The sequence below is a fragment of the Andrographis paniculata genome, unplaced genomic scaffold (genome assembly GCF_009805555.1).
Source record: "Andrographis paniculata isolate CXL003 unplaced genomic scaffold, ASM980555v1 Contig57END, whole genome shotgun sequence".
NCBI lineage: Eukaryota > Viridiplantae > Streptophyta > Magnoliopsida > Lamiales > Acanthaceae > Andrographis > Andrographis paniculata.
Window position 1 is genome coordinate 4,810,777 of NW_026137592.1, and position 72,089 is coordinate 4,882,865.

The following is a 72,089-nucleotide window of genomic DNA, read 5'->3' on the forward strand; positions in this document are numbered from 1 at the left end:
TTTTTAATTTTTATATAGAATTCAAATGGACTAATTATGACGGATAGAAAAAGTATTATTATTGTGTTTTCTTCATTTTGTGTTTTTAATGTTAATTATAAAAATAGTATATTTAGTAATATATATTAAAATTTTGATTTTTTTAAGTAATTATATATATTATACTATTAATTTATATGTATATAATATTTTTTTAATAATATTTATATGAAATCGATTCACTTAAAGCAAAAAAAAAAAAAAAAAAAAAAAAAAAAAAAAAAAAAAAAAAAAAGAGGATTATTGAGCAAACCCGTTATTAGTATTATTTTGTCTGTGTAATAATGCATAAATATTTAGAAGAAATAAATAAATAAAGCAATAAGCATCATAAATTGCCTTATCCATCTCACATTTTACACCACACAAATAAATACTATAATTCGTTTTTTCTTCCAAAAAGAAAACAGAAAACCAAACCAAACCAAAAGAACACATCTATGGCTTCCGCCGCCGCGCCTCCGCCTCTCACTTTCCTCGCGCTCTCGGCCTCATCCCCGCCGCCGCCGCCGCCGCAAATGCTCCCAGTGAAGCCCCTTCTCCGGCCGGTGCTCCTCCTCCGGCCAATAGCCCTAATCAGATCCGTAGACGTCTCCAAAGAAGACCAGCCGACGGCGGAGGCGGAAGAGGAGTCGCCGGAGCAGCAATTGGAGCAGCGGCGCGTGGAGGAGAAGTTCGCGGTGGTGAACACGGGGATACACGAGTGCCGGTCGTGCGGGTTCCGGTACAACCAGGCCGTCGGGGACCCCTCGTACCCGATCCCGGCGGGGATGCCGTTCGAGCGGCTGCCGGACGACTGGCGGTGCCCGACGTGCGGCGCGTCGCAGAGCTTCTTCGAGAGCAAGAGAGTGGAGATCGCGGGGTTCGAGCAGAACCAGCAGTACGGTTTTGGGGGGAACTCCCTCACCTCCGGCCAGAAAGCTTTGCTCATCTATGGCGGATTGATATTGGGCTTCGTCTTCTTCCTCTCTGGCTATTTTCTGCAATAGAATTCAATTCAATTCATTACTCATTCCACTCTCTGCACATTCTCTCTATCTCTTTCAATATATATATATATATATAGTTACTTCGAGATCATTTGTTATTACCAAATTATCACTTTGTTTAACCAAATTTTGGATCGAAAATTCAACAAGTTTTTCTTTTACAAAATTAAAATTGAAATTGAAATTGAAAGAAAAAGCATCTAATATGATTCATTCAATCACACCTCACGATATTGTGAATATGCTTTTGATGGTATTATTGATCTTGTAAGAGGATGGATATTGTGTCGAGTAATTCCTCAATTCGCATTTGTTAACTCGGCACGTTTCTTTGGTTATCGATATTGTGTATCATATTAGTTTTTTTTCTTTTGTTTTTTTAGGCTCAAATTGTATATTTAGAAATAATTTTTTGGCCCATCGAAAATATTTTGTTTAAACTTTTTATTCAAATAATATTTGATGTAAAAAATTTTATATATCTTTGTTCACTAAAAAAAAATTGTACACAAAGATTAAAAATAATATATTTTAATATTGAATTTGGGTATATAAAATATAAAATAAGATATTATAAAATAATTATTAAAGAATTGATAAAAATTAATGAAGTAAGTAGAAAAAATAGTAGACATTTAGTTATTATATGTTAAAATAAGTATAATAAAATGATAAGTGAATAAAGTTGTTTATTAAAAATATATTGTACAATACAATCGAAAAATTAATAGTGGCGTAATTTAGCCGGACCGAAATAGTATAATTATTTCAAGAATTGCTTAGACTATCTACAATCAAGATATCCATCACAATATCTCCTTAACTTTATTTTATACTCTCTTTCTTTCAACTCAACAAAAAATATATATTTATATTTATATCAAAATTATATATTTTTTAAAAGCAAATTTTTTTAAAAAATATATCAATATCATATCATTGTGTAAAACATAAAATTTTATATAATATATAAATATAAAAATAACAAAAAAAATAAATACAATTATAATAAATTTATAAAACTTAGAAAAAAAAAAAAAAAGACATCTCCTGGAAATTTTTAATTTTTTTTTTAATTTTTGTTTACTGGCAGTGATGTGGATGAGAGAGATATCCGACTGATGTCCTTACCATCAGCAATGTAGATACTTCTTTTACATGTCATTTTTTATCTTTTTGTCACATCAGCAACAATATTATACTACCTCCGTCCCATATACCGGGTCTGCTATACTGTAGACACGGTATTTTAGGAGGGGTGTAATTAATAGATAATTAAGAATATATTAGTGAAAATAATTATCCGATAATATAAATAATTATAAATTAAGATTAAAATAACTAATTAGTTTAATTAAAATTTAAAAATAAATAAAATTAAAAAGTTTAAAATGAGATTAAAGTTTGTAATCATTTTCCAAAAAAAGAAAGTGATATAGTATATGGGATGGACAGAAAGGCAATGTGGACATGATATGTGGGACGGAGGGAGTAATTTATTTTATACTTACAACGAAAAAATTCATTTCAATATTTTTTATTAATTTTTTTTCATATTTATACATACTATATTGTTTTATAATTATATATTTTTTATTTTGTAATTAATTAGTTAATTATTATTATTATTATTATTATTATTATTATTATTATTTTGTCAATAATTGGATTTATTAATAATTTATAGAAACAAAAGATTTTTATTATTTTTTATTTAATTACGTTAATTTTTAAAATTTGTATTATATTATTTTTGTATTGTATTTTTATTATTATGCTTATTATCTAATAAAATTAAATTATTTTATTAATATTGATTTGTTAAAATTATATAATATTTGTATTTATATATTTTAATACTCCCCCGTCCCATAATTATGTATCTGTTTATTTTTTGTACGGAGTTTTAAAAATATTCGTATTATATTGGGATGTAGTAGGAATAAAGTAGAAATGACTAAAATAATCCTATTAGTATTGTGTGATATAAATGAAATAACATTTGTGTAATATTAGATAGATAGTACAATTACTAAAAAAGAAAATGAATACTTTGTTACGAGACAACCAAAATGAAAAAATGGATAGTTTGTTATGAAATTGAGACAATATTAAAATTAATCAAATATATTGATATTGGTATTATTTTTTAGAATAAAATTTATTATAAATTATATTAATATATTATAAAATTAAAATTTTATAATAAATTTAATATAAACTTTTAAAAATATATATTATATATTTGTGATGTGTCCCAATTTAATTAAGATATAAAGCAAAAGTATAATATTTCCCCACATTTTTCCTCTTTTTTACATTTTTTTTTTTCTTGTTAAAGATAATATGGCGTATATCCTCAAAAGGAGATGAACCCGTTGTGGATATTTGAGTATCATCACTACTCTTTACTTTACACGTCACTTTCTTTTTTTTGTTATATAAGCGAATATACTCTATTTTATTTTATGCTTAAAAAAAAAAAAAAACTCATTTTAAAACTTTTTTTATTAGTTTTTATTCCCAATTATATATACATATATTATTTTATTAATTTTATTTTTAATTTTGTAATTAATTAATAAATTATTAGTATTATTTGTCAATATTTTGATTAATTAATTATCTATGGAAACAAAAAAGTTATACTCCCTCTGTCTATCCAGACAATATATATATTTTTATTTGAATTGTCCAATTAAAAAGTAATTGTTTCGTTAGATACCATACAAAGCATAAGTAAGAGCAAAATTATTTTTAAAATAAATGTAGACTAATAGAGTATTATTTATTATTCAGTTCAGTTTAATTTATTTTCAATTTTTAGTTATATTATTTAATTATTTTTTTGGTTATATTTTTATATATTATGATTATTATTGATTAATTGAAAAAATAAAATATAAAAATAATAATAAAACTTTTTGAAGAGAATATTATATTACAAATACAATATAAATATTTGAAATTAAAATAAAAAAATAACATAAGTATTCATTAAACCAAATTTTAATACTATAATTTTATATTATATATTTGTGTTAAAATTTATAATATATTTTATTCAATAAATTAAATTATTTTGTTAATATTGACTTGCGTAATAAAATTAAATGTCATTTGTATTTATATATTTTAAAATTTCAATTAATAAGATATATTCGATATTAGTTTTATTTTGTAAAATAAAAAATATTATGAATTATAAAAATATTATAAAATTAAAAAATAAAATATATAGTATATATCATATATATGTATTATACGTCTTATGCAAAAACATAATACTCCCTCCGTCCCAAACAAAGTGCAACATTTATTTTTGGCACGGGTTTTTAGGTGGATAGTATTAAGTAGAATAATTTAGAAATTAGGTGATGTAATGGAAAGAGAAATATATATTTTATTTTTTTATTTGAATGATGTGAGGAGATAAAGTGTGGGGTAGAAATTAAATATAATTAATTATTTTCTATTTTAAAAATATTGCAGGTGTTTTGGACATACAAAAAAAAAATGTTGCATATTGCAGGATACTTGGGACAGATGGAATATCTGTCTAGCATTTACACAGAGATGCTAGGGAGTAAATATCTCACATTTTCTTTATTATTATTATTATTATTTTAAAAATCTCACATTTTTTTTTTTATTTTTTATTTTTATTTTTTTACAAATTGCGATGTTGCGCTGCGCCTTTACCGGTTGTCTTAGTTTAAATTGTTACGATTAAAAAAATAAATCCAAAGAAATATAACGTAGACTCCCTTTATATATATATATGTAGACATTATTTAAGAACAATATATTTTTTTGAAAAAAAAAAAAAAACTATATCACACTAATTATTTTTTTAAAATAAAATATCAAATTAATTTTTTTTTTTTCCGTAACTCGTAGTTTGCTTTTTAAACTTAAATTTCCGCTATTCAATTTGTATAATTATAAAAAATACTCCCACAATAATCTCATTGAAATGTTACCATTTTTTATTTTTGTCCATCCCAAAACAAGGTTACCATTTTACCTGCCTAACATAATAAATACCCTTTCAAGTTACAATATATTACACAAATGTCATTACTTTTATATTACACCATACTAATAGGGGTATTTTTGTCTTTTTCACTACAATCCAATATAATACTAATATTCAAAAAGTTACGTGCAAAAAACAACTGCCACCATTTCAATGAGACCGAGGGAGTATAATATTTTTTCTCACAACAAATCAATACTAAACTCAAATCACAATTGGATTTGTTTGATTTTGATTCGAAGTTGAATACTCTCTCATCCACTAAAATTAGCTCATTTGGGCTCGACACGGAAATTAAGAAAAATGAATATTTTATTGAAAAAGTAATAGGTAGTTTGGAGTATTTTTGAAAATTTAATTAAAAAATAAAGTAAATGAAAAGAGATAATAGAATAAAGTTAGTGGTATTTGTTGTAAATAAGTGTTGAATGAAGAGTAATAATTAAATGTTGGTTTGCTGACTTTCCCAAAATTAGTATTGTGATAAATTTAGTGGACGAACTTAAAAAAAAGTGAGAATAAATTTGGTAGACAGAATGAATATTTTATTTGAATTTTGATTTAAATATTATTTGATATGTGATATTTTATAAAATAAAATAATATTTTTTTATTAAAATTATGAACTAAATAAGATTGATCTATATTTAAAATAAATAATAGTAATAGAAACAAACCATTTTACATCTCCAATTTTGGTGATTATAAATTAGAAAATAAATTAGTTTTAATCATATGAAACTAACGGTAGCAAAGATCTACAGACAAGTTAACATAAATTAATTTTATAAAAAATAGATGAAAGTGATTAATATATATTTTTTTCGTTCTCAAAATATATGGCGCAAATAGTACGAATTTAATAAAAATAAAAATTATTATTTATTTTTTATAGTAAAAAATATTAAAAAATATATTTTCTATTAAAAATGAATATTTTTTTTAGTGATAACTCAATAAAAAAATAATATAATATTGGATAACAAATGAAATACTATATATTGTCGTGTTCTTTATAATATATATTTAATAAACTAAAAAGAAATTACAATTTCTTTGTAGTAAATTTGTAATGCCACTAGGTTTTTCGTTCTTTTTGTTGAGATATTTTAGATATTCATTTTTAGATTTAGTAAATTTATATATAGATTTGATCTTATTTATAGATTAAATTATTTAGATTTGAGTCTATCGAGTCTGTTTTGTATTGCCTATATATAGGTTTCTTATTTTGATGATTAAAAATAAAATCTTATTATTTTCCCCAAACATTTCTAATACTTTTGATAAGAATCTGCTACGTATTTCGTATGAGGTTTTATTTAATTAATTTTTTTTATGATATGAAAATTCACAATAACATGTACATTTGGTGTAAATTAAATTCAACAAAACAAATCATAGAAACATATACAACAAACAAGATTTGAAAACGTCAGAGATCTGAACTCATAACCTCACGATCACGAATCGATCCCTTTTGAAATAGGCTAACTCAGGCGAGGTACTTACATTGGAATATGGATTATGACGAGTTTTTTTATCCCATCATACGTGGAACTAATTATTACATGTACAGTAATTTTCATTGTGGCCACTGGCTAGCGTATTTATTTAATGGAGAAATTAATGAGACATTAATGATTGTTTAGATATAATATTAATAATTAGTTACAATTTGTGTTATTGGTGTAATTATTATAAGAGTAATTAATATTAATAGTGAGATAATGGTGGCTTTATAAGTCAACTCTCTCTATAATTTCATCATTTCAGTGGAGCAGTGGTTCGTTTTGAATGCTCTCGTAATTATAATGCTAATGATAACAGCAAGTCATCATTAATTCAAGTTATTATTATTATTATTATTATTATTATTATTATAAATTTTATTTGTCCACCAGACCAATTTTGAAGAGCATTTTTATAGAAGACAAGAGCATTAGTAATTAGTTACATACCTAATTGAATCGATTTTAAGTACATACAATTATAGAGCGATTACACTAAAAAACGCTTCAACTCGAAAAAAATAAAAAATTGCCATTTGCAGAAATTTATTTTCACAATAATACCTTCTCCTTGTAACAACATATCTTGTCTTCATGTCAAGAATTCTCACTTCATACGTACTTCACCATAAATGATGTAATTTTTTTTATGAAATCATTTCATTCATTCTCTCAAATCTGGAAGATTTTTCTTAATTACATAAACTATGCATATCAAATTTATAATGTCTTATTATATTTTCTACAACTTCAAATTTGGTTTATTTGTGATCCCAAATATAGGCAACATTAAGTGCGTGAGTAACTCACATTTATTCTGGTTGAAATTTCTCCAATGACATAAGTAATTAAAAATTGGAAGAAAAAAAATGAATCACATTTACAATTGTTTTAAAGTATGGCTATTTAATCTAAGTTCTTGATTTAAACTTTTTCATAATTCTATTTTCCCCAAAAGTAATGTTTGCATAACAATTTCAACTTGTTATTTATTTATTTATTTTGGATGAACCTCCAAAAAATTCAACAAAAGGTGCAAAATATCTACAAGATTTCAATATATTTTTAAAAATAAAACTATACATTCAATTTTTTTTTATTATACTGCATATAAATATAAATGTATATATAATACTAATATATTTTTTATATAGAAAGTAAATAACAAGACTTTGGTTCGATTTGATGGACAACGTGACTTGGATTTAGAGATCTATTCAATCCAAAATCAAAGCGAAAAGACTGTTTCAATTGACAGGGTTTCTTTTGGGTTTATCCTAATTAATAACAAAGGGAGTTAGGGTTTAGAGTGTTTTGGGGTGCTTATAAATAGATAGCTATGGTTTCTAACCGTATGACATGATTATAACTCTCTGAATCAGTATAATAAAACCTCTCCGATTCCTGCCCGTGGACGTAGGTTGACACACCGTCACCAAACTATGTAAAATCTCTGTGTTCTTTATTTGCTTTCTTTCTCGTTTTTTCATAACAAGTGGTATCAGAGCCATATCTGATTGATTGAAGATGTCCTCGTATAAGTTTGATCTGGAGAAGTTTAATGGGTTGAATGACTTCACGCTCTGGAAGGTCAAGATGAGGGCACTTCTAGTTCGACAACGATGTGGGGCTGCGTTGGAGGAAGAAGACAAGTTTCCTAAAAACACGAAGGAGGAGATGACTAAGGAGATTTTGGCAAGGGCTTATTCCGCGATCTTGCTGTCAGTTACTAATGAGGTGTTACGGGAGGTTGTAGATCAGACGACGGATTTTGGGCTATGAAATAAACTGTGTGAGAAGTACCAGAACAACTCTCTCATGAACAGACTATATCAGAAGCAATGTCTTTACACCCTCCGTATGTCCGAAAGTACTCAGGTAAAGGATCATCTTGATACCTTTAACCATATTATTCTTGATCTTCAAGGGGTTGAGGTTAAAATAGATGATGAAGATCAAGCCCTAATTTTACTATGTTCACTACCTGGTTCATATGACAATTTTGTAGATACCATGCTATATGGTAGAACTACAGTTTCTGGTAATGATGTGAAAGATGTCCTTATGTCCAAAGAATTGAAAAGAAAGGTTTCTCCAAAAGAGGGTTTTGGTTCAGGTCTGTTTGCAGGTAGGGAAAGACCATATGAGAGGAGAAATGGGAATGAGAGGTCGCGTTCAAAATCAAAATCTTCTAGCAAAGTTAAGTATTATCTGCAAGGAGAAGGGACACATTAAAAAGGATTGTCCACAGAAGAAAGGAAATACAAAAGTTGATTCTAGTAACAGTGGCAGTAGTGCTGCTGTGGTACAAGACAATTCTGATGATGGGGACCTTGGTGAAGTTCTGATAGTGTACAGTGCTAGTACTGCTGATTCCTGAATTATGGATACCGGTGCTTCTCACCATATGACGTTCTCTCGTGATCTACTCACTTCTTTTAAGGAGTGGAATGGAACGGTGAAGTTAGGTGATGATGAGGTTCTAGCCATAAAGGGGAGTGGGATGGTGCAGATAAAATTGCATAACGGTACTGTCAGGAAATTTGACTGTTGGTATGTTCCTGAACTCTGAAAGAATTTGATTTCTCCTGGCACCTTAACCAAGAATGGTTTAAAATATCATGGTGAAGGTGAATGGGTGAAAGTCCTGAAAGGTGCTCTAGTGATGATGAAAAGAAAAATGTAGCATGGAATTTATTTTCTACAGGGCAGTTCAGTGATGGGAACGGCGGCGGAATCCCAGTCCTTGGATAAACATGATGACAGGAAAAATTTGTGGCACCGTCGATTGGGTCACATGAGTGAGCAAGGGTTGTCTGTGTTGAGCAAGCAGGGTTTATTTGGCGGGATGTGATAGGTAAAATTCAATTATGTGAGGCTTGTGTAAAAGAGAAGCAACGCAAGGTGAGGTTTAGTGCCGGTCATCACACTTCAAAAGAAATTCTGGAGTATGTTCATTCAGATTTATAGGGTCCCTCTCTGGTGAAATCGCAGTGCAGTTGTTCTTACTTTGTCACTTTCATAGATGATTATTCAATAAAAGTATGGTTGTACTTTCTGAATATTAAAGATGAGGTGTTTGAGAAGTTCAAGGAGTGGAAGACCATGGTTGAAAAACGGACGGGTAAACAAGTCAAGACTCTAAGAACTGATGATGGGTTGGAGTTCTACAACGCTCCATTTGATGATTTCTGCAAGAAAGAAGGTATAGTGATGCACTGCACTGTACGACAACACCATAACAAAATGGGGTTGCAGAGCGAATGAACCAAACCCTCATGACGCGTGCTAGGTGTATGTGCATATTTTCTGGCTTATCTAAGCAATTCTGGGTTGAAGCAGTTAACATTGCTAGCTATTTGGTTAATAGATCTCCATCAACTGAAATTGGCTTAAAGACTCCTCAAGAGGTATGGTCCGGTAAACCCTCTAATTACTCCAATCTAAGAATATTCGGATGCGTTGCATACGCTCATGTGAATGATGGTAAGCTGGAGCCGATGGCAGTAAAATGCATATTTTTAGAGTATGTAACAAGAGACAAAGGTTATCGACTGTGGTGTATAGAAGGTAAAAATCCTGGTAAATTTCTTATTAGCAGAGATGTAACCTTTGATGAATCTGTTATGCTTGATTAGAGTAGAGGTTGTGAAAGTATTGCAGGTACAAAAGATTGTGGTGTTGACCAAATGGTGGAGTTTGAGACTCCTGAAAGAATTGTGTTAGAGGAAGAGCAGTATGATAATACTATTGATCAATCCGATCAACCAGATCAATCAAAAACCTTAAGGGAAACCAGTTGAAGGGGAAACTGATGACGCTGATACTGGGGTTGAAGATTCCATAGCAGCAAGAAAGGGAAAGAGAAATATTCAGAAACCAACTATGTTTGCAGGATGTGTCAATACATGTGACATAAATTCTGTGGTTTATGCATTGGTGGTTGGTGATGATCTTGGCTCTGATGATCCAAAGACATATAAAGAAGTTGTGGTGAGTAAAGACGCAGAAACTTGGATTATCGCAATGAATGAAGAGATGTAGTCTCTTTAAAAGAACAAGACTTGGGATCTTGTTGCACTACCAAAAGGGGTAAAGCCAATGAGATGCAAGTGGGTCTTTAAAAGAAATGAGGGAATTCCTGGTGTTAAACCTGCTAGGTTCAAGGCGAGACTGGTGGTAAAAAGGTTTTCACAGAAAGAAGGAATTGATTACCATGAAGTCTTTTCTCATGTGGTGAAACACAAAACCATCCGGGTTCTTTATGCAATGGTGGGTGCTTTTGATCTGGAGTTGGAGCAGCTTGATGTAAAAATAATATTCCTTTATGGTAATCTAGAAGAACGGATTTACATGTCTCAATCGGAGGGGTTCGACAATTTTAAATGGGACCAGGTATGCTTGTTAAAGAAATCTCTATATGGCTTGAAGCAGTCTCCGAGGCAGTGGTATAAGAGATTTGATTCTTTCATGGTGTCAAATGGTTATACTCATAATCAGTTTGATAACTGTGTTTACTCGAATAAAGTTTCTAGTGATTCCTTTGTGTATCTGCAATTGTATGTGGATGATATGTTAATTTCAGCTAAAAAAATGGTTGTAATTAATAAGTTAAAGGTTCTATTAAATGGTGAGTTTGAGATGAAGGATTTGGGTGCGGCAAAGAAAATACTGGGTATGGAGATCTGGCGTCATAGAGAAGCAGGACGGCTATGGGTTTCTCAAGAAAAGTATATTGAGAAAGTTTTGCAGGCATTCTCTGTTGATCAGTCTAAACCGGTAAGTACCCATTTGACAGCACACTTTAAACTTGATCAAAGCACTATACCGGCTACAGATGAAGAGGTTAGCTATATAAAGACGGTTCCATATTCAAGTGCAGTTGAAAGTCTTATGTATGCGATAGTATGTACAAGACCGGATATCGATTATGTGGTTAGTGTGGTGAGCAGGTTTATGGCTAATCCGGGTAAAAATCAATGAGGAGCTGTAAAGTGGATCTTGCGATATCTAAAAGGAGCGTGTGATATTTTTCTGGTATATGATGATAAAGGCCACGGTGAGGCTTTCCAGACTCTTATTATGGGGGTGACTTGGTGAAACAAAGATCACTGACTTGCTTTATCTTCACTCTATTTGGATGCGTAGTAGGTTGGATGTCTACTTTACAACCTACGGTTGCACTGTCGACGACTGAGGCGGAATACATATCAATGACTTAAGGTATTAAGAAGGGTATCTGGTTACATGGTCTGGTGCAGAGTTTGGGTCTGAAGGTGGAAAAACCGGTGTTATTCTGTGATAGTTAGAGTGCTATGAGTTTGGCTAAGAACCAAGCATATTGATGTAAGGTTGAATTTTATCCGTGATGTTCTAGAGGAAAACAAATCTTCTATTTAGAAAATAACTACAGAACACAATCCAACTGATATGTTGACAAAGGCGCTGCCGACGGAGAAGTTCGAGCACTGCTTGAACTTGGTGAATATTCGCAGGAGGTAAAGTCCTCTCGGGGCATCTGGCAGGAAGGAGACGACTGAAAGATACTGACAAACCTTTGGCGGTTCGAGAAACTCTAAGTCAATGTGGAGATTGTTGAAATGTGAATTGGATTTAGCGGTCTACCCGACCCGAAACTAAAGCGAAAAGGCTGTTTCAATTGGCAGAGTTCCTTTTTTGGGCTTATCCTAATTAATAAAAAATGGGCTTAGGGTTTAGGGTGTTTTGGGGTGCTTATAAATAGTTAACTATGGTTCTTAGCCGTATGACATGATTGTAACTCTCTGAATCAGTATAATAAACGTCTCGCTTCATCCTTTTCGAGATACATATATTTTATTGTTTGTTAGTTAGATTTAATTTCTACAATTTTTTTCAGTTTATTCGATTGCATTAACTCATTGCACTCTTTTTAATTAAATATAGGATATTCACATATTTCTTGAGTTCGACCCGGACACTCACCGGTTAAAGAGTTTGTTTTCTGACGAAGTTTTTGGAGTTACGACACGAACACACATGACACTATTTTTATTTTATACATATATCATTTTTTATATCTTAAAGATATTTTTCATCTCCAAAAAATCTTCGATCAAATTTTTGCGCTGTTGCCAGGGAATAAGTCTAGTATATTTGTTTTAATCGGAAAATATTGAGTTTAATTCTAATTTAATTTTAATATTATATTATATTTTATTTTGAACCTTTAATCCATCGGTGGTATGCTTTGTAGGTTTCGAGAGTGCGATATCCTTCAAGGATCAAACCTACACGACATTTATCTTTCGGAAAAAAAAATCGAAATATGCTCTATTATATTTTATTTCCCCTTTGTTTATATATATATATATATATTCATATAATAATACTAATAATAATAATATTAATCATAATAATGATACTAATAATAATAATAACCGTGATAATAATAATTATTATATTACAAATAAATATATATATATAAATAATGATACTAATGATAAATAAACAATAAATAATAATAATAATAATAAGAATAAATAAAAATTAGGCATAGAAGCCCTGCTCCCTTTTACCCATTTTATATATATATATAATAAAACTATTTTTTATATAAATTATATATAATAATAAATAATGATAATTTTATTTTATTCTAATTCAGGATTTTCAAGATGCTCAGCTCGTTCGTTCATGTCAAGCACAATGGTGACTGCGAAGTGGTGTCCATGTCTTTGTGTGCAAGCGAAGCGGCGAAAACAAAACAGAGAAGTGAACTGGTCTCTGCAAGCGAAGCCAATTTCAGGCAAGTGCAGCAAAGTGCCAGTATGTAAAGCTGGCATACCAGCCCCTCCTGCAAGCAAACCGTTGGATTTATTCTTCTCTATTCAGGGCAAAAATTTATTTCCTTCGGCTACGCCTAAAAGAAAATTTCAAATTCTCAGAATTCAATCCTTTACGCCGTGAATAAATAAGTTCCAGATAAGAATCAATTTATATAGAAAAGAGGAAAATAAATAAATAAATATAATATTATATTTATTTATTTATTTTCCTCTTTTCTTTTCAATCTTCTTTCTCTCATTGAGACGGGTGTACAATTCTTTTTTCCAAAGTACTCCGTCAAGTTTAAACCCTATCCGCCTACGCCATCAATCTATTCTTTCCGTCATCTTTAACTCCTATTTCTAAAGAAAAATTAGAATTTCACACCCGAATGCCTTTCAATTTCGTCTAGCCCTAATCCCTTCACTGTAATCCCACACTTCATTCACCGTAATTTCTTCTCTCTCACCGCGATGATGAAGTCGCCCGTCACCTTCCCCATTTCCAGCAGCTTCTAAATCCTCCATTATTCATTCCACATAGAGATGGTAAACATCGAGAAAATAATGTATTACTAACTCCACCTTCTCTTGCTATTTTCATTGAATTTCTTTAACATTCGAACATAATGCTAATACTCTGAAAATTTGTAGGGCTGTTTTAGTATTCGATTGTGACTTTAATTCCTTAATTGCATTATGTCCCCTCTGCTAATATTTATTGTAGTTGTGATTAGGATTAAAATTATGTTCAAATTTTGATTTGGTTTAGATTGTGATGAGTTGTCGAACTTGTATATATAATTGGTATATGATTGGTGAATTGGGGACTGTCTAGGAGAATTTTTATTTTTTTTTTATTTCTTATGTTGATTTTAGGATTAATTGATGATTTAGACAAGGCACAACAGCCTCCAAGGGCTGATTGCAGGCTGTGTTGAATTGATTTGATTTGAGAATTGATAATTAAAGGCATTCGTTGAAAATAAGTGCTGTTGTGCACGCGTATTCTGAAATTTTCAGATTGTTCCCAAATAGATTTGACACTTATGTTGCAATATGTGTGAGGATGTCGATGTTTGGAAAGTTCCTAAGCCACGAAGATACTTCCATGATGTCGCAAAGGGAGTTTACTGCATTATATATCTTTAATTCTTAGATAATACTACTGCATTTCGTCTTTTGCTGCTGAAAATAAATTTTGGATTACTTGCAGCCTCTTCCCAAGCTACAAATTCTTTTTGAACAAACAACAACTTAAGTGTGAGGAGAAAAGTCATCGGCACCACCAAAATTTTTGAAAAAAAAAATAAAATCTGGTTGTAATACATGAATCAGGGAAGTCTTCTGAATTCCCTTCTCGATTACCTATGCCGATTTATTTATTGTTGGTTAACTTGTAGAAGTAGAATTGTGCAATTAGTATAGTTATAATCTAGTTGATTAGGATAATTTTCAATTTAATGGTGTAAAAGCTGTGTAGTATATTAGTTTTCCGCTGTTAGCGTTCTTAGTTTAATAGTTATGGTTAGACAATTAGCATAGTTAGTTTGTTGTTAGTTAGTCTTAGTCGTTTCCAGTTAGTTCGGTTACACAAGTTGAGATAGATATATAATTAATTTGCTTAATTAGTTAGATTCATCCAATTCTATATTGTTAGTTAGGTGTTTTTCTGTGAATTGGTGTTCTGATAGTGTTTTATGTTAGTATTACCTTCGATTACTCTAGTCTAGCTTGTTTTGTAGATCTGCTTTTAGTTTAGTTAGATTAGTTGTGTTTTTAATCATTGCAATATAAGTCCCAGCTCAACCTTGCTGCTTGTTTATTACTTAGATTTGTTGTAATTCTTACTCCATATTAGTGTAGCATATCATATTGCTACGGCTAGTTTGCTGCTTTTATTTTTCTTCTTGCTTGGTTTGACTTGTGCTAGTTTTATCTAACTTTCTTTAGATAGCTTTACTTTAGGTTATTATCTAATTTAATTGGACCCTCTTATTGTTGATAATTATATAGTTCTGTTTTGTTGTTTTTAGTCTGGCATGATTGCTAATTAGGTTAGATGAGTGTAGAATTAGTTTGCTTAACTTTACTAATTAACTTTATTGCCAGTTAATTATTTCATTGTTTTAACATATATGTTGGTTGCGAGATATTTCTTTCTTTCTTAGTTTAGTCTGTGTCATTTGTTTAATCTAGATAATACAGTTTGTTTCTCTGCTGCTTGATTAATTAATTATTTAGTTAGTTGATTAGGATCATTTAGTATATAAAGTGTTGTTTGTTTGTTTGTTTGTTTATTTATATTTGTGGCTTTTAATTTAAAGTTGTTTTGTTTAAGTCTATTTTAATTTAAAGTATTTTTGTTGTTGTAGTATTTATTTATATTTATATAAGCAATCCTGTTTAATTGGCTTAGCTTGCTATAATTATTTATTTTAGATAATCAACTGAATATTTAATTACTTAATATATTTTAATTTATTTATTGCCTGTATTTTTTATAGCTACAATAAATAATGTGTGCTAATTAATTTATGTGAAATTAATTTATTTTGACTTAAATTATTCATATTGATTTTTAGTTTATGTTTAATTTATGTCGATTAATTTATTTTGTGTAATTTATCGTTGTCTAATTTATTTTGAAATAAATTATTTTATATTTATAGTGAAGTAATATTTATTTTTATTTAAAATAAAATTAGTCATGAAATATGTTATTTTCTCGAGTCAATCGATTTTCATTGTGCTTAATTTGAGTTTGAAATTGAATCTATTCAATAATTAAAATTCTTTTGAGTATGAATATAAATTGGGATTTTGATGAAGTTTGTTGATATCCCTTTCGTTTCATTTATTCCATACTTGATCTAATTTTTAGAACTTTCGTCTATTTAGTTGCGCTTGATGAATTAAGATTCCTTAAAAATGGGATTGACGAACGAATAGTGTGAGGAGGATGCCGATTATCTTTATATGCGACTTGACTTAGCAAAAAAAAATAAATAAATAAATCAACGCAAAAAATGTCGAAATTAATTTATTATCCGTAGGAATGTCTATTGCACTACAAGAAAAAATCATTTTTGTAACAAAACTTTTTTGTCTCTAAATCTATTTTTTCCGTTACTAATGACATTAGACACGGAATTAGTAATGGAATTACGTTAACTACGTGAACTTTAGGGACGGAATTCCGTTACAAATATATTATTTTTTTGTAGTGATTGGGCCACCTTGTTTCTTAATTTATTGTACCATAGAATTTATTTTGGCGGTTTATTTAAAACTTTGATTCGTCGCATCATCTTTACAAACTACTCCGAATACTTAAGTTTGAAAATATTTCGGGAAACATAATTTAGATTCTTTGTAGATGAGCAATAATGCATAAATGGGTTAAGGATCTGAGTTTTAGCTAAGATTCGTTTACACACCTCCGTTGATATTGCCGACAATATTGAGTCATTGTTTAAAAAATACTTGGTTTAATTTCACTAATTGAATTTATTCGAGGACGAATAAATGTTAAGTGTGAGGAGTTTGATAACTCTTGATTTTTTCATATTTTATAGCTAATTTTTATTTAATTAATTAATTATTTATGTCAAATTTTGGTATTATTTATATTAATTTATTTTAATAATTGTATTTTTCATCTTGTGTGTAAAATATTAGTTTATTAGCTTTTAGGTATAACTTATAATTATTTTGGTGTATAAATTAAATTAATTGATGAGTCTTTTGAATTATATTTTTACGGCATTATTTATGTGTTGTATAAGTATTTAATTTGGTTAAATTAATTTTTTTAATAAGTATTTTTTATTTAAATAATTATTTATAAAGTGTTTATTATTATTTATGTAGGTGAAATAATGTTTGAAAACTGGACTTAGAGTCCAAAGCTGACATTAAAAAGCGAAAAAATGACTTAGGGAGCGAAGAACAATCACTGGCCCGAACGTCAACAAAAGTCAACAGTCAACGCATAAAAATCAATATGCGGAATTCAAGCGACGATTGGCGCGGAATTTGAGCGGCGGCTGCACAAAAGTAAGCGAGCGCAGAAAGTGATGACGGCCGTACGGAAAGCAATGACTACTACATGGAAATTTGAGCGAAGCGGAATTCTATGTCCATTAATCCGTGAGCGGCAACTGCATTTATGAGCGTAGAAACTTCTGCGTGGAATTGAGCGAAGCGGCGGCTGCAACGCGAAAAGCAAGCGACGTTTGCAATTACTATCGCTGGTCAGCGACGGCTGTATTAATTGCCAATGGTTAGCGACGGCTGTATTAATTGTCGATGGTCAGCGGTGCATTTACTGCGCTGCCACAATAAATCCTGCACAAAATTTGGCTCCATTTATGCCTCCTGCTCCCTCAGCGGCTGCATTTACTGGATTCTCTCAACTTCCGTAATTAAATTCCTGCGCACTATTTTTAGCCAATTTTTAGCTATTTTGTGTATTTTTTTATTTCTAGATCCTTCTAGAAAATAAATAGTTATTAGTAGTTATTAGTAGCTATTTTTAGAGGTGGTTAGCAGCTATTTTTAGGTGTAGTAGCTATTTTTAGAGGTAGTTATTTATGGATTGTTGTAATCGCTAAGTGTCTAGAAGTTTTTCTCCCTATAAATATCCCCACACCATATATACACCCATATACACACAACTCATTATTTTCATACACTCCATTTTCTCTATTTTTTTCCTCCATATTTTTATCTAGTTTAATAATACAATTTCAATTTTGTGTCGTGAGCAAACTGATTTTCTCATATATTTTTTTTAAAAAATTCCAGCATATTATTTTACCTAGTAAAATTCCTATCATATTTCTCTACCTCACCTTCACCCAAAATTTCATGTTCGATTTGAATTGTTCAAGTTAGATTTCGACAAGGTTGCGGAAGAGTGATAGAAGAATCGACTATTTCAGCCTTGTTTTGCGTCACAAACAGATTTCGGGTAGTTCAACGTAACTAAGTACGCGGGAGCCTTGTCGACCTGCTTAGTTGCTGTTCTGAATTTGATTATGATTAAAGAGAGGTATCAGAAGGGGTAGAGCCACTAGCGAAACGGTTGGAAGAATAATTCATGGGGCATAGACAGTGGTCTATTGGGTCACAGAAATTTCTAGTAACAGTAGTGTTTCTTGCTTATAATATTATTCGCCGGGTGTCGCTGAAGCCTCGTTGTAAATCCCCTAAGGTCAAGTACCAATCGAGTTGAGATCGGCTTAAGCAAGCAAATGCGATCACACTCATTTCTTCGAGCCGCCCCGCAGTTATACATATATTTTTCGCTATCACACCATCGTCATCCCGCTCATTTCATCCATGGAAAATCTAGCCTTGAGGAACGCAAAAGTCAGACATAAACGTCTCGCTTCATCCTTTTTAAGATATGTATATTTTATTGTTTACTAGTTAGATTTAATTTCTGCAATTTATCTTTTCAGTTTTTTCGATTGCATTAACTCATTGCATTTTTTCTAATTAAATATAGGATATTCGCATATTCTCTGAGTTCGACCCGGACACTCACCGGTTAAAGAAATTTTTTATTTTTGACGAACTTTTTGGAGTTACTACTACACGAACACACATGACACTATTTTTATTTTATACATATATCATTTTTTGTATCTTAAAGATATTTTTCATTTCCCAAAAATCTTCGATCAATAACCTTTAAAATTCTTAAGACAAACTAATCAAGACTGATAAGATGCTTCAAACAAACCAACAACTTTCCCTCAATAACGAACACAAAGAGTGTAGGTATTTAATAAAAAAGTTATAAGTGAGATATGACAAAAAAACCCTGCATTAAAAATAAAAAAACTAGTTAGGTGGTAATTATATCCATGTATTGCATTACAAAAACAAAGATTGAGTTACATGCATATCCATGTATCATATGCACGGTATGAAATTTATAAAATGTTGATACTTCTAAGTTCACAAAAAAGTCATTGTTTGCTTACTCAAAAAAGAGTTATCATTGAGAAGGGAGATATGATTGCATCTTAAACCTCAAATCCAAGTCCGGAGAACAATACCATAGCATAGTCTTCTTTTCCTTTGTCCATGAGGTATGTGAGACAATTAATCACCAAATCCTTGGTTACATTCAGGTGTCTAGGTAAAGAATCCTGCCTAATAAGTGCATCCTTCTTCATGTGTGGAATTTTATATTTTTTTGTCCTTTACTCTTCATTATTTCAATCATGCACCCTTGTAAGCTCAAAATAACTTTGTTTAGTTTTTATCCTGTCAATTTTTCAAAAGATAACACCACTGCATTCACTAGCTCATCCACGTTAGTGCAATCCTTTTCAATTTGAATACTTTATATAGCCCTAAACCATCCAAGGTCGTTGATATTCAAATTTGGAGAGTTGGGAGGTTGTTGCACTAAAACAATGTCAAATCCATCACTTTTGGCAGCTTTTCAGAAATCGGCATCATCATTTTTTATGTGTGCTCTAACGTTATCTTGCTGAATATCATTTTGTCATGTTGGCTGACCATTTCTTCTTTATGGCTTTTATGGCTAGGATAATCTGTCAAAATATTGAAAAATAAATAATGGACACATTCAATCTTTTAAAGTTAGCGAATGCATATAGTAAAATAGAATAAGTTGGATTGTGTTAGTTTGAATGCACACTAGTGCAATCTAACGTTTTATAAATTCAATTAGTACTATACTTACTTTGTCAATTAAGTAAACCTTAGTAACATCATTTGTAATTGATTAAATAGGCTTGGTGATTAGGCTGCCTGCTACCCGATTTTTACTACTTTTTTTTGCAGCTTCCTTGTAAGTGGGAAGATACCAATTTTTCCATAAAAAATCAGTGAACCATCCACCCCATATAGTGGTCTTGAGACTGCGGACATTAACATAATCTTGGTAATAAATGCCTTGGTTTGACATGTTCTGTGTGGATTTTTCTCTTCCGGAGTCATATAGAATCTATGTGAACCTTTAGTGATATAAAACCACTTGGTTTAAGAGCACTTGTGTGTGCTCTTAAGGCTCCACTTGAAATCCACCTCCAAACAGTACTTTTAGAACAACTAATTGATGCAACCCATACTTCGAATAGAACTTTTTTTTTTTTTTTAGGGGAATACTAGCAATCAGCTCATAATTTGGAAGCATTTTCTTTGGCTTAAAAATATTTTTCTTTTTACTGCTTGAGTAAATTACTTCGTCATTATCCATTTTTTTTTTTGGTATCCCTCCAATACCGACTGACAGTACACTTAGACCATGAAAATTCTTTTTGTGCCTCCACCATTTTACCAAAAGCAGGTTTGTCATTCTTAAGATTTCTAAGTAAAAATTGAACTATTGTATTACGCTCACTATCACTGTGATTTTTTTTCCCTGTCATTGTAGGCCGGATGTCAAGGAAAAACTTATACTGAGATGATCACGGGCAAGCTACCGTTTAAGATAAGGTAAAAATAAATAAATAAGTATATTTTATATGGATAAATAATTGTGAAATAAAATAATGAAGCAAATTTACCTTTTTTCAAAGATACTCCATAAAATTTTATCCATTCTCTGCTGTACTGCATTGCATTTTGACTAATCTCTATATTCTTTTGTGAATGACAGTGCAAAGGTTAAAGTTTTTACGGTCCCCTTGGTGTAGTTTATAGCATATGTAATTTTTGAGGGAAATTATTAGGAGGAAAAACAAAATTTGGGGAGTATTTGGCAGAATTTCATATCCAGATTGCTTTTTGTTTACTGCAATTGACTGGTTGATGTTGTATCTGTGATTTGTTATACTCTACCATGCAATATCTTTTGGCTACAATTGATGCTGTATAGTTTTGTTATTATCAAATTTGAAATGGCTTATTATGTTAAAATTATGACTAAAATGATTTTTTCTAGTTCTATTATTGTTGATATTATGTTTTTATTATCAAATATGGAATGATTTATTATGTTGTGTTAGAATTATCGCTGAAATGATTTCATAGTTACGACTGATATTGTATTTTTATTATCAAATTTGAAATAACACGTTATGTTAAGATTATATGTTAAATGATTATAGCTTATTACTCAGAAAATATAGAACACCATGTAACACAATATAAAACTTTTACTATTCAAACTAATTTTAATAATTAAAATTATGAATTTAATTTTAATTCAATATAAAATTTTCATTGTTAATTTTTTTTAACTAAATATTTAAATTTATTAAATTTTAAAATAAAATAAATGTATTAAATATTATTAAAATTTAAATAATATATAAAATTATTCACAATATTATCTATATAAAAAATAAATAAAATTATAATATAAATCATCATCATTAATTCACTAAGCTACCTACTTTAACTCACTAAATTATGTTACCTTAAATACCGTGCCACAACCCAAACACTACAAGAAAAAATCATTTTTGTAACAAAACTTTTTTGTCTCTAAATCTATTTTTTCCGTTACTAATGACATTAGACACGGAATTAGTAATGGAATTACGTTAACTACGTGAACTTTAGGGACGGAATTCCGTTACAAATATATTATTTTTTTGTAGTGAAAGGTATCATTTCAGGTGAGACAGAGGGAGTATGTCTTTTCTTCTAATTGTTTTGATTTCGAATATTATATTCTAATATATATATATTTTTTTATTTTATAGATTATGTTCAAATTATAAATTTTTGTACTTAATTAGGAATTAATTTTAAAAATTTCAAGATTAGTCTAAGAATAATTTTTATCTAATTTGTATTATTAATATATTTTATTTGTTGAGTGTTCCATATTTTGTACTCTTAAATTAAATTACTTTTGTAATATTTTATTTATTTATAAAGAATCTACATATTAATAATACATTATTAAATAAATTAAAATTTAATATGATAAATAATACTAAAATGATTTTTTTTATGCATAGCATGTGTATTATGTTAGAAAACAAAAATAACTAAAAATATTGAAAATGATGATAATTAAAAATTTAAATATAAATATAATAATTTTTGTTTAATTTTGATATATAGTTATGTTATATATTTTGGTATTTTGGTATATACAGTATTATCTATATATATAAATATTAGTATATATCAGTATCATAATATATAATGAACTTGAGTATGGTAATGATAAACTAGCATGCAAAATTTTACATTGTTACCGTACCGAAATCACTGATACGCTATTGTAGCGTACCAAAATTTACAGTATTTTGAAAATTTTAATATATATTTTTTTATGTACAATACAGACGGTATACCGTATTTTCAATATTTTTCTACTATATAGTTTTGTATATAAAATATCCGTGCATAGCCCGGGTTAGAGCGGGAAAACAAACAACCAGTTCGCAACTTTAGTTCGATTTGGCTTGTTTGAGCTCATTAAGAGCTCGTTTGTTAAGTTAAACAAGTCGAAAACAAACATAAATTTTAGCTTGTTATGTTAATGAATGAGCTCGAGGTTGTTTGCGAACATTCAACAATATGTATTAAAAAAATAAAATAAATAAATTTATATTTAATAAGTAAATATATTTTTATAAATATAATATAGGGTAAATTATATAATACATCTTTTGTTTTTAGTAAAAATGTATAAAATATCATTTGTTTTATTTATTGCATGAAATCCTCTTGTGTTAATACCACTACAAAAAAATAATCTATTTGTAACGGAATTCCGTCCCTAAAGTTCACGTAGCTAACGTAATTCCATTCCTAATTTTGTCTCTAGTGTCATTAGTAACGGAAAAAGTAGATTTAGAGACAAAAAAGTTTGGTTACAAAAATGATTTTTTCTTGTAGTGTACACTAAAAAAAAATCTCAAATTGCTATGAAATACAATCTATTGTAAAAGTGCAACGGAATTTGCTAAACAAACAGGAGATTGTCGAGGAAATATTGCAACAGAATAAATTTACCACAAAAATTCTAAAAATTATATTAGGAATATTACATCCTGTTGCAAAATTGAGATGGAAATAGCAACAAATTAATTCCGTTGCAGATTTTTCAAAATTTACTTAGAAAATTGCAACATAAATAGCAAAAGATTAAATTATTTACAAAATTTCATTAATTTCACGAGGAATCTTACATTTTATTGCAAAACTACTATGAAAATAACTACATATTAAATCCGTTGCAAAATTGATCTATTTTAATAATATTATTAATTAATTAATAATTATTTAAAAAATAATTTATTAATTATTAATTATATTATTATTGATTATAATTAAGTAATTACTCTAAATATTCCCAAAGAATTGTTATCAACCCACCCAAACACACGTCAAACGCACACAGCTCCTTCCAACCATTTTCAATTTCCCCAAATTGAACTCGCAAAGCTCGTGGATCATCTCCTCCGCTGTCGCTGCTTCCAGATAGCCCGAAAATGACCGGAGGCTGGTAATCCTCACTTGAGCGGTTCGATTTTCACCTAAGCGCAGCAGTTGTAGGAAACAACTAGGTTCGCGAGCGGCCGAGGCACAGGGGTACAACTTCATCGCCTCTTCTTTGGGCGTTGATATTTTGCTTATCAGCTATTATATTTTTTGGATAGGAGATGGTAATTTCTTTTAATACAATATGAGCCGTAGGCTGCCATGATTTTGATTTTTTTTTTTTTTACTTCGTTGAGAAAATATTAAATGAGCTATTATGATTTTTGTGCCTATATATTGCGTACAATTTAATACATTCAAATAACTTTTGAATGAAATTGGAATGTTTCTAGATTTCCCTCATATAAATGTTTCAATAGTATGATTGTATTTACAAAGATGTAGTAACCGGTACCCTCTGTGAATACAAAACATTGGTTATGAAGAGTTTATTGCTTTTTCTTGATGTTTCTATGATGTCATGCTAATCACTTAAACAATCTTGGTTCTCTTGCAACATTTTTTAGTTAACATGTTTGCTCGGTTCCTAATTGATGGACTGGGATGCTTTTGAACTTCTGAAGCTTCGGATAATATTTTCTGCAGTTATTAGTTAGCCATGCACTTTATGACAACACCAAGAATGGTTTTCATAGTCTTTTGTGTCTACAAATGTCATGTGATTGTTCATTATAGTATTAATTCTGATGGTTGACAGAAACGTTACAATTTATGCATTAGAAGATTCTAGGTTATTGTCATCCCTTAGGAGGTGCTAATATTTTATAGAAAAGGGAAAATATCATAGTGTCTTTGTTATTACCTTTTATTCTATTGTTTTGAGTCATTTCTGTTTCTAACATCAATATAGATGGATGCATCTTCCAGAATCTCTAAAATAAGAAGTCGAGAACGTGATAGGCTCAACGGGCCTCCTTGGCTTAAGGTGTGTTAGTTTTGTTTATTTAGGCACTAAATACTACACATAAACGACTATTTTTGTCATTTGTATGGTTTATTAAGCTTTACTTTAAAGATGAAATTAATAATTTGAGTAGGCACAATATGTCTTTTCTAATCATTCCTTTAATTGCTTTTATTAGTTGCAGTTAACTTTAAATGCAGTCTTGATCTTATGTTACATTTAGAAACCTTGCCTTGTTTTCAAATTTAAACTTCTCTTTATCAATGAGAGTCTCATTATTATATGTTGGGGTTCTGAACTGAATTTCCATCAAACTAATCTCAGGCACTGATGGGTGGTATGGCATTCTCACATGTGTATATGCTATTCTTAACTATGCCCAGACTGGTTTGATTGCAGCTGTGTTTTTCCTTAAAGTGAGTATAATAATATGTTCTGTTTTATCCCATTATTGACACATAATTTTATTTATTTTATAATTCCTTTAATAATTTGTTTGACATTATTGTTTCATGTTGGTAATTGATATGAATTTGAGTGGGATTTACTTTGAAATTTTGTTGAACTATAATTCTAAATGTTAGTGTGCATTTGATGACTTGAGTTATGTCTTGGTATTTAGTTGTGAGAGGTGTTGTTGACAAGAAGTACTACTCACACTGTTCATTTGCTTTATAAATTCCATATTGTATCGTATTAAACAAAGTGCATAATATTGCTTCTTTTTTTTTTTTTTTTCTAAATCTTGTATGTCATGGGGGATGCTTCATACTGCAATATTATATGTTGAAATTAATGTAGTGGTAATTTTGAAGTTGTTAGCTTTTGTAGTGACATTATCAATTAAGAAACAGGAAACATGATTCGGCCCCTGATAATTCCTTATAGCAAAGACATTAACTCCGAATGATTCTATATATATATATATATAGATGAACACCCAAAATCAGTACAGGAACTGCATGGTTGATGGAAAGATTTAATTGGATATTCTTGAATGACTGAAATGGTTTGATCTGAAGGATTTGAGAAGTTCTTGCAGTCACAGAACATGAGGAGACAATAATCATTTCAAAAATAGACTATTCTCAGCTTGATCTCAGAAGGTGAAACATAATAAGCATCCCTTGTATTATATCCATTTTTACGTACGATATTACGAAGATATGTTTCGTTCTCACCATGTGCAGAACAAACATGCCGCTAGGACAGCAAAGACAGAGTTATTAGTGTTCTTCTACAATTTCTTTGGCATCTCTCTAGCCTTGCCTGTAATACCCCGTAAAATAATCGCCGGAAATTTGTCGGAGTCGGACAAATTTTATTTTGGGCATAATTTATTTTGGTCTTTTAGTGTAATAAATTAAAGAGTTGGGTTTAAATTAGAAGTAAATATTTAAAATTGGGCCCACGTAGGGTAAGATAATTAATAAAGGTCTAAATATTTTATATTTAACAAAAAATAAAATAAAATAAAATAAAATAAGGAAAAAAGAACAGCAGCCAACACGCACGCCGCCGCCGCCAACCCCTTATTCTTCCTTAGAGTTCTTCATCTCCAAAATTCTTTCTTTTGGTCTCTTCTCTTGAGGTAAGTGGGATTAATCTTAGATAGATTGATATATTGTAATCCCTAGACCCCTTTTATTGATATTTTTTTCAAAATCATTGTCAAATGGGTTTGCCTTAAAAGTGTTAGGTTTTGCCAATTTCTTCTAGAAAGCTGATTATAATGTCATCTAAGGCTTATGTGAAGATTATTATTGTATTTTAAATTGAAAAATCGTAGAATTTATGGGATGGGTTTGAAACCCTAGTTTTGCCCTAACCTAGTTATGGTTTTTGGAAAAAGATTTACGATTATATTTAAATATTATGATTTTGGAGTTAGACCATGCCTATTGTGATTGACATATTTTTCGAATGTTTATTTGGCGAAATAAAGTGAGATTATAACGAACTTGTTGGGTCTAATATCCTACTTTTGCATATGGTTAAATGTTGACAATTGAAAGATTTTGAGTTTAAAACACTCTTTTTGAAATTTGTCTAAGAGCATGTTGAGTATTTGGTCAAATTGGTAATTGAAACTACCCGTCGAGTCCGATCAACTCATCGATTGTTTGGATAATAAGGCATAGTCTTTAACCTCTATGCCTTGCAAACACGTGAGGGTATACCGGTATTTTAGGATAACTAGCTAACCTTGAACTAGATCCCGAATGGGATAGGTCGAGGGATCGAGATGGCGGGTTCCGTTTTTGGGTGATTCCGAGGTGCCCGTCATTTACGATGAAAAGGTCTTTAGACCGTCATCCATGATGGAGGGTTGGATTGCGTACAATCCCCTCTTGGTATGTTATATTGGAGACTAGAGGGTTGTGGGCCGTATGGCATCCCTCGCAAACTAATAATAAATTGATGTACATGTACTTTGGGTTTCGAACCCTTATGTACACATTGTGGAGTTTCCTTTGAGGGTTGTGACCCTACGGTTGTTATGTGAAACTATGTGACGTGTTATACGAAGTAATAAGGTTGGAAAACCGGGTCGAGCCGGTCCTGATTAAAGCCTAGTGGAGTTTTCGTCATGATGTGCTCATCACTATTATTTGAGAATGAAAATGAGATATAAGGGAGGCGCTAAAAGACTCGTGTGTGTGAGTTCTTCTTATGTGATACATGTCATCTTATCCAATTATCTTCTTCAAATGATTTTGTGACATTATACCGTATTAATTTATCTTCAATTAATTGCATTTACTCAACCGTTGTGTTGACCCTCTTCTTACAATCTTGTGATCATGCTTCCGTTATACTTAAATGATGCATTCGCGTCATATGATCCATCGGGAGAAATTAGAACTACTTTACCTTTTAAAATGCTTTTGAAATTCATTAATCATGTTTAAAGACTAATGCCTCTTGAATTATTTTCAATTTATACTTTTAAGTTGAACTTTATTTACTTAATTGATAAGCCGGTGCGCTTTAATTCTAAGTTCCTATTAGTTGTTGGTATTTATTATTTTAGCCTTGGCGCCACAACGTAGGACTCGTTGGTTGATGAACGAGCCTTCTGGCGTGGCGTGGCGGTGACGCTCCGGTTTGAGCTGGCCGAGGTGTTACATTGCCTATTGGCCTTCCCTCCGAAACCATCTCAGTTCGTTGATCATCCTTCGGATCTTCGCTTGGTGTCTGTGTTCTTTGGCTTCTCTTAAGTATTTATATATACATAAAATTGAATTTTTGGATATATAATATATATAAATTGAATAATATAGTAGAGCAGAGAAGGTGTCTTCACATTAATAGGCATTTCAGTTTAGTTATAGTAACAAGAAAAAATAATTTAATAAATAAAATGATTAAATTATATATATATATATATTTTATGGGATGATTTTTACATTTTACCTTATGAACAAAGTAATTTTTATTAATTGTTTCAGTAAAATTAATGAATTTGTAAACTAGTGTAGTGTTTATGTCTATATATTTATAGGGTTGGGATCCCATGCTGAAACCTAATATTCAGCATTATGCTGATCCATTAATAGCCTTTGGATTATAGAAGTTAATCTAAAGGCTTATATTAATCTAGGGATATAAAAATAATTTACTTACAAATAATTTATGTAATTGTCTTTTATTTTCTAATTCTTTCCTCTGTTGTTATTTTTTTTCCCCTTTTGTAATTTCAACACCGCACAAAAAAAAGAGCATAATCTTTCAACAAAATTTTGAATAAAATTGATAAAGATGAGCAAAATCTATTTGCCATTATTCCAACCTCAATAAATTCCTAAAAAGCAACAGAGATATCGAATAACTAAAAATTTCAAATATTTCATCTCCTTCGCTCAACAACGTGATTATTTCATAATTTTTCAAAATTTGTAGAACAACCAAATATTAAAATCTCGTTTGCATGATTGCAGCTATTAAAAATTTGAATAATATACATTATTGATTGTTATTATATCAAAATATATAGATTACTGCTAATTAAAATAAATTAGCATCTTGAATTTAACATTTACGTATGCATAGGAAGCATTCCATACTATATTATATAACTCGATACAAAATTCGGCATTCCTTAAAATGTGTGACAACATTTTAATACTCAATAGAGAGTATATTGTTTGACGTTTTTCAGTATCCGATATAAACATGATCAATTGATTGACATATAGAGAAATTAACAAAATTTTATAATTTTTATTATGAGTATTCACATAATAGGAGTTTGTAGTATGGATTAAAATCCAAAAAAAATTCAGCGTTCATTATTATATAAAAATACTTATATTATTGTTAATGAAAAAAATTTAGCATATCGTTCAATTGAGTTTAGCATTTGCGTGTGCATGAGAGAACATTTCATATTATGTTATATACTACTTGGTACAACAATGGATATTTTCTAAAATGTGTGACAACATTTTATTATTCAATAGACAACATATTGTTTGATATTTTTCTGCATCTAATATAAACAGGGTTCATTGATTGACATACAATTAAATTAACAAAACCAGATGTTGCTTACAATTTATAGTGTATGTATGCATATAATAGAGGTTTGTAGTTAGGTTTAAGATGCATTAAAAAATTCAACATTTATTTTTGCATAAAAATACTCAGATTATTGTTAATTAAAGTAAATCAACATTTTGTTTAATTGATTTAAGCAATTATGTGTACAGGAAATAGCGTTTTATACCATACTATTCAGCACGACATCAATTGTCGCCACATACTTTTTCAATATTCTTCCGATCACTATCACTATCCTTCTTCCACCATCGCCGCCACCCTCCGCTCAATCCTCCCATACTACTTGAACACATTTTACCACTCACCATCGCATCGCTCAACAGTAATGATCAATCATCTACCACCGATGACTTTCCACCTATCAACTAAGCCCACACACACTCCCGGAGAATAGAGATCACCCTCAAGACAGCGGCGATGGCAGCAGCAACGACAACGTAGACGACAGCAGCGGCAGTGGCGTCGGCATAGACGATAGCAGTAGCAACAGAAAAGAATCATAAATAATTACCCTAAAAAATCAATTTTATCCTTATTTAATCTACACCATTAATTTTATATCAAATTTGATTAATTGATGAAATTAAATCAGCACTATGCTGATGACACTCCCATCAGCAGGGGATCCACATCCATATTTATATCTAGGTGTTATGTATACCTTTGGTTGAGAGTTATGTCACAATACCATCAATAAAGTTATGTCACATTAATAAAGTTATTGATAAATTTACTATCTCTTGAATATGAACTTAGCATGGCTTATTTTCTTATTACACATGTTATGTGTGGCTATTACAGTTTGATTTTTGTGAAATGATTGTGCTCCAGGTACACCTGTAAGAGGTTGTCTTGAGGTTGATTTTGAAAGATAGTTGGATTTTTTATTCAAGTTGCTCGTATTGCAAGTTCTATACAAAAAGAATATGAGAAACATCCAAAATGGTTTATGAAAGGACTTGAGAACAACAAAAAGATCATTGAACTCTGGAACCAGGTAGAAAGCTTTGCTTCACAATTTGTCATGCTGGGATATGATGAATGATTTATTATTATATATATTTTTAGTTACGACTTTATTTTTGTATGATATTTGGTAACTGGAAGTAGATTTATACATTTACCTGATATGTGCTACTTGCAGTATTGATATTAAATATATTTTATTATGTAGTCTATTATATTTTGTTTTGTTTGAAATTTCTATATGATTTTTAGTTAGTTTTTGTATATTTGATGGGAGATATTAATCGAATCATTAAGGGCGTGTTTGTCAATTAGCTGATAGCTGTTAGCTGATTCAATTAGCTGATTTGACTAGCTGATTAGATTAGCTGTTTGTATTAAAATGTTTGGTAAATCAACTGTTTGATATTAGCTGTTTATACGTAAAATGATAATTGAGGACATTTCTATTTTATTTTTGTTTCTAATATATTCAATTATGTTCCTTTGAGTTTAGAATGTTTAAAATGTTTGGTTATTAGTTATTGAAAATTGTAAAAGTGTTATAAAAGTATTTATTTTTATTACAGTTAGATTTAAAAAATAATATATTTTTATTAGCATATATAAATAGTTTTTTTCTATTGAAAATGATGTAAGATATAAAATAATAAATTTTTCGTGTATATATTTATTATGTTAGTTATCGATTAGTTCATTATATTTATAATTTTCAATAAATTTAATTTATTTAATTTATTTTTAGTATAAAATTTATATAATGTAATTTTAATATAAAAATAAATTATTAATATTTATATTTATATTTTATATTGATTTTAATAAATTTATATATTTTACGATTAAAATAATTTTTATATAAAAATTAATTATTTTAAATTTATAAAAGTAAAACTATAATATGATAAAATATTCCAATATAATTAATAAATAATCAAAATATATTTATTTGTGTAAAATGTATAATAAATTTTTAAGGGCTTATAAGGAATAAATTTTTTTTTTTTTTTACAGAAAAAGCTATTTCAAAACGCTGGGTAAGTTAGCTTTTCAGAAATTAGCTTTTTGGGTCCAAAAAACTATTCCAAAAAGCTAATTTACCAAACACCTAAATTAGCTTTTTGACTGGTCAAACAGCTAAAAGCTGTTCAATAAGCTAAAAGCTCTTCAAAAAGCTATTTGCCAAACACCCCCTAAATTAGGTTGATTGTGAATGATTGAATTAATATTTATTATATAGGTTTTGGAAAAAATTGACAAAAATAAATAAATTGAATAGGCAATGTATTAATTCCGTCTCAATTTGTTAAAAAATTTGCAACAGAATCAGCAAACGATCTTTTCTCTTGCAATGCATAAAATTGCGACGGAAATAACGATCACTAGTTATGTGGCAATTTTTTGCGACGGAAATCTTAATTGTCACATTATATTACTATAATAGTATTTACTACTGCTCCCACTTGGATGTAAATTCCGTTTGAAAGTTGTGATGAAAATTTTGTCTGTTGTTACGGTAGTAATTTGCAACTTTTTTTTGTAGTGAATGTAAAGTTTGTACGAAACACTATTCTTGTTCAAAGCTGATATCTGTATATAAATAAAGACATAAATTACGCATGCTTTATACAAATAAAAAACGTAAAATATTTGAAATAATTTTTTTGAATAAAATAAATAAATAAATAATTGATCAATAATTTATTTTTATAGTTTTTATAAAAATCAAATAACATTTTGTTTCCAAAAACTATAAAATGAAGTATTAATCAATTATTTATTTATTTATTTTATTCAAAAAATTTATTTAAGATATTTTGTATTTTTTATTTGTATTAAACTTGCGTAATTTAAGTCTTAATTTAAAATCAAATATCAATTTGGATAAAGAAGATGTTTCGTACAAATTTTACATTAACATAAGGGAATTTCACACAATAAATTCGCACTACAAAAAAATAATATATTTGTAACGGAATTCCGTCCCTAAAGTTCACGTAGTTAACGTAATTCCATTACTAATTCCGTGTCTAATGTCATTAGTAACGGAAAAAATAGATTTAGAGACAAAAAAGTTTTGTTACAAAAATGATTTTTTCTTGTAGTGAAATAAAATACAGAGTATTTTGTATATTTTTACTAAAATACAAGGGTGTTATATAATTTACCTTATAATATAGTATTTAATTTATCTTTTTTAAAAATAAAAAATTCTCTTATGGAGTTGAGCCAAGTTGAGCCGAACATGAACACAAAAATTATTAAATGAGTCGAATTCAAACAAAAATTTCATCTTACATCTCTTAACGAACGAACATGAGTCGAGCTCGAATCCTTAATGAACCGAACTCAAACATGACAACCTCGGCTCGGTTCGTTTACGGCTCTAACACGAATTACCCGCTAGTATTTAAAAATTTGAAGGATATAAAAAAATATAAAAATATATAAAGTAATTAAATAAATAATGTTTTTGATATTAAAAAGAATTATAGATTTTAATATTATTTTAAAAAGAATTATTCATTCGTCCAATTCATTTTGTTATTTTTCTTAACACAGTTATATATTTTAATATTATTTTAAATTTATAATTTTTTAAATTTTAATTACACAAATTAGTTATTTTAATCTTAATATATAATTATTTTATTATATGATAATTATTTTTACTAAAATATTTTTAATTATTACTAATTATACTCCTCTTAAATTCCAGATATATATGTTCAAATGGATATGATAGGAAGAGAGTATATATGTCTTAGATTGTATTAAATGTTTGTGTGCTTTTTTTACCACAAAAACTTCAATTTTTTTATTATTTGGACTATGTTGTTTTTCGAAAAAAATACAATTTTATTTTTTTGACAAAACATCCAATTATATATTATTTTAATATTAAATTCAAACCAAAATTTTTCAAACTAAATCAAGGGTGTGTTTGGCAATGAGCTGATTCAATTAGCGAATTTGACTAGCTGATTCGATTAGCTGTTTGTATTAAAGTGTTTGGTAAAATAGCAGTTTGAAATTAGCTGTTTATACGTATAATGACAATTAAAGACATTTTATATTTTATTTTCAAAATATTTAGTTGAGTTTTTTCGGTGGACAGATATTTTTATAATTTTATTATTAATTTTAAAAATTAGAAAAATTTAGTAAGATATTTATTTTTATTATTTTAAAAATATTTTGTAAAGAATTAATACAAATTTATTGAAAAATATATTTTTTTTATTAGAAATAGTATAAATATAAAAGAGCAAAAATTATTAACATATGCATTTTTATTAGATTAATTTTTAATTAATATATATTTACATTAAATTTATAATTTTAAATAAATATATTTATTTTTAATAAAAATATTATGTGATAAAAAATACTATATAATTAATTCAATAAAATTAATATTTTTATATTATCTTTATTCTAAAAAATTAAAAAAAACCTATAAATAAAATAATTGATATATAAAAAAATAATTATTTTAAATTTATAAATATGAATTTATAAGTTATTAGAAGAAAATATATCTAAATAATTAATAAATAGTGTAATAAAAAAAATATGAATATATGTGAAAAAATTAATTAATTTTAAGGAAAAATAAAGAAAAAAAATTGAAGTAAAAATATAATTTGAAACGTTGGTATATACAATTTTTTCAAAATTAACTTTTTAAACCTAATAAATTAATTAAAAACACTAATTTATTAAACACTAAAATTAACTAATTTAGTGATCAAACAACTAAAAACTATTAATAAACTAAAAGCTTTTGAAAAAGCTTACCAAACACCCTCCAAATAAACATACTAAATTTCCAAAACTTTCCAGAAACTCAAAAATCCTAAGACCATCACAACGGAACGCAGCGCCTCCCACGTCACCATTTTATTAAAAATAAAAAATAAAAAAATGGATCTGACACAGGAAACCGATTACTGTGAGGTTAAAGTTCTTCCCTGTAATTCCTCCTTTTGGGTGGGGCCAAGTGCTTATTTTTATATTTAATTACTAATATTAAAATTATATATATCATATTTATATTAATTTGGTTGTTTTAAAGATTTTATTTAAATTTATTATATAAATTTTATTTAATATTTGTAATAATAGAAAATTTAAATATATTTTTATTTTTATTTTAAATAGTTTTTAATGAATATTTTATAAAACATTTAATCTAATATCTACTGTTAATTTAATTATAATTATTGATTAAAAAATAATTTTTTATTAACGTATATAACTTAATTAAAATTACACATAATACAAATAAAAATAAAAGTAAATGAAAATATTCATAAATTTAAAAGTAAATTTACATGATTTAATTAAAATTACACACAATACAAATATTAATTGAAAATGCATAAAACTATTCATAAATTTAAATGCAAACTTAAGCAACCTAATTAAAATTGCAGACAATACATATAATAATTAAAAAAATATGAAAAAATCCTAATAAATTTGAATGCAAACTTAAGGAAAGCATTCGTGTGCCAACCTTTCTTTCACTCCTTTTTCAAAATCAGTCAGATTATCATCACCTTTGGCCATTAACATCATGAGCATCTCCATTTTATTTGAAGCAAGTTGTAGTCGTTTAGCATCCCGATCAATCTTCCTCGCTGTTTTTTCCAATCTTTTAGCTTTCAGAAGTGCTTCTATTTTTTCGGATTGTTGCTTCAAACTTTGTTCCTTGACTGCTGCCATATGTTCCATACTTGAGCTAAATTCGCTGCTTTTTTCGTAAAATTTTTCATATTTTTCAGTAGGATTTGAATTGAATTCCTCGTTTTGCACCTGTTTCCCCCTCTTCTTACTTGCTTTAATACCGGGGGGAGGGGGGGGCGAGTAGGAGGAGTTGGGTCATCCACATCAAAGTATGGTGTCGTCGGACACGAACTTGAATAACCACCATCTTCACTTGTTTTCGTTCGCTTTGAACTTCCACCACTGTTACGAGATGATTCGCAGTAACTGGCCTTCCATTTGGGCTCATCTCTGAGTATACGCCAAGCATTTTCATGGACGAAATCTTTCTTCTGACCGTCATTTAAATATATCTTCTTTGCTGCATTGAGGACATCCTTGCTTGCATGTCCACTGCCTATGTTTCGATTAGTCCTCATAACACCCAACAAACTTTTGCACAGCCTTACATATTTTACTCCAACTATTTTTACATTGAGTAACATCTCTGCTCGTTGCAGTTTCAGGCTTGTTCTCCATGTAGTACGATGCGACTCTTTTCCAGAAAGCACTACTTGGTTGGTCAGTGTTGGTTACGGCATCCTTACTTGTGTTTAGCCATGCACTGATTAGAAGTTCGTCTTCGGTCGAGCACCTCACCTTCCTTGTATCTTTATTTTTTGTATTGTCAGGAACATCATCATCTGCTAAATTGATAAGTGTGCACTATTGTGGAGTGTCCATTGCTTCAGTGGCTTGCATCATGAATTGAGGAGATGATGAACTTCCGAATGCTTGAAAATTTGGAGGATAGAAGTTTGGAGGAATTTGATAATATGGTGGAGGATTGAATGACTGAAATGGGACATTAGATGTAAGGAATATTGGTTGATTTCCTAACATGTTCATAAAACTTGGAAATCAAAAAGAATTTTGGGCATCTTGAGAGTTGGATGAATTTTGAGAGTTGGGATCTATTCGTGGGAAATTCAAGAGAAAATATAGAGAGAAGATTTAAGGAGATAGTGTAGATCATATCAAGTAAGTATGTAGTGTATTTATAGTAAATATTGCAACGGCTATATTTCTAACGGCTATATTCCCAACGGCTATATTCCTAACGGCTATATTCCCAACGACTATATTCCTAACGGCTATATTTCTAACGGCTATATTCCCAACGACTATATTCCCAACGACTATATTCCCAACGACTAGTTTATTTATTTATATATATGTTACCAATTCATATGCACATAATTCATTTACACAATAGTTCAATCTTTCATATTCTAAAACACATTTATTTTCTCCCAAAATGATGTCAACCCTATCCTTATCTCTGTCTGATTCATCTGACGAAGACTTGGAAAATATGTGTCAATTGGCAAAAACATATGCTCAATTGTATCAAGAGATTGAGCACATCAACAATGAAGATGAGGGAAGCTCGCGGCAACGTCGACGGAGAACATACATAGAGAGGAATCGTGAAGATGGCCATACTTGATTATTCAATGATTATTTTTCTGATAACCCTCTGTATCCAAGTTCTTATTTTCGGCGTAGGTTCCGAATGAGAAAACATGTCTTTCTTCACATCGTAGATTGACTCTCCAATGAAATGGAGTTCTTTCAGAAATGGTGTGATGCTACATGAATAGATGGATTGTCAGCATTACAAAAATGCACAGTAGCAATACGTGTATTGGCATACGGCACAGCTACTGACACTGTTGATGAATATCTTCGTCTTGGAGAGAGCACCACAAGGGCATGTTTGAAGAAATTTGTTGAAGGGATATGTTCTCTATTTGGTGAGGAATACCCGTGACGACCAAATTCTGCTGATATACAACGATTATTATTTGTTGCAGAGACACGTGGCTTTCCAGGCATGCTAGGAAGTATTGATTGTATGCACTGGGAATGGAAAAATTGTCCGGCTGCTTGGAAAGGGCAATTCGAACGTAGAGATCTTGGCAAACCTACAGTTATATTGGAAGCTGTAGCGTCATACGATCTATGGATTTGACATGCATTTTTTGGCATGTCAGGTACATGCAATGACATTAATGTACTTGATCGATCTCCGGTATTCGATGACGTTTTGAATGGGAGAGCTCAAGAAGTTAACTTTGTTATCAACGGTCATCAATATAATATGGCATATTATCTTACTGATGGAATTTACCCTCCGTGGGCAACTTTTGTTCAATTAATTCGTCTGCCTCAAGGTTATAAAACACAACTATTTGCGCAACATCAAGAAGCGGTTCGAAAAGATGTGGAGCGTGCCTTTGGTGTATTACAAGCTCGGTTTGCCTTCATTAAAACTCCATCACTTATTTGAGATATTAATTTATTAGGTAAAATAATGAAAGCATGCATCATATTGCATAATATGATTGTAGAAGATGAAAGAGACATTTACATGCATTATTACGATACATCTCAATTTGGTCATACAACAATACGAGACATGCAACTATGGAGCAATACCTACAAAATAGAATGCGACTCCGAGCTAGGAAAACACACCATCAACTCAAAGCGGATTTAGTTGAACACATTTGGGATAAGTTTGGTCAATCGGGTATTTAATTTATTTGAAAATCTATTATAATATTATGTATTTTTTTATTAAATTTGAGTTTTAACTTTAATTATTATACAAGTGTGAAATTATTATTTTTATTTATTTTATTTATAATTTTATTTTATAAATATATAAAATATTTAATGATGTGGAAAAAATAGAGTTTTTAAAAGATTCTTTTACGTGAATATAAAATATGATTGAAGTTTTTCTTGTTGACGTGGAAGAGAGAGAAGCTGTGACGCAAAAAAAAAGAATAGGAAGAAACCTGTATGAGTTTATGCATTGCGCTGCCCTAATAAAGGCTGCTTCCAGACTTCCGAGGCATAGCACGTGTGGGTGCCGTTCTTCTAGGTGGCACGTGCGGGCGTCCGTGTCAATGTCCACGATGTGGATGTGTGACGGTACTCTCTAGAAGCATCGCAGTTTCTCAATTCCTCTCCTCTCCTCTGCCTGCTGATTCGCGCATTTTCCTTACTCTCTACCGATTTCTCTGCTGCTCCATGGCGTCGGAGACCAATGGGGATTCCGCGCAGAGGAGACCGCGGCAGAACGAAGCCGCTAGGCTGCCGACGCCGGCGGAATTCAGGGGCACTCGAGGATCTCATATCCATACCTTTTTCGCGATGTCCTTGTGGCTTGGTTCGGTCCATCTAATTGCTTCCATCGTCCTTGCTTCCTTCGTTTTCTTATCTTTCTACAAAGCAGCCGGGTGCGTTGCGTGCTCCTTCCATGCCGTGTTGCATTTGTGCACTTCTGCGATGATATTTTGTTTTGATATACTTTCTTCTGGTGGTTTTGTTCAGAGTTTTCGTGTTGCTTCTGATATTAATGGTGATTCCGATTGATGAGCGGAGCAAATGGGGTCGGAAGTTAGCTAGGTGAGCTGCTGGATGCTCCTTTTACTGTGTGAAATCCATTGATTGTCATGGACCAGTTTTTGCTATAATAATTTGTACGTGATTTATCGATCAGGTATATATGTAAGCACGTGGTTGGTTATTTCCCAGTGACATTGTATGTGGAGGACATCAAAGCCTTTGATCCTAATGAGGCCTATGGTATTACTGGTTTATTGTACTCTTAATGTTTCTTTTGTTTGAATATTTGTTTCATTTCAGTTTTGGGACGCTCTTATCGTAAGCTATTCAAAGCCATAATTTTAAGTTTCTTTTAAATTTAGTATTCTGAAGATTGATTACATTTTGTGGATTAGTATCATTAAGCATATGAGATAAAATTTGTAGGATCATCTCATCTAACCTAGGATTTGAACCATGGACAAGTAATTTTGATTTCACGTGTTTGGGATTTTGAGTAGTCATATAGTTACCAGAATATCATTGACCAAACCAAAACAAAACAATTTCCTGACTCATAAGGAACAGGCTTGTAATGATGATGTTCGTCAAGAAGAATCATGGCAGGTATGTAAGCACATCACGTATCAGGATCTTTGAAGGGCATAACTGCATTTCTTTTGTATTATTTTTCATTCTCGTTTAGCATTTGGGTTAGACTGCTATATGCTTTTGCGGATGCCATGAACTAGTGGAGCTAGAATAGTTTCTTGCAGATTTTGGCTAGTTTATGTGGAGTCGTCTCTAATCAGTTCTTTGTTGGTTTCTGATATTTGGCATTCTTCTTTGCAGTATTTGGTTATGAGCCACACTCAGTTTGGCCCCTTGGAGTTGTTGCTCTTGCTGATCTTACCGGTTTCATGCCCCTCCCAAAAATCAAAGTTCTTGCAAGCACTGCTGTAAGAATCACACACTAACGAATGCATGCTATCAGGGACGGAACCAGGATTTGACGAAAGGGGCGGGGGGGTCTAACTTTAAAATTTTTTGAAATAATACAATTTATTTGTTATTAGATAATTTTATTTTTCAACATGTAATATTTTAAAAGCCGTGCAAAATAACAAACTACAACAACATCAACTATACATATTGCAATATTTATTTTCATATTGCTTGAAATCAATAAGAATTTTTTTTAATAGAAGAAAATTTTACTTTAAATATATTTAAATATATATTTTTTTTTATTATTTAAAATTCAATACCCAAACAAACACATCTTATATAAAAATTTAGTACATTTTTAGTTTCTTCAATTTTTCTTTTTATACATGTATAAATATTATATATATATCTTAAAATTAAAAAAAAAAAATAAAATAAAGGGGTGGGGTAGGGGGAGGGGGGGCTCCCCTTGGCCCTACCTAGGTCCGCCCCTGCATGCTATGAACTTGAAATTGTTGGATGCTTGGCCCACCCCTTGTAAACATGTGGTATTTAGGAGCCTTTCATTGATTGGTCAGGTGTTCTACACTCCTTTCATGAGACATTTATGGACGTGGTTGGGACTTTCACCCGCCTCAAGGAAAAATTTTACTTCTCTTCTTGAATCTGGTTATAGCTGCATTGTAGTTCCAGGTGGAGTTCAGGAGGCCATCTACATGGAGCATGACTCTGAGGTTGTTTTGTCTTTACCAACTCAGTAAATGTTCTCTTAGAATGGAATCTAATAGTGCAAAAGCATTGGTTGATCATAGAATTTTTCATATTCCTTCCGTATCCTTCCAAAGTTGCTTTTCAAATACATGCTATAATTGTCTCTGCTGTAACATACTGATATGTTGAATGATTTCTGTAGTAAACTGTTAGGTTAGTATAAATCTAGATAGAATTCTATCTAGATTTATACTAACCTAACATAATCATTAGCTATGTTCTCTTTGAGTTTTGGTTTTTGTACTATACAACCTCACTATTCTCTGTTGTTCACTTACTTTTTGATGGCAATTCTTTCTCTTCTTTAACAAGCAGGTTGCCTTTCTGCAAAAGAGGAGAGGATTTGTGCGTATTGCCATGGAAACAGGCAAGCCTCTGGTTCCTGTGTTCTGCTATGGTCAGGTCTGATCTTTTTCATTAACTGGCAGGTTGTTTAGTACTCCAGTAAAAATTTTCTGTGCTCATTGTTAAGTTATGTTTCTGGAATATATCTAACATTTAAAAGGAAAGTGTGCTATCCTGAAGGGGGATCTCTTTGTTTCATTTTTACTATAACCTAAACAAATCTGGTGTATTTTCATTTATGTATAGTTTCTGGTGTCATGCATGAGGCTGTTGGGGCACTATCTTTGGTCTGTGCTGCATGCCCATCCCTAATATTTTAAACATTAGTCTCTGCTCCCATATTTGTAACTTTGACGGTTTATTTTTCAGGACCTGTTTGTAGCCTACCATGTGTAGTAAGACTAGGATTTTGTATGTAATACCTGAAAGTTCAGACCTCAATATAAGGGATAGGAGTCTTTTACCTACAGAAGTAAATTATGATTGCACAATTTAACAGCCTCTGCTTTCGTCTAGCAATTTCATTGCTGGGAACACTTGCAGAAGGATTATCCCTATCCATGTAATAATTGAAAATGTGGCCAAGAATTGAAAAGTGAAGCAGCAAAATATTGGATTCGGAGTAAAAATTGACTTGAGAGCAGTACTTGCACATTTTGCTTTACAATTCCTGTTTTGTAAAATTCACATTTCGTTTCAGTTTATAGTTTATGTTACTGATTTCTTATTGAAATAGCTTACAAGATAGTAAATATATAATCTTGATATGATTTTCTATTCTCCTTTTTAAAGATTTTCTTATTTATTGTTGGCTGTTTCACATATTCTGCAGTCTCATGTGTACAAGTGGTGGAAGCCTAGCTGGAAACTCTACAGGGATTTCTCTAGAGCTATAAAGTTTGCACCAATCATTTTTGGGGGTGTACTAGGGTAAGGTTCTAGCTCATAAGACTACTACTGCCTTTTGACTTTTTGTTACTGCATCAATATTGTAGTGCTTGAATGTTCTGAACAGTGTTAGGCGGGAAAAAGGTGAATTAAACTATAGGTTTTAGTTTGTCTATATTGAAATCTAGAAAGATAAAAAAAAAAATGTAGGAGGGTGCTTTAGGACCAGCAGCATAGACCATTCATTCTCACATTCTTAGAGGTCTTTTTAAGTCTATGTTTCCTGATAGTTGATCGCTGATTTGTCTTTCCGTTATCATCTCATTTCCATGTGATGTAAGGACAGTTTAAGAGATACATGCTAAACACACGTATTTATGTCATCATGTGTGACGCGACTAACAGTATCAGGAGATTATTGCTGTTGTTTATTTATTTTTTAAAATTAAATGGGACAGTTTGCTTTGCTCCAAGGCTGCCTAGAGAAAAAAAAATCAAAACTAAAATTAATCATATTCATCGCTGTAAAAGGCATGCCATGTGCAACGAGCCATCCATACAGACAAGATGGGGGTCCTTGGCACCCTTGAATGGCATAATGTCGTGTGCCACAGGGTTCTAGTTTTATTTATTATTTATTTATCTATTATTTTTTTAATATTCCAATCCAACCCACTCGAACATTTTAGCCTAAAAATTGACTCCCGGCTTCTCTCCTGCTTACTTTTCCATGTGTGCTGCTTCTGTTTCTGCTTCCAATCCTCTACTTCAATCTCACCCACTCTGCTCCTCCTGTCCTCCACTCTTGTCCACTGTGTTCTGCTTGATTCATTTTATATTCAATTATTGTTTGTAATACTATGTAATGTTTTTTACTTTTTTAGAATTCAACTAAGTATGTCACAGTTGAAAGAATTTTGTGTATAGTATACTTCTTAATTTTAATAATAACCACAACATACAATGTAAATTTTGTAAGAAGACTTTCAAAATTGATATCACGAGATTTAAATATCTTGTGGGAGGATAACTGCCGCCTTGCAAACTCTATATTGATTGCACACACACACACACATATATATACATATATATTTGCATATTAATTATATATCCATACTTATGGTGCATGCCACACCATGTGCCAATACTGTTTTGGAACTGAGATGATTGTATTGGCATTACTGCCCCAGTACAGCAATACTGACTAAAATTACTACGCGAACAGTTAATTCTCTCAGAGCAAGCTTGAGATTAAAGAGTACTTGATCTTTTACTTATCTTGGCAAGCTCTACCCTGTCACACTATAAGCACAACCCGAATTTAAGAAATTAAAACTCTAGAATGATTTAATGCACTACCTGTGCATATAGGGAGAACCTTCAGCGTAAATACTTGCGAAGAAGGCAAAAAGGTAGGTCATCCATCAGGTAATAAACTTAGCAGAATCTTTGGATCTGAATTATACACAACATATCTATTGTAGTTTGCCTATAACATTGTAATGCATCCGCTGCAGATTAAATCTATGTGGATATGTGGTCTATGGCACTTCAAAGCTAAGTGTTAATAAGCTATATCATAACTGCAGAACTTCATAGTTAGTTTGTGAGATTATCTTGTCACTTATTTTGCATTTAGCTAAATTTGCTAAGTTTTTCTGCAAAGATCGTTACTGCTTTTAATAAACCCTTTGGTTCTTTATTCCTGCTCAGAATTCTCAGTTAATTCACTTTGAAGTTCGTTGCTGGGCTGTCATTTCTGACATTTCTGCGTGACTGCTTTATGCAATTTTTATTAGTTTTTTTTCTCTTATCAATACTCGTATGGTTTTGCCCTACCGTTCATCATTTTCCCTTGATTTAATATACATTGTCGGCAAAAGATTTAAGAAATTACCTTTTTGATTATGATACTTACATAGGTTTAATCTTTGAAGTTCGGTTTCTTTTCAGTTCACCAATACCGTTCAACCGTCCAATGCATGTGGTGGTCGGTCAACCAATTATGGTTAAAAAAAATTCGCAACCTACTGCAGAAGAGGTAATTTTTAAAGCTCTCTTTAATGACTGGTTTTTCACCTGGTCAAATATTATGATGTTCATTCCGATATGCTTTATACAATGATGGGAAGAAGATTAATAAGATAATCCAATTATGCCATGGAAAGATTCTTCTAGACCTCGAGGACTATTAGAAGAAATTCCTTCAACAAGTACCCATTTGGAACCTTTATTTATTTGTTTGATTCTTTGTTTTAATTTAGGGTTTGGGTAAGCATGTAGGAATGAAATTTATCGTAATAATAAATAAGTAAACTAAAATAAAATAAAACTAAAGCTATATTGTATTTTGATATATAATAATAAGCATATTTTTATTAAAGAATGACTATTGAATGAACAAAACAAAATATAAGCAGTTCTGAATAAATAATTTAGAAAATAATTGTATGTTTTCCTTTAAAATTCTAATTAATAATTAGAAAACGTATAAAATGAAATTTGTAATTAGTGCTTACTTTTTATATAAATATTTTATTATAATTAATAATATATAATACTCCCTTTGTCCCGTATCAATCTTAAACACACTTAACAAATATAAATTAATTTAATTAAATTTCTAACCTCTCAAGCATAGACTCACTCAAAATCCCTTTATTTCTCTCTTCAATTAAAAAATATTTTCACTTACTATTATATTAGCTTTTATTATCTACAAAATGATATTCATATTGTATATATTTGATTGAGATATAATGTTAAAAATATTTAAACATATTCTTAATTTTTTTAAATTATTAAATAATTAATCTTCATTATCTAAATAATTAATCTATACTGCTTAAATTTTTGTCTCCAAACAAAAAGTTTCATCTTTACTGGAACGAAGGGATTATTAAATATTGTTATATGGTTTTTAAAATATTAATCAACTGCTTATGAGAATAAGTACACTAATGGGTTAAGAATGGAATGACCATTTTAGTTTTTAGAAATTTGAATATTCCAGCTAAGAAATGGTACCAAGCATTGGAATAGCAACACAAGTATGGATTATGCTCATTCCATATTCCTATGTACCCACTGCTTATTATTGTTTTGACTTTTTTTGTATTGGGTGAAGTACTAGAAAAGGGTTATGAGGATTGTTCGGAGTTTGGCTGTTTTTAGTCTAGGCTTAAAAGATTAGTGACCTGCTTCTCATATGTAAAGCCTTTTTCTTAGGTTCTTAGGAAATGATGAATATTAATAGTGATTAGGATAGATTACGTTGTGAGAATTGAGAAGTACATATTAAATATCATATGGGGTGATTAAATAATGATTTAATGTTCAAAACCATTATGCTGATATCTAATTCATCATTATTTGTTCATGGTACTTGTATTTTTATAATTACCCAAGATGCATCCGACAGTATTTTTTTATTATAAAGAATTGTATCAATCAATTTTAGTGATCTCAATTATAAAAACTAATCTCATTATGCTAAATTAATAATTCAAATCGAGTTTTGGAGGTATCATGCTGTCTTTCATATTAAAACCTGCCTTAAGTATCACCTCCAGTTTTTCGTTAAAATGAATAACATTAAATATATTATTCTCCCAAAGTGCGTGTTGTTTACCTGCAAAATGTCTGTTGAAGTGATCAACTGTGATTTCTCCAATATTAACTATAAATGGATGTAATCCCCTTGTGCATTTTGTTTCTCATTTCATTGTTTTCTAAGAGGTCTCGAATTTACTGTCGTCATAATAATTCCGCAGATGTGACCCAAATTTGATGTTCCGAGAACCTATTTTGAACCCTTTAACGCCACCTCATTGAATCTCTTTTCTGCATTTTAGTATCATTGCCTAAAATATATTATTTCTTACGCTTCAGACATATATCTATCTCTCTATATATTAAATTCTTGTTAGGTCCCTTGGCTTGTTTCCAAGAGACACGTTCAACCGGGTCTGAACTAGATGCCAGATGATTTGTGACATGATTATTTCTTTGATGGCTGTCCTAAATATGCCATTCATTTATGTAGTCCGATCTGTTTTCCTATGAAATAATTATTATACACAGGTTGCTGAAGTCCATGCCCGGTTTGTGGAAGAGCTTCAAAATTTGTTTGAAAGACACAAAGAGAAAGCTGGATACACTGACATTGCACTGAGAATTCTGTAGCACATTGTTAACTAACTGCCAATGATCTGTAGTTTGTTGTAAATTTTACCTGTTTTTGGGTGTACTACGATTCTGGACCATATTTGTTTACACAATAATTTCGGAGAGACTTTGGTATTATTCAAATTTTTTTATAAATATTACATCAAATATATATATATATATATTTTCAAAATTTTATTTATATATTCATTGTTTCAGGGAACAAGAGCTTAGGTGGGTAACAGGAATAGGATAGTTTGTAGTTTTGTTTTGGTGATGCCTCTCTATGTTGTTATCTGTCTGATATTTATTTATTTATTTATAGTGAGTACATGGCTTGGCAAATAAATAAATTATGTATGTAATCAAGCAATGTGAATTTGCAGTTATAGCATATGCAAGAGAAGACATACATAGCATGAATGAATTGAAAACAAAATTGCAAATGCCAAGAATCACCGGAGGGCCCAATGATCGATCCATATTTTCATAATTTGTTTTACCCTTACTTTATTATGTGATTTCAGTTTCAATTGGTATTATCCATATTTATTTTGGTTCATTGACTCTATAATTTTGTATTTATAAGGTATTATTCCATAAAGCCCATCAATCTTGGACAACATTAATATCAGAACACTGATTCAAATTCAAAGAAAATTATAATTGGAATTGGATAAGTCTCTATTCGTGATAAAAGGATAAACTTTCTCCTCTTTACTTTTTCCATATATTATTTGTGTTTCTTGGTAATTAATTAAATAATCTTCCAATGTATTGTTGTTTATTTGTATTTTGTTGATGAATTTCTTAAAATTGTTTTTCGGTTTCATTAACTTTTTAATAAATTTATTGTAATATTTCATTTTATTTTTTATTTACCCAATTTTTATATTAAAATATTATAGTAATTTTTAGTCTCTGTGCACACAATATTATATTTTTTTTTGTTTGTTTTTATCATATTTGTTCGTTCCATTTTAAAATATCTATTTCCTATTATAGTAACATTACACTAATAAATATACCATTACATACGTACATGTACAAAAGACAAAAATATTAAAATTATTGTATATATTTCTGTCAAGATATTGAAAGAAATTATGGTAAAAAAAAGGAGGATGAATGCAGCGAAGGAATCAAAGAAAAGAAGAAACACAATAAGCTTATGATTGGACTGTGTGTATTCATTTGGGTTGTATATTCATTCTTTTATATTCTTAGGCCCACTTTATTTTCTTTCATTCTTGGGCTTAGTTTGTTTGTTAGAATGTTAGTGGAGGAAGCAATCGTACAGGGTTTAGGCTAGTAGCTGTATATATTCTTCTTTGTGATTCATTAATATAAGCAAGAGAAATACAATTCATCTTTCATCTCTCAATTTGCTCACTAGCTTCTGCTGCAACTATGACAACTAATTCAATCTTTGCTTATGCTACTACCCCTATAGCTCATCATTTAGTTCTTCCAGCTCTCAACATTTTAATTCCTCTGTTTCATCTCTTGTTCACCTGGAACTACCTCCATCTGATCATCTTGGTATGATCTTAACCACTACCCTGCTCACAGACTCCAACTATCTACTATGGAGTCGCAGTATCATGCGTGCACTGGCTGCTAAAGGGAAAGAAGGATTCATCATTGGATCTCTATCCAAACCCAATGAACCAACTGCTGCAACATTATGGAGAAGAACTAATAATATGATCCTTCAATGGATTTTGAATTCCATCTCACCACAACTAACAGATGCTTTTGGTTAGGGGAGTTCCAGCTATGAACTATGGGAAGTTCTAAAGGAGAGATATGGCCAGTGTAACGGGCCATTGATCTATCAGTTACAAAGAGAAATCTCTCATCTCTCTCAAAGCAATATGGGCATGGCAGCCTATTTCACTAAAATGAAGAAATTAAAGGATGAGCTGCGTTGTTTAGCTCCAATACCCGAAGAAAAAAGGGATATGGAGGAACTCATCAATAGACAAGATGTAATGGATCTTCTAATGGGATTAAATGATACCTATGATTCAGTAAGGAGTCAAATCCTAATGATGGACCCACTCCCTTCTCTCAACAAAACATATGCCATACTTATGAGTGTAGAGAAACAAGAAGAGATTCAAGGAGTGGTTCACAACTCCAACCCCATGGTCTTTATGAGTGCTCACAAGTTATCATCTAATGCCCTTGAAAGGAGAAAGATCGACAAGAAAGCTCTAATGTGTGATCACTACAAGCGAACAGGTCACACCAAGGAGACATGTTTTAAACTCCATGGATTACCTGAATGGTACAAAAGTGCTCAAGACAAGAAAAGAAAAGAGGTGAAAGGGACATATGGCAGCTTAGCATACACCAACACAACTCTTCAAATCTCTGATGAAGGAATAAGTTCTGCAACAGCACCAATGTCTATAACCTCAGACTCTCTCACAGAATTAATTCAAAGGGAGATTAAAAAGGCCTTTGAGAAAGCCAATACTCCTCTGGACCATCTCAATATGCTGGAAGTGGAACACTCAGGTATTGAATCCCTTAATATGACTGTTGATGTTGACATTAAGGATTCCTGGATTCTTGATTCAGGAGCAACCTGCCATGTGAGTAACAACATCGGTCACTTCATTCAATTAAATCCTTTAAGGAGACCAGCCAAGATATTCTTGCCAAATGGAACTATGCAGATGGAAACTCATACGGGCAACATTGTATTGAGTGACACCATCACTCTACACAATGTGTATCTTATTCCCAATTTCAAATACTGCCTCATATCTATTTACAAGTTGTGCCTTGACTCTAAATTAAATGTGACTTTCATGGCTGATTCTTGCATCCTACAGGACCTGAGAAGTAAAGTTGAAATTGGAAAACGAAAGCTCAGGGGACACCTTTACTGCTTGTCACCAGAGCCCTCCTTGAAACTACTGTCAGTCAATACGGATTTCCCATGGCACTACAGGCTTGGACATCCCTCAGAAAAAGTCATGCAACATCTAGATTGTGTAGGCAGGTCTGAATTCACCTGTAAGCCCTGTGACACCTGTCACTTTGCTAAACAAAAGAAGCTCCCTTTGATAGAAGTTTCTCTTATGTCTTATCTTGCTTTGACTTGCTGCATGTGGATATATGGGGTCCCTATACTCTTCCATCATCTAATGGTAGTAGATACTTTCTTACCATAGTTGATGATCATAGTAGAGCCACCTGGCACAATTTTTTCAATCTTCTTAAAATTGATTCAAAATCAGTTTACAGCTCAATTTAAGGCCGTACGTATTGATAATGGTACTGAATTCACTAGCCATACTTTCCAACAACTGCTGTCTGGGCAGGGGATTGTTCATCAAAAGTCATGTCCCTACAATCCCCAACAAAATGGAAGGGTTGAAAGAAAGCACCAACATTTGTTGACTCTCATGAGAGCTTTATTGTGCCATGCTGGACTGCCGACTTGGCTTTGGGGAGAGGCATTACTTACTGCCACATACATAATAAATTTGTTGCCAACACCAGTTCTTAATTGGAAATCTCCATACCAGGTTCTACACGGGACAGATCCCAAATTTGAACATCTAAGGGTGTTTGGATGTCTCTGCTATGCTGTGAATACCAATCCCAGTAGAACAAAGTTAGAAAGAAGGGCAGTAAAAGGCATTTTTGTAGGATATGAACAGGGGACAAAGGGCTACAAAGTTCTAAATCTTGAAACTCATAAGATTTTGGTGACAAGAGATGTTGTCTTTTATGAAGATGTTCTGCAAGGTGTGGTACCTAAAGACATCAACTATACCATGGCTCCTCAATCCAACACATTTCCAACTTCAGGGGATACTTCCCTTGAAACTCATTTAGGGAAAGAGCGAGTCTTACCCTCTTCAAATATTGGATCTTCAGAGCATGCAAATCCAACCGGAAGCAATTCAGAGAACTATGTTCACACTGAAGGAACTCCTAACTTTGACTCAATTCACTCAAGGGGTAGTGAAGAGTTACCTCTATGTGCTCCACCAGCGTTGCCATTAAGACCTCAGAGGAACATAAGAAAGCCGAGTTGGATGAAAGACTATGTGTGCTCATGTAAGCTGCCTCTCCCACGGGTTGAACTTGATGAACCACTCACTTATGCATATTCCTGGGTCCAAATCTTATCTCTTGGAAAGCTAAGAAACAAGCTACTGTAAGCATTTCCTCAACAGAAGCAGAATATAGAAGCATGAGCACTACAACTTGTGAGTTGTTATGGATTTCTTATTTGCTGAAAGCCTTAAGTATTGATGTGGTTCAACCATTTCCTTTGCATTGTGACAATCAATCGGCCTTGCACATTGCTCAAAATCCGGTCTTTCACGAGAGAACCAAGCACATAGAGATTGCATGTCATCTGGTCAGACACCATTACTTGACTGGATTCATCTCACCGGTCCATGTTGGAAGTAGGCACCAACTCGCTGACATCTTCACCAAAGCTCTTCCGGGACTTCTGTTTAATGATCTTCGCACCAAGCTCAGCATGGCTGCTCTTGGCTTGAGAGGAGGGTGTCAAGATATTGAAAGAAATTATGGTAAAGAAAAGGAGGATGAATGCAGCGAAGGAATCAAAGAAGAAGAAAAAACACAATAAGTTTATGATTGGGCTGTGTATTCATTTGGGTTGTATATTCATTCTTTTATATTCTTAGGCCCACTTTATTTTCTTTCATTCTTGGGCTTAGTTTGTTTGTTAGAATGTTAGTGGAGGAAGTAATCGTACAGGGAATCGTACAGGGTTTAGGCTAGTAGCTGTATATATTCTTCTTCGTGATTCATTAATATAAGCAAGAGAAATACAATTCATCTTCCTCTCTCAATTCTCTTAATTTCTATTAACCAATAAAATATTATTATTTTTCAGTTTATTAAAAAACCCAAAGGAATGAAGTATTAAATAAAGATAAATAAATGCATGATAAAATATAATTAAAAATAAATATTAGTAAAATGTTTTTCAGTGTAAATTAAACTTCATATGTTCCAATTTAAATACTACTATTTTTATCCGTTCCATTCTGAAGTATTTATTTTTTAGTTTTTTGGAGCGAAAAAGAAATTATAAAAAATTAAGATCCTACAAAAAGTGTTATGGCACTATCAGCCAGTAGAAGAAGTCTAAGCTCCTGCGGGGGAGTGTTCCACACTTTGGAAACACCATCTTCGAGAGTCGTTCCAAACTTCGCTAGCCAGTCCGCAATCGAGTTCCCCTTCCTAAGCACATGCTAAAGGCTATATACCTCAACTTCAACCAACAGTTTCTGGATTTCCTTGATTAAAGCCGGATGATGGTGTAGGTGCTCATCTGAAGACTTAAGCAATCTAATAGCCTCCATGCTATCGGAATAAATTTGGAGATCATGGATCTACAATGCCGCAGTAAAACTCAATCCTGTCCAGAGTGCCAGCAGCTCGCTGAATAGCACATATGGGGAGGAGCTCTTGTGTGCATGGCCTGAAATCCAAGACCCATCCATTATCCTAAGGCAGAAGCCATATCCAGCTGAGTCATTTGTGACACTCCAGTCACAATTTAACACATATTTCCTACTGTGATTCTCATCCCAAGAGACATATATGGACTGCCTAAGGCTTGAGGGAGTGTTCAATTTGTTCCATAGGGCATCAGTGATGGAAATCTTCCTTCCAATCAACTGGCTGGACTAGACTTCGCTATTGAACACTTGTGCATTTCTCTCCTTCCAAGCTACCCAAAATGCAGCAAGGAATCGTAGTCCGTATCTCTGTACTTGCAAGAATCCATTGGATGACCTAATTGTGATCAACATCACGAGATGGTGGCAGCCAAGCATTTTGCCAAAGAACATGGTTGCAAATGCATTGAAGCAGGACATGGTGCTAACTCTCAATGCAAGAATTGCATCTGGAGCACATAGGGGAATCGGCCAACCCTCTATAAAATCGAAGATAATTAGTTGGGAGAACATTCTTCACCAAAAGCCAGAGAAATACCTTCACCTTCTTCGGCACATTTAGCTTCCATAATCTGATGAACCCTTGATTAGCAATCCCTTAATTAGTTTGATGAATTAACCATGAGAATCGTTCCTTGATTGAATATTTCCCCGACAGCGTCGAGGTCCACACCAATTTGTCTGGAACCTCGGGACACAAAACTAGGTGACAGTTCCTGAGCTCTGTAAGCAACTTTGGAGTAAGCGGGGTTCTGAGTTGGCAATTATTGATCCTACCATCCTGAACCACGTCTTTCACTATAAGCATGACATCTCCATAATTGACGTACGAGACTTTTGTATGCAGCCTATCGTTTCCTAGCCAAATGTCAAACCAGAAGAGCATATCACCCTTTCTGATTATGGTCTTATACTCTGCTGAGAGTAGGTTCCTTATATAACATATAGTTTTCCAGCAATGAGAGCCTCCTTTGGTGATAACCTCCCAGAAACCTTCCTTTCGGTAGTAGTTTTCCTTGCAAAGTCGAACCCACAATTTATCGGTCTGTTGAGCCAAAATCCAAACTTGCTTACCTAGAAGTGCCACGTTGAATTTCTTAACCGACCTAAAGTTTAACCCCCCAAATTTGAAGGGCTTGGACATGCCACGCCATCCTACAAGGTGAATTCCTTTGCCATCCGAACTCTTTCATACAAACTTACTGATCTTTGCCTCGATCTGATTCACAATAGTAGTAGGTAGCCGATGTATCTGCATTGCATAAACTGGAATCGTGCTAAGGACTGACTTGGCTAGGCTTATTCTACCCGCTTTCGACAGGTATCTGGTGGCCTAAGAAGTAATTTTGGTGTCCTTCCTGTCCATAATCTGTTGAAAATATGAGGCTTTCATCCTTCAATCGTAGGGAAGCCCAAGTAGCACCCAATGTGTTGGGTGAAGCGAATTCCTGTCAGCCTCTGAAAAATAGCTTGGTATCTTTGAGGAACAACTCTTGAGGCCCAAGCTCAAGACTTTTGAAAGTTAACTTTCAATCCAGACATAGCAGAAAATTCACAAAGAACTTTTGTTAGCAGCTGAGCTTGCGGGTTAGTAGCCTTGGAAAAGAATAAATATCATCGGCAAAGAAAAGATGTGATATCCCAATTCCATTCCTACATAGTTTCACCGACGTCCAAGATCCATTCTCCATTTCTCTCATGATGGTCCTCGACAGCTTGTCCATACAAATCACAAAGAACAAAGGAGATAGCGGATCTCCTTGCCGCAAGCCCTTGGTAGGATTAAAAGACGGGAGTTTATTGCCATTCCACACCAAGGACAGAGATAAAGACGATACATAGTTCAAGATCAGGTCTGTGAGCTGCGAAGGCAAATTCATCTCAACTAAACAGTCCCTTAAGAAAGTCCATGAAACATTGTCATACGCCTTAGCAAGGTTGATCTTGATGATTATCAATCCCACTCTTGGGTTTTCTTTCCGAAGTTTGTGTAAAAACTCCTGGAGGATGATTGCATTGTCCGATGTCCCCATACCTTTAAAAAATGTAGCCTACATGGGGGTAATATATTGGCACAGGATAGGCCTAAGTCTCTCAACGTAATCTTGGTGATAATCTTATGTATGACGTTACATAAACTAATCGGCCGGAAATCCGAGAAAGTCAATGGGCTCGCCACTTTTGGGATCAAGGTTATGAGAGTTTCCCTAGACTCAAGTTGATAGATCCAGAGTTGAAGGCATCCTAGACCATGGAGATGACAGCCTCCTTGACCATGCCTCAGTTTCTTTTGTAAAAAATAGTCGGAAAGCCATTCGGCCCGGGTACCGAATACGACTTCACGCCTTGAAATACCCCATGGATCTTCTTTTCTGAGATTGGCTGGCATAAAGACTCTACATGAGCATGGTTTAGTGGTAAAAGGGCAGCTAGATCAAAGGCAGAGGTAATGCTAGGATAGCTCACAGTAAATAGGTCTTTAAAGTAGGCATGAGCTTCATGTTCTAGTAATAATGGGTCAGAACAAATCGATCCATTAGGGAGGGTGAGAGAGTAGACCTTATTTTGTTGCCTATGGATCAATGTGCTCGCATAGAAAAACTTTGTGTTCTTATCGCCCAACTTGAGACAGTCGACCCTCGATTTTTGGAACTAAACCAATTTTTCTTGTTTGAGTGCTTGATCTAACTCTTGTTGGAGGGTTGTCTCTAGATTCAAAAGGGAATGGTCCGAAGTCGCCATAAGCTGTCTTTGTACACCTAATAGCCGATGCTCTAGCCTTCTAATCTGGAGCTTGAGATTTCCATGGACGTTCTTGTAAAATTCAATGGATTTTTCCCTAGTGTGAGCGAGGGCGAGAGGTATGTTCATGTCAGGATTCGCCAAGATATGCTGGATGAAGGGTATGTATTTGTCGTCCAATGCCTATGCATCAAGGTATCGAAAGGGCTTTGTACCTCTCATGCATGAGACTCCCTCCGAGTGAAGCAAAATTGGGTGGTGATCTGATTGAACCCGCGGCAAGACTCTTGGATAGAGGCATTCGGATACAGTAGCAACCATTCCGCAATTTGCTACTCCACTATCCAATTTCCTCCCCTTGAAGTGTTGCCCTACCTCTTTACGCATCCATGTGAATGGTGGACCATGAGATTGGAGTTGGTTCAAAAACCAGTCGTCCAAAATTGCCATAACCTTAGCTGCCCTAGAGGGATTAAAGCTGCACCCTGTGCTTTCAAACATTGAAATCACTTCGTTGAAATCCCCGAGTACACACCAAGGTCTTTTGTCGATTGTGAGAGCAAGGTCATAGAGATGGCCCCAATCCTTCTCTCGAAAGACCGGGGTTGAATGGGCACACACTCCCGTGCAAAATCACATATCCGAGGCTGAAGAAATCTTGATAGTAATCATCCGAGAAGTGGAATGGTAGATTTGGAATTGGAGATTGCAGTTTGAAGCCGCTAAACATCAAATCCCCATTGCAAAACCCGTGGGGTCTCTCACATAAATCTTGGTAAACCCGAACCTGCTCCATAAAAGTTCCATGCTAGGAAACAGGATTTGCGGCTCCGTAGTGAAGATGCAATGTGGTTTTGAGACATTAATGAAATTCTTGAGATCACGCCGAGCGGGCTGATTGCGTACACCCTTAATATTCCATGACATTTATTCTAATATTTTCCCTACCTATAAGGAAATCCAAGTAGGAGAAATAAAGAGCCACGACTTCTCTCAGCAGTCTGGCGGTCTGCTATGGGGCTCAACATAAGCAACCTCCTGCATGTGATCCGGTTGAGTAGAACTATCATCTGCCTTCTGTAGAATCGCAAACATGTTAGTGTTCTGCGATGATACCTCCAAATGCGCACTATCTGCTTGCATTGAGTTATCCTTCGTGTCACCAATTTGCTTCTGCATGGAAGCCTCCTGCGTGTGCATGTCTGAATTATCCTGAAATCTTTTTTTGACCGAGAGCTGATCCCGAACGAATGGAATGGGAAACTAACTTAAAAAAGTCTCCTTAGGATGTTGGCCCTTGGAATCCGCAACAACTTTTCTTCATTTGTTTCTCCCACTATCCACGTGTCCCTTATTTTTAGGTTTTCCCGCACCCATGTTATTCTCACCCGTTGAGACTATGACAGCTCCCACCATTTTGTTCGGAACTATTTTCTTAAGGTTTTTATTGACCGCGCCAAGCTTCTTTGATGGTATGGGTTTCCGACGTTGCACCATGAGCCATTCCCCATGGGGCGGTGGGCTCTGGGCCACTGGCACCGACGGTCGGCTGTTTCCCATCACCTTCTGGGTTTTGCGTGGCCGTGGTTGATGGCTTGCTACAGTTGTTGAGGTGCCCATAATGGCCACATGCAGAACATATAAGATGCAATCCCTCGTATTCGACACTCTAGTGCCCCCAGATGCAGATAATTCCCATAACGGGCTTCGAGAGATTCATTTCAATGCAAACCTAGCTCGGTTGATGTTTGCAGTGTTCATGTCCACCTTAATAGGTCTCCCAACAATGGAGGCCAAACTCGATAATACATTCTCGTTATAAAAGGCTAGGTTAAGCCCTGGAAAACAGATCCAAACTAGGTCCTGTCAATAGTTGCAGTCGAGGAAAAAAACTCGGGTAACCATTGTCGAACAACCACATAATGGTCATGAAGCATCCATGGACCCCCCATAAGAGCTTTCTTCCGATCTTTCAACCTGTCAAACTTTACCATGAAGTATCCATTGTCGATGTCCATCACTTCAAATCAGCCTGTAGGTTTCCAAATGCGATGGAGACCTTCATTCATGAGGAAGTAAAAGAGGCGCTTTCCAAGCAACTGGACTATCAAACCATCCTCCCATGGCTGGCAAAGGGATTTGAAGTACGAGTCCTCAAGGTCGAATGTGGGTCGAAGGTGATCCTCGTCGAGGAACGAAATTCGTGCTATATTCTATTCCAGTAGATCCCGTTTCCCCTGCGGGGCCACAGACGGTCTCTGTGGTAACATTAGATCCTGAAACAAAGGCTTACTCTTGTCCGGAGGCGCCGGCGGAATTGGATGGGCCATAAACTGGAAGACACCATCTTCTTTTGAATTTTCCGGATCCATTATATTTTTTATTTGAGTAAAAGTAATTATTCATTAATATAAAAATAATCTTAATTTTTATCTAAATTACAAATATATCATTACACATAATTATTTTATATATAAAATACAAAAATATCAAAATATTTGATATAATAAAATAATATTATTTTTTAATTTATACAAAATTCCAAAGAGTCCTATGAAGTAGGACAGAGGGAGTACACTCTTCCGGTTCCTTGATCTTTGAGTTGTATATTTATAAAGAAGACCTCAATTCTGAAAAATTGAAAATAGAAGTTAGAAAGTCATAATTGAAATAATATAATACTGTATAAAATAACACACATTAGTCAAGTATGATACGTCTATCAAATGGTAGTTTGTTTGTTTTTAATTTCAGCCATAAAACAGTATTCAGTTCAAACATAAATAAATGCAATTCAATTCGCATAATTCCTAATGAAAATAAATTTATTTTGTCCGGATTAATATAAATATGTGGTATGTGAAAAAAAAATAATATTGGATATTATAAGAAATTTATTAAAAAATTAATAATAAAGCAGTAAGTTCATTAAAAAAATAGTAATAATTTGATTATTATTTGTTAAAATAAGAATAATAAAAATATTTACTATAAATAAATTATTGCATAAGTCTAGCGGATAAAAAAATAGCATAATTATCTTGAACGTAAAGAGTATTATTTTATTCTCACAGAATATCATATCAAAATATTATTTAAATTAAAATTAAATAAAAAATTTAAATTTAAATCAAAACCAAACTAAAAAAGAGGCTAATTTAAAAAATAAAATTGTTGGAGTTATGAAAAGTGGAGTATAAAGTTTCGCCCCATGGGCTCACAAGGACAAGTTGGGCCCATAGGGTCAAATTGGGTATTCGAAGATCTGACAATAAAATTCAGCAAGGCTAGAAAACGGGTGCGATGGGCCAATGAATCGTTCGTTTTCGGGCCAATTGGTTCCAAAGTCAGGAAGCACCACTTGGATGGTTGAGGTGTCCGAAGATTGAAGGGGTGTGCCCTGTGAAGTAACCGATTTGTCCGAAGACCTGTGAAGTAACCGATTCGGGTGGTTGTAGGTTCAAGGGTAATGGTCAGGCGGTTTCCGCATGATCAGGTAACTGAATCAAACCGCCCGTAACCGACGCGGACGAATTGATATAAGCAAAGCGTAGGGGCGAAGAGGGACAACAATCAACGACACAAGAAAATTCTGAACAACTTTAGATTTTAGTTTTCTCTTAACTTTAGTTTTCGTTTCCTGTTTATGTTTTGAATTTTTGTATTAGCAACTCTAGCATTTAGGGATTCATATATGATCTCAGACACACCTCATCAAGTTCAAAATCTACTTTCGAATTTTAGCTGCAGAAGTAGGAATAATGGCACCTGAGATAATATTGTTTCTGTAAAGTAAAGATCCAGAAACAGGTTCACGAATACCATTAATATCTACCGGAGGAGCAACAATGAAGGCAATAATAAATACAGAAGTTGTGCTCAATAAGGTAGGGATCATCAAAACACCAAACCATCCAATGTAAAGATGGTTTTCGGTGCTGGTTATCCAATTCCAAAAGTGACCCCATAGGCTTTCGCTTTCGCGTCTATCTAAAATTGAAGTCATGGTAAAATCTTGTGTCCATGGACTTGGAAACCCCTTATTTACCAATAAAAATGTGATTGTTCCCTTTTCAAGTTTGATTTAAAACTTTGTTTTGTTGGATTTTTCAAGACAACTAATTGGCGACCACAGTAGGAGTGGAAACAAGATTGCCAATCACACATCCCAAGATAAGTTCATTCGACTCCGATCTTGTAGGATTATTGAGAGGAGTCACAACCACATGACTGGTTCTCAGCCGCAAACCTCCAGTACGTCGCAGGAAGTACGACATCCATACCGCCGGCGATCCCGTCTACAAGAGGTGCAACTCAAGTACCTGCTGAATGGGTAGCCTATGTTCAACAGTTGAACAACCAACAAACAGCCACCATGCAAGCAATGTTGCGTAATCAACAAAATCTAATGCAAAATATGTTGGATTAAACTTTTTCAAGAATCACATTCCAAAAGGTCTCTAAACCCTCATGAATGTCCCCATCTCAACTCAGGCGAATCTCGTAGGGCCATCTTATATCGAGAGCACGATTCCGAGTGTCACTGTTCCAAGTAGAATGGATAGGGGAAAGTCGCCCCTTATTTACCCTAATAATGTTCCATTAGGAGCAAGAACAGACCCTTCGCCAGATTATTTGAGGGAAGAACGTCTGAGAGGACAAACCCATGATCCCATCCCTATACACGGCAACCCACCACATATGGTTGACCTTGAAGATGTCACTTATGTTCTTAGAGTGCTTTTCGGGATGAATCCTCAGATGGTGAACCGCCCAGCATATCAGAAGCCATTTCCGGGGGGAATTGTCCACCCCCTCCCGAGGAACTACCGACCTCCTGATTCTCATGTCTTTTCGGGCGAAAATTTTTCTACCATCAAGCATGTGGGCCGTTTTATGGCTCAACTTGGCGAAGTTGACAACAATCCATACTACAAACTGCAGTTGTTCAGGCTTTCGCTGACAAGGGAAACATTCTCGTGGTTTGCTAATTTTTCACCCGGACTAATCCAAACCTGGGAAGGGTTGGAAGATGCTTTCCATGCCACGTTTTTCAATCCCACACCAACAGTATCACTAATCGATTTATTGGAAATAAGGCAGGTGAACAAGGAGGGTGCATCTCAATTTATAGAAAGCGTTCGGTGATGAAAGGAAAGTGCCCGACTGTCATTGATGAGGGGGAAATGACCAATTTGGTGGTTCGTAACATGCATACCAGACTAAAGGAGGCTTTGACGGCTCACGATATTTGGAATTTGGCACAACTTGCGTCAAAGACAAGATGTTTGAAATATTTATTTAAGAAAAAAGACCAAAGTCTAAGGAAATGAAGATTCCAACAAATGACTAGTATGGGGCGGACGCATATACCCCTGAAACAACCGATTGCGAGGAAATAGAGGATAGATGGAACCAGAATCGGAAAATTTTACCCATCAATATCGACCCAAGGCTCCCTGGGATGTATCGTACACAGATTAGGAACGTTAAGCGATGGTATGCAGTTATGCAGGGGAAGTGGCCGAAAAATTATCAAAGTAAGCAGAATATTGAGAGTTTGAACCTGGTGGTGAAAGACAGGCGTCATGGGCTAGCATCAGAAGAAGCACCCAAACAGAATGTTAGGGTTCTGAGCCAAATAGAGAATGAGCGCCCTCTTGCACAAGTAAAGAGAAGTTTTAGGTACTATCTCTGCCACCAGATTAATAGGGATCCTGAGGTGGATATTGCATTTGAGCCCGAACCAATGGTGTTTAGAAGTCTTTCACCAAATGAGGTACATGATTTACTTCGGTTGAAGAAAATTTCTTCCGAAAAAGGGAACCTGATGGACTCTAAAAAAAACACGATCAGGTTACCGACGCATTCACAGTAAAGATGTTGGGCATCCGTCAAATGGATGAAGAGCTAGTATGGGCTCATCTATCGGATGACCCGGTGCTTGAAGAAGAATGGGCTTCACCGAGTCCATACGAACCGTCCGAAACGGCTTAGGTTATCTTCCCACCAATGTCTGAGGAAGCAGTTTCGCATCTGAAGCCCCTCTACATTGATGCCCATAGTTATGGGAAACCTGTAAGTAAAGCTTTTATTGATAATGGCGCAATACTTAACATTATGCCATTGAAAACCTTGTACAAACTAGGTGACACTATGGCCGACCTTACACCGGTGGATATCGAAATGACAAGCTTTAGTTGTCAAGCAACCAAGCCAAAGGGCATGATGGTTGCTCTTATAGAGGTGGGTCAGAAAACTATTTCTACTGTATTTTTCGTGGTTGAAGAAGATACCACGTATTCTGTTCTGTTGGGGAGGGATTGGATTCATGTGTCTCATTGTGTGTCGTCCCCACTTCATCAGCAGTTGATGTTTTGGGAGGGAACTCAGGTCCTCACCATAGAAGTCAGCAAAAGTCCGTTCCGATCCTCGGACGTTATTGAAGAGACTGCTTTTTACACAAGAAACTTCCTACCTATTTCTCAAGCAACATTGGCAAACGATTACCCATGGGAGAACTTTAGGCTTACCAGTCACGGGTATATGTTCTCCTAGAGGGAACATTTCTCAATGGCTAATAAAAGCCAACAAACGCCTTTTCCCTTTAAAGATATGATGAATTGTTCGGATACTACAAAATATAAAGGTATTTGCAGTCTTTTATTCGAACAATTAATGTTTAGGTTAAGAAATTTGACGACGAGGTTTGATATTCAAAATCAAAACGACCACTTTGAATGGCCAGATCTTCTTGAGAAAACAGAGTCATCTTTAACAGCTCATGATCCGTTAGAGGAATTTAATCTGGGAACGAATGAAGCCCCACGAATTATTTGGGTTAGTGGACTTTTGTTGCGAACTCAACAAAGAATTCTTGTAGATTTAGTTCGGAGGCATATCGAATGTTTGGCTTGGGATTATGCGGAGATGCCAGAGTTGGACCGAAGCTTGATCGAGCATCGGCTCCCTATCAGAACATGTTTTAAGCCTTATAAACAAGCTCCCCAACAGGTCTCACCAGAATTGATGCCACAGATCAAGGAAGAGATCGAGAAGCTCTTAAAAGCCGAATTAATTCGACATGTAGATATGCGGAATGGTTGGTTAACATAGTCCTAGTGACCAAGAAGAATGGCAAGATCAGGATTTGCATCGACTTTATGGATCTAAATGTGGACACCCGTAAGGATGAGTATGTCATGCCAGTGACCGATATGCTCATTGATTCGGCAATAGACCATCATATTTTAAGTCTGATGGACAGATACACAGGGTATAGTCAGATTTTCTTGGCCGAAGAAAATATCCATAAAACAGCCTTTAGATGCCCCGGAGCCCTTGGGATCTATGAATGGACAATTATGCCATTTGGTTTGAAAAATGCAGTGGCTACCTGTCAAAGGGCTATGAATGCAATTTTTCATGATCTTATAGGTAGGTCCATGAGGTATATATCGATAACGTCATGATCAAGTCAACCGATTTCGAAACACACTTATCTGATCTCGATAGAGCATTTGTCCGAATGAAGAAATACAATCTCAAGATGAACTCAATAAAATGCACTTTTGAGGTCTCGACTGGAAGTTTTCTGGGTTTTCTTGTCCACAGAAAGGGAATCAAGGTGGATGCTAATAAAGCCAAGGTTGTGTTGGCTATTCGGCCCCCTGAGACCATCAAGGAAGTTTAGAGCATGCTTGGGAAAGTAAATTATTTAAAAAGGTTCATAGCTAATGCGGCATGTAAGATGAAGCCTATTTCCAAGCTCTTAAAGGCTAAGACACCATCCGATTTCGTTTGGAGGGAAGAACAATATAAGGCCTTGGATGCTATTAAACAAGCTCTAACCAAACCACCAGTTTTAGTACCACCCAGGTTTGGCCAGCCACTCAAACTCTACCTGGCAAATATGTACGACGCGGTGAGTTTCCTATTGGCACAAGATTGGGACGATGGCAAGGAGAGAGCGATGTTCTACCTTAGTAAAACGTTGGTCGAACCCGAACTCAACTATACTATGCCTCAGAAGATGTCTTATTCGTTGGTTTACGCATGCACCAAATTGGAGCATTATTTTTTGCCAAGGGAAACTGAGGTAATTGTTAAGTTCGATATTATTAAGTTAATTCTTCAGAGGCCTAATATGCTGGGGAGATTGATGATAAGTTAATTCTTCAGAGGCCTAATATGCTGGGGAGATTGATGAAATGGGCAATTAAGTTAGCCCATTTTGCATTATCATACAAACCCTTTAAGGCGGTCAAAGGCCAGGCCATGGCCGATTTTTTGGTAGAATTCTCCCAAACGGATATAATCTGATCACCAGTTCTTTGTCGGAGTCGGGCCGTAGGTTATGAACTTCGATGGGCCCAGCACTCGGGAACGTTTGGGAGCCTGGGTAGTTCTTGAGGGCCCAGGGTCCAAAATGATCAAACTTTGTTTGCAATTAAAAGCCATGATTCACAATTCTGCGGAATATGACTCTTATTTTGGGTTTGCAAGCTCTTGTGAACAGAGAAGTTCAGTCAATGGTCATTAAAGGGGATTCAACTTGTAATCAATCAGGTTTTGGGTCTATATGCCTGCAATCTACCCCATTTGAGGAGATACAAAGACATAGTAAGTAGACTACTACTATCTAGAATTATTGAGGTTACGATTGAGCACATCCCTAGGGCAGAAAACAGTTGGGGAGACGAGCTGACATAAAACATCTATACGGCATACCGAGGTATTGATTGTGTGATGGGGGGTCATCCCAATCATGAGGTAAATAGCGTGGATTGGAGAACAGAGATTAAAGATTATCTGAAGAGCCCAGACTCCTCGGTCACGATCAATGTCCGATTGAAAACTTTACAGATTCAATTAATTGGCGAGTCACTATATAAAAGAACATTGGATGATATTCTTTTCTGGTGTTTGGGACCCAAATAATCGGTTGCCGTTATGCAAGAGGTCTATGGTGGAATTTGCAGGGCCCATCGAGCAGGGTTGAACATAAGATGGGCCATTCATCGTTTAGGATATTTTTGGCCCAAAATGTTCAAAAATTGCATAAAGTTTGCTAAAGGATGTGAAGAATGTCAAAGACATGGGCCGTTGAATCACTTGCTCAGTGAGGAATTGCAAACGATGATCAAACCATGGCCGTTCAAAGCTTGGACCATGGATATTATCAGGAAAATTCACCCATCATCGTCCAAACAACATTCTTTCATTTTGGTGGCAACTGATTATTTTACTAAGTGGGTGGAAGCAATCCCTTTAAAGAACGCGACCCAACAAGAAGTGATGAATTTCGTTCAGGAATATATTATTTTCCGCTACGGAATTCCGCACACTATTGTGACAGATCAGGGGCTCATGTTCAGTGGAGAAAAGTTCGTGACTTTTTTGGCAGAATTTAATATTGAGTTGCAACATTTTTCGCCATATTATCCACAAACAAGTTGACAAGCCGAGGCTGCGAACAAGATCATCATCATTATCATAAAAAATATGATTAGCGATAACTTGAGGAAATGGCACGTGTTTCTGCCACAAGCCTTGTAGGCACATCGGAACAGCCAAAATTCGACAACTGGGTTTTCACCGTCAACGTACTTTCGGGCAGGATGCAGTCTTGCCAGCCGAAGTTAAAATACCCACCGCCCGAATAACTTTGATTGAGGTCGATGACGGAGATGATGACATAAAGCATAAAATGCTTCAGCAGTAAGAAGAACTGGATGTATCTCGGATGAAGGCAATTGACCACATATATCTGGATAGCGAAGTTCGAATGAAATATTACAACAAGAATGCTAGTGCAAGGAAATTCAAGGAATGAGACATGGTGTGGAAGACTATTCTACCGATCTATAAGAAGGTGGATCAACTAGGGAAGTGGTCCCCCAATTGGGAAGGACCTTATATAATTCACAAAGAGATTGGTAAATGAGTCTTTATTATTATTGATCAGGATGGGAAATCGGTACACGATTGCACTAATGCCAAATTTTGAAAAGGTATTACCCTGCCTTTTCGTGGCACGGGACTGACTGAATGGTCACTTTATTTCTGAACCCAGCAGAGGTTCAGGTCTCTGTGGGACCTAACTAGTCTTCATCAGGGATGGTGATACATGGGGTATCCTCGTCATCATCGGAGTCTGGGGCCAAGGGGGTCCAACAACTACTGGTGGATCTTCACCTAGGAGGTCATCCAGTTTGGGGGGTTACCTTTCCTATTGTTCCTGTATTTCCTCAAATGTCCTTTCGGTCCTTTTTCTTCATATCATCCAGTGTTTGACGTTCTTTGTCAATGAGCACTTGTAAACGGGTGAAAGCTGCCCTTTGCTGAGAGAATTCGCTTACCTAATTGAGATCTGGCATGATGGCCTTACATGGTGTTCAATCAAATCCATGTGGTGTTCCAGATCGGGGAACCGACTGAGCATGTGTTTGGAGGTCTCGTAACTCTCAATTACCCGTTGCATCAAACAGGTAGTTCGATGTAAGGTATGGAGTCCTTTCTGAGAAAATTTGAATTTGAAATCGAGTTGTTTTAGTACCTGTACAAAATCTTCTGCATGAAAGAAATAGGGACATGAACAAGGTGGTTGGGAAGACATGTTGGTCTCCTGGTCAAAGATTTCTGTCTGAAAGGTACTGTTGTCAAGATTGAAGGTTGATTGTCTATTTATTCAATTAGTTGCCGATGTTTTGGCCTGATTTATGGGATCGAGATTATGAATTGACCAAGTGTTGGCTGAAAACAAGCAAAGGCGTAAAAGACAATATCTATAATATGTTGCAGATTTACGAGGTCTTTACAAAAGAGAGTTGATTGTGGCCAGGATGTCTAACCACTTTTGGTTTAGCCTGGCCGTCCTCCGTTGAGCAACGGAGAAGGTTCTTTCCACCCTTTGTTTGGCTCGGAAAGCAACCTCTAGTTCGTGCGCTAGTGCTGTCCGACGATCTGATTGGCTTTGCACTATTTGGTGTTCGTCAAACAGGCACTTGTCCAGTTCGGCCAGCTCTTTCTCTTACCTCGACAATTCTTGCTGCAGACACTGGATTTCCCGTTTGTTTATGTCCATGTCTGCAAAGAGTTGTTCCTTGGATAATTTGAGGGTTGCCACTCTTTGTTGCGATCTACTCAGGGCCAAATCCACATTTGCTAAGGTGAAATCAATGGAGTCGGTAATGGGGGGTTGGATGTCCTGAGTTGTTATAGGCTGACGAAGTGGTAAGTCTTCAACAACTTCTGAGAGTCGCTCAAGAACCCAGTCGAGCACTTGGTTGGCAGGGGATTTGGCGGGTTGGTTACTCAGCAAATTGAGGAGATTATCCATTAGTTCATTTAATTCACCCCCAGTCAGGCTAGCAAGAGGTCTCCTAACTATCTTGGAGATCGCTCACTGGTTGTTCTAAGGGTGAGTATGCTGCGGACATACTCATAATAAAAGAAAATGCAAAATTCGGTGACTTGTTCTTGGGTGGTCGTTTGGGCTGATGGGGCCAAGAACACGGGCAGGTTGGACGGACCTTGAGGTCTTTGTGGAGCGTCACTGTTCGCGCTGATTCTTCAGAAGAATGGGCCGCCACTTCTTCCCTCACTTGGGATTGGGCGACACCCCCTTCGGTCGGCCCAACAAGGTGCTCTTCGGGCACAAACGAGACTGTTTCCTAAGGTATGAAAATGAGTTAAGTTTTGAGGATTGAGTTGTAATGAATGAGCGAGCTTACCGCATATGATTCTTGTCTGGAATCTCACGTTGCGGGGATTGGGGTTGATAACTCCAAATAATAGCATATTCTTCGTTTGACAAAACTGTGTATTACTTGCATTTTGGTGTGAAAACCTTCACAATGCCTAATTTATGGCATACTTTATTGATTTATTTCGTTTGGCATGATCCAGAACCTGTATGTTGAGATTATTGACGTTTTTTGGCCTTTTTAAGTGATGTTTATGGTCCAGAAAAGCTAAGTGTTGAAATCCAAGCAATGGCGTCTCCGCTCAATAAGCAACGCTCTTTCTGTTCAAGCCAGCGCCAGCGACCAGGCATCCACCGCAGCTAAGCGAGAGTGAAGCACTACAGAAATTCACCAAGTGTTCATCTCTCAGCGGTCCAGCCATTTCGATACCAGCCAGCAATGACAGCTCCGCTTTAGCTGCGCTGATGCCCTCCAGCCATCCAGGCAAGCGAGGAAGATTTGTGCCCTTGCATTCGGAAGTAAACGAGCGACCGCCCTGGGAGTTATGGCCAAGTGCAACCACTCTAACTGAATAACTGCCAGCAACGGCCTAATCTTCATAACAGAAGGATAAAGCCACTAATAATACAGAAATTAGAATAATTAAATGGGCATAAGCGCTTGTTTATCGGGTCACAAAAATTTCTAGTGACAGTAGCATTTCTTGCTTATAATGTTCTAATTTTGGACGTCATTGAAGTCTTGTTGTAAATCCCGTAAGGTCAAGTATCAGCGGTTCAAGTTCTGTGTAAATTTGTTTGTATGATTACATTCACATATTATGTCGCTTGCGTGTTTATATGTATAATTTTTCGCTTACTAACTAACGTCATTCGCTCATCCCATCCATGAAATTCTAGCCATTAAGGAACACACAGATCACACACAACATTATCTGGTCACTCCCTACCGCTCACTTAGTATATGTATAAATACCGCTCACCTTTCATCCTTCCGCTTCCGCTTACTTTCCGCGCTCACTACCTCTATCACTCGCCATCCCCGCTCTTGCTCATCTAACTGCTCACTTTTACTTGTTTTCTTTAATTCTGTTGTAATGTAATTCGATTCTTTGGCTCGCTCGTAAGTGAGCCCCTTACCGTTTTTCCGCTGCGCATCTCCAGTTTAGCTTTTGATTAAATTTTGCGACGTAAAATCCCTGTTTTGACCTGGAAACTCACTAGTTCAAAAGTATAAATAATTGTGATAAGCGATTCAGGGTATACAACTTTATTTCTTAATTTATATATAACCATACACAATATTGCACACTTCACTTTATTTTCACTACAAATTCCTTGTACTTAAATCAACAAATCACTATCTATCAGGGGTGCTTAGGAGCTTCTTTAGGTATCATTTGCAATTCGGTTGCTCCTGGCGGTCTTTGCCTCTCAACCGATGCTTCCGCACCTTGGTCGTTCACTAGTTGGTTGACCGTCCCCGACCCTTCTTCTAAAACTTCGACAATCTGGAAATTCGGTGTATAAGTGCAACTTGGAGAAGATTTCAATAATTATTAAGAACAAAATGTTACTTAGGATGGGATCTGACCTCCAATTTCGGCAGGCACTAAGGGTTCCGGCCTTGAAACATCGGCAGGTAAGGCTTGCCTTTTGACCAGCGCCTCTACGTTATAGTCGGTCATCGGCAAATCCATTGGTGGGTTATTATCACGTTGAAATGCCATTTATGGTTAAAATATAAGGAATACCTCAGGTGTAGGAGTTCGTGTGGCTGGATGGCTTGAAGTTGGTAGAGGAATTGAGGCAGGAGTTGGTTCTTTTGGTGCAGGAATGGCCAAGCTAGGAGTTGGGCCCGTCGGCGCGATGGTTGGATTCGCAGTTGGACTGGCGGCAGCTGACGCAAAGACAAGGTGAGATCAAGATAAATATTTAAGATCAAGGGTTTACTGGAGTAAAGGTTACTTGCTAGGGCTCACCGTGCAACAGGCGTTTGGAATTCGAGGAAAAGGGTCATGTGTAATGGTAGAGAGGCCATGTAGTCTTCCCTTGCTTTGCGGTGCTCTTCCGAACTTGCCGGTTGGGCCGTTGCAAGAGTCTTGGCCTTTTTCCGGGAAGACCTGGCCCCACCGGCTTGCGTCCCTCATTGTCGTTTCGGTCGTGGGGGTCCCAAGGCAACTTGCCCTGTTAAGGGTTGCGGCAGTAGAATCAACTGGGACCCCAATTGGGCGGTCGGAGGAAAAAAAAGATCTTTATACAATCATCAATGGGTCTTCCGACCACGGGTCAAGCGATTTCCGACCAACATTTTCGAAAGGCTTGGATTGTATTGGGACATTCACGGAAGGGAGTAAAGATGTGGTTAATAAGGTAGTTGGTGAGTTGGTCGGTGTATGGCTTGATAACGTATTCGTCCACGACGTTTTGGGCAAGAGTTCGGATGAGGTGATAAGTGAAGGTTAAATCTGGATGCCTTGGCAGCAGCCGAGTTGACGTGCCAAGTAATGCGAATAGTAGGGGAATGCAACATATGTTTTTTTCATTTTTTCGATCTTTCTCCCAGTAAAAAGAGATCGAGGCTTTAAAGCCGCCTCCCAGCAATATTTGAAGGTTGGATATGGCGATTCGGAGGGAGGCGGATGTGGAAAAGGAATTGAAGGGGAGACGTAGAAAGGTGGTGTGGCGAAAGCAGTAAGATGGAAATAGGGATAGTAGTTTGAGTCGGTAAGGTCGGTTTTTCCAGAATAGCTTTGAGGGTGGTCTCAGGATCTTTTTGGTGTTTTCAGTCGGAGCAAAGGAAGAGAAGATATTGGCCGAATGATATATCAGAATTGAGAAGAAGGCATTGTCACCCGAAAAAGAGAGGATGGAAGTATAGACGGAACCAGAGTTCCAAAAACCAAACGGGACCGGAAAAAACAGTGTCAAGTTTGGTGGAATTGGAAATTTTCGGGCAAGTTTTGGAAAGGCCCTAAAAAAGGCTGGAAATGAGCAATGTACTGACTGAGAAAAATCGGCCCTGAGTCAGGTGGATGACGATGTTAGTATAGGTATATGTGATAGATTTGGAAGATGGGCAGATTACATATCTGTCATGGCCAGAATATATAAGCATATAAGAAAGTTGTATAGTAAGAACAAAATGTTGAATTCGGAGAGGGCCACGTACCTGCAGAGCCAGTATAGCAGAACAACAACGTGCTTCTCGTCGGTCACTGAGGTGTCTTTCGCCCCACAATGCATTTTCATATAAGGCCCCCAGGCCACGACTTTGTTGTGCGAGGATGTCGTTATCGTCCACCCTGGATGGTCGGTTGCTGGTTCCTGGCCGGTAAGGGTTTCAACTAGTGGGTCCTCCCCTACAATCGAGAGGTGAGCGATCATGGAGACATCCATCAAGGTCGGGCCAATTGGCCCTGAGGATAGCAGGAAAACACTAACCTCCAGGTCCCAGAAGGTAGTCATGGCTAGGATGATTGTGTCTTGAATGTTGAAGCTTTGGCCGGACAACAAAATAGCTTTGTTAAGCCCTTGTTGTTTACATTGTTTCCCTAAACTCTTCTCCATCCTTTCGTGTCAAGTGCGAAATTCATCCCTGAGATCCAGAAGATTGGTTTTGATTCCGTCCCAGAGACATGATGCGTTGAAGGCTCCATCGTGAATGGCGAGACAATGGTTGTGCTGCAGAAAATTTAGCGTTGAGGCTCCTTCGGCGACGGTGGAAACGAAGGAACGCACCACTGGAGTGGTGGTGGAAGATGAGCTCATAGCAAGCTGAAGAGCAGATCCATCAAACGGAATCAGGGTTGTGGTCTTCATGGCAATATGAGTACCTAACGCACAAAAAGCTGAAGTGAAGTGGGGAGAAAGGTGCGTTGGATGTTCCACGGGAATTTTGGATGAGGTAGGAGGAAGAATGCTAGTGATAAAAGATTTTAACCTTGCCCTCCCCTTTTCGACCATCGTAATGATAATTTTGCAGACCTGAGACAGAGGGAAGAATATGTCATATCAACAGTCACTGCCCTTGAGATGTGACTCTTGACATTCTCTGGGGGGCGGCAAGTTGTTGAGTTACGAAAAGTGGAGTTTAGGGTTTCGCCCCATGGGCTTACGAGGACAAGTTGGGCCCGTAGGGTCAAATTGGGTATTCGGAGATCTGGCAATACAATTCGGCAAGACTGGAAAACGGGTGCGATGGGCCAATGGATCCTTCGTTTTCAGGCCAATTGATTGCGAAGTCAAGAAGCACTACTTGGATGGTTGAGGTTTTCGAAGACTGAATGGGCGTATCTTATAAAGTAACCGATTCGTCCAAAGACTGAAGGGACATGCCCTGTGAAGTAACCGATTCGGGTGGTTGCATGTTCAGGGGTAACGGTCAGGCGGTTGCCGCACGATCAGGTAACCGAATCAAACTGCCCGAAACCGAGGCGGACGAATTGATATAAGCAAAGCGCAAGGGCAAAGAGGGACAATACTCGATAACACAAGAAAATTCTAAACAACTTTATATTTTAGTTTTCTTTTTAACTCTAATTTTCGTTTCTTGTTTATATTTTGGGTTTTTGTATTAGCAACTCTTACGCGTAAGGATTCATATATGATCTCAAGCACACCTCATCAAGTTCGAAATCTACTTTCGAATTTTACTTTATTTTGTTAGATTTCTCAAGACAACAAAATTATATATGCATAATATTGAAACTCAAACCAAATTTTTTTTCGAAACAATATAAAAAAAAAAACAAACCTTTATACAAAAGCACACATGCAAAATAAAAAAATATCTCACTAATTCATTGTTGCATTCTGCGGCAATATTTAATAGAAACGAAATACACGGTTAATAAAATCATCCTTTGTTATTTCTGTAACTTTAACTAAATAATTAAATCTTTTAAAGGTGAGAAGGATTTTACCTATTCATTAAATTTTTCCCTTAAAATTGTTTCAATTTAAAAATTTTATTATTTAAATTTCAACTCAATATTCAAACCTGCAAACAAATACACCCTTAAAAAGAACCTCCTAATCATCATCATATATATATATATATAGATACATATATATTTATATATAAATAGATAACATATACGTCATTTGTATATATCTAATATATTGTCAGCAACATGTGTAGTCATATTGTATTATATTTGCACCTACAAAATCTAAAGTGAAGTTTTTTTAAGTTAAAAAATTATATTCAATATCTAAATTCTATACAACTAATCACTATTTTCCACTGAAACACAAAAGAAAGCACTAAAAACATCTCAAAACACATGGAAACAGCCATAACATTGCTATTTCTTTTTTAGATGTTTACTTTTTGTCACCGAACATCAAATCTAACCAGTATTTAAATACAAATATTTTTGTTTTTTAATCAATTTTTACCGAGCAATCATCACGATTCTATATAAAAATAAATATCACATCAACCACTATTTAAACACAACGTAAACACAAGTTTCAAACCAAATCAAGTGAAGTGCTGCGCAACTTAACATAAAACTTGGTATCAAAGCCAGCCACAGACAGCACAATATATATATATATATATTGTATAGGATAAATGGCATATAAATCAATAGTGTAGTATGAATTTATGAAGTTCACAAGGCTGTCAAACACTCATTAAGGCAGCAGTAGGCTGCAAAGCAACAGTTTCAGCATTTCCATATTTCCTAGAGACTGCCTTCAAATCAAAGTATAATTTAAGTAATGAATCACAAATAATTTCAATGTTAAATTCGAAATGTGTCATGCCTCAATGAGACTATCATCTCTAGAAACACTACACTTATTTTCATGAGCTTTGGAGGTAGTAACTCACTCACTCTTACCTTCTTGAGAACCAATTTCTTGGAGGAAATGTTCTGCATCCAGTGCAGCCATACATCCTGCACGCATATCAATTCTGGTTGAGATTTCATTCGGAAAAATAATTACTGTGATAATAACAGGTGAATAAGCATTCAAAATAATGCATCTTCTGAGAGACAAAGCTAAGATGTGTTTTAGGAGGGAGGCAATCTTGACACTTCCTTTGCGGAGTCTCAGATCATGATATAATCGATTCCAACAATTGATTGACCAATGCCCTCCAAAATCCCTTCTTTTAGCTCTGCTTCACCACTTAAAATTCAGAGCTAATGAGAATAATCATAAGGGGAGAGTCAATGCTTGTCCTTGTCATTGTCCGGACTCACGAGGTCTTTTACTTATTGCCCCTTTATGAGCTTATTTGAAGATGGATGAGTTGGAGAAGAATTAAAGGAATTCATATGCCTACAATGTATAAAACAGGAGGCTTACATTGGCTGCCATAGCCATGTGTTGTAGAGAAAATTCTAAAACTACATCTTCCCAACAATGATGACTTATAGTTCTAATTCATGCAGTAGTCTGGGTAGATAAGCTTACATAACTAGAGTGAGATTTGGATACGAGATACAGTTAGACTAGGTTAGGATTATTACTCCTATCTATACATGCATAGCCAACGCATGTGCTGGCAAGAAACTTCACAATTCACTCAGCACCATCTCCCTGATGTCCTGCTCCTAGCCTCTGCCATTGAACTTATCTTTTTAGTCAACTTCACCTATCCTCACCCCTGCCTCCTTAATTACTCATCACTATCTGTCTACCACCATTCCTAAGTTG

General features: G+C 34.1%; 6 protein-coding genes and 1 long non-coding RNA gene across 8 annotated transcripts in view; 4 read left to right on the forward strand and 3 right to left on the reverse strand.

Moving 5' to 3' along the window:
* Nucleotides 1-405: 405 nt before the first annotated feature.
* LOC127257175 (uncharacterized) lies at nucleotides 406-1,119 on the forward strand. The gene has a single exon (XM_051283542.1). It carries the CDS (start codon nucleotides 480-482, stop codon nucleotides 1,026-1,028), a length of 549 nt encoding a protein of 182 aa, XP_051139499.1. The 5' UTR covers nucleotides 406-479; the 3' UTR covers nucleotides 1,029-1,119.
* A 22,590-nt stretch (nucleotides 1,120-23,709) lies between these two features.
* On the forward strand, nucleotides 23,710-25,340 carry LOC127257349 (uncharacterized). Its single transcript, XR_007839961.1, has 3 exons — nucleotides 23,710-23,926; nucleotides 24,687-24,761; nucleotides 25,065-25,340. It is a non-coding gene; the product is annotated as an uncharacterized LOC127257349 (long non-coding RNA).
* Nucleotides 25,341-34,766: 9,426 nt separating this feature from the next.
* LOC127257303 (uncharacterized) lies at nucleotides 34,767-35,419 on the reverse strand. The gene is made up of 2 exons (XM_051283679.1): nucleotides 35,091-35,419; nucleotides 34,767-35,025 (listed from the first exon to the last, which is right to left on the reverse strand). The coding sequence occupies exons 1-2, from the start codon at nucleotides 35,417-35,419 to the stop codon at nucleotides 34,767-34,769; spliced, it is 588 nt and encodes a 195-aa protein (XP_051139636.1).
* Nucleotides 35,420-37,950: 2,531 nt separating this feature from the next.
* LOC127257347 (diacylglycerol O-acyltransferase 2) lies at nucleotides 37,951-45,647 on the forward strand. Its single transcript, XM_051283730.1, has 9 exons — nucleotides 37,951-38,290; nucleotides 38,385-38,459; nucleotides 38,554-38,639; nucleotides 39,231-39,337; nucleotides 39,905-40,060; nucleotides 40,413-40,499; nucleotides 41,275-41,372; nucleotides 43,284-43,371; nucleotides 45,414-45,647. Exons 1-9 carry the CDS (start codon nucleotides 38,082-38,084, stop codon nucleotides 45,513-45,515), a joined length of 1,008 nt encoding a protein of 335 aa, XP_051139687.1. The 5' UTR covers nucleotides 37,951-38,081; the 3' UTR covers nucleotides 45,516-45,647.
* Nucleotides 45,648-47,380: 1,733 nt separating this feature from the next.
* Nucleotides 47,381-48,533, forward strand: LOC127257304 (uncharacterized). Its single transcript, XM_051283680.1, has 2 exons — nucleotides 47,381-48,023; nucleotides 48,344-48,533. Exons 1-2 carry the CDS (start codon nucleotides 47,381-47,383, stop codon nucleotides 48,355-48,357), a joined length of 657 nt encoding a protein of 218 aa, XP_051139637.1. The 3' UTR covers nucleotides 48,358-48,533.
* Nucleotides 48,534-66,676: 18,143 nt separating this feature from the next.
* Nucleotides 66,677-69,855, reverse strand: LOC127257348 (uncharacterized). Of its 2 annotated transcripts, none has more exons than XR_007839960.1 (4): nucleotides 68,587-69,855; nucleotides 67,397-68,506; nucleotides 67,009-67,314; nucleotides 66,677-66,925 (listed from the first exon to the last, which is right to left on the reverse strand). XR_007839960.1 is itself a non-coding variant. In XM_051283731.1 (4 exons), exons 1-4 carry the CDS (start codon nucleotides 67,562-67,564, stop codon nucleotides 66,910-66,912), a joined length of 405 nt encoding a protein of 134 aa, XP_051139688.1. In that variant the 5' UTR covers nucleotides 67,565-69,855; the 3' UTR covers nucleotides 66,677-66,909. The 2 variants fall into 2 exon arrangements, 1 of the variants encoding a protein (XP_051139688.1); XM_051283731.1 differs by having other exon boundaries at nucleotides 67,009-67,083; nucleotides 67,169-67,314; nucleotides 67,397-69,855.
* A 1,264-nt stretch (nucleotides 69,856-71,119) lies between these two features.
* LOC127257345 (thioredoxin reductase NTRB-like) overlaps nucleotides 71,120-72,089 on the reverse strand; it is a 4,799-nt gene continuing 3,829 nt past the window's right edge. Inside the window, exon 2 of the mRNA XM_051283729.1 lies at nucleotides 71,120-71,323. Coding sequence (XP_051139686.1) covers nucleotides 71,253-71,323 — 71 coding nt within the window. The 3' untranslated portion in view covers nucleotides 71,120-71,252. The remainder of the gene's footprint in view (nucleotides 71,324-72,089) is intronic.

What these genes read in the sequence shown, in the direction of transcription:
- LOC127257348 (XM_051283731.1), bottom strand. Translation starts at nt 67,564, where the DNA reads ATGAGGGACGCAAGCCGGTGGGGCCAGGTCTTCCCGGAAAAAGGCCAA. An exon ending in TTCCAAACGCCTGTTGCACG is followed by an intron (nt 67,315 to 67,396) that starts GTGAGCCCTAGC and finishes TCTTTGCGTCAG; the next exon opens with CTGCCGCCAGTCCAACTGCG. An exon ending in CACGAACTCCTACACCTGAG is followed by an intron (nt 67,084 to 67,168) that starts GTATTCCTTATA and finishes ACTATAACGTAG; the next exon opens with AGGCGCTGGTCAAAAGGCAA.
- LOC127257175 (XM_051283542.1), top strand. Translation starts at nt 480, where the DNA reads ATGGCTTCCGCCGCCGCGCCTCCGCCTCTCACTTTCCTCGCGCTCTCG.
- LOC127257347 (XM_051283730.1), top strand. Translation starts at nt 38,082, where the DNA reads ATGGCGTCGGAGACCAATGGGGATTCCGCGCAGAGGAGACCGCGGCAG. An exon ending in TCTTTCTACAAAGCAGCCGG is followed by an intron (nt 38,291 to 38,384) that starts GTGCGTTGCGTG and finishes GGTTTTGTTCAG; the next exon opens with AGTTTTCGTGTTGCTTCTGA. An exon ending in ACATGGAGCATGACTCTGAG is followed by an intron (nt 40,061 to 40,412) that starts GTTGTTTTGTCT and finishes TTTAACAAGCAG; the next exon opens with GTTGCCTTTCTGCAAAAGAG.
- LOC127257304 (XM_051283680.1), top strand. Translation starts at nt 47,381, where the DNA reads ATGGCAGCCTATTTCACTAAAATGAAGAAATTAAAGGATGAGCTGCGT.
- LOC127257303 (XM_051283679.1), bottom strand. Translation starts at nt 35,419, where the DNA reads ATGAGGACTAATCGAAACATAGGCAGTGGACATGCAAGCAAGGATGTC. An exon ending in GTAAGAAGAGGGGGAAACAG is followed by an intron (nt 35,026 to 35,090) that starts GTGCAAAACGAG and finishes CGAAAAAAGCAG; the next exon opens with CGAATTTAGCTCAAGTATGG.